Consider the following 72,089-nt stretch of genomic DNA (forward strand, 5'->3'; position numbering starts at 1 on the left):
ACGACAGTCTTGGGATGTTTGAATTAAGTCCAGAAATGTAGCCTGCCATAGCCACTACTACTTAGCTCGTCCCAGTTGTTGACAGTGTACTTCAGTTTTTAAATGAACTTACTGGTCAATCATTTAAAATACCGCAATGCCATTTTGCCACCAAAGAGACAGTCAATTCATCGGCCCTAATAGCGACTTCGACCAATCACCAAACACTTAAAAGTGTTTTTCAAAAGACCGTTTTTGCGCTTGTAGTTTAAAACTACGATTGAATTGATGGGATGCAGTAAAAGTAAAACCAATGTTCATGAATGAATGCTTTACGGGCGATTAACCCGCCTCTTCATTAGTTGTGCGTGATACGTAAAAGTATACGCCAAATCACTGATGATAGAAGTCTATCGACAGGATATAGATGGTGCACTTGGTCTGAAATGTACTTGCTGGATGGGGATGGAGTAAAAGCCACGAGATTGAACGTCAAAAGTGACATCTGATTTTACGTCGTCTATATTTCATAATTCCAAATATGTTGGTTCAATTCATCGTTTTAATTATTGATTGTATAGTTAAATACTGTTCCCTTCTGACGGGGTCATTTTATGTCTGTTTTTCTTTGTTACCAGTGATACCCGACAAATATACCATATCCCCGTTAAACGTAAAATAACGTCTAAAGTGCTCAAAGAAGACCATTGTCATGTTTACAACACATGTTAATAAGCACAGTCATTGAACTCGCTTGCAAACCGTGCTCTAGACGTTTGTTGTAAATATATTCATATACGAATGTTGGTGAAGTTCGCAGATTTCTTTAATAACGTCTAAGTCTTATGACATATTTGAAAACCTTTTTGACAGTATAATCGCCTCATCACCTAGAATACGCAACATGCTAAAATTGCATTAATATGTTGTAAGACAAATAATTGATCAAGCAATGTAAAGCTCCCGACATATTTATGCTATAAATTATACATGGATGGTGATGTTTCTTCCTTATTTTTACCAGTATACCTACCTTCTATTTTTAGTCTATAAACAAAGTGATACAGCTCAAGCTGGAATGTTGTGTTGCGAACCACAGCGCTATCTTTGATTTTTGCACAAACTCTAAATTAATAGATACACTCATCGATCGAATTACAAAATAAAAGTCCTAAACCTAAAGTACATTTTATTTGATTGAAAATCATACTAAAACATACATATTACTCTAAAACTGACTAATATATTGATTAAGAACCAATGGTCAACGTGTGAAGACATTTTGCTTGACCCCAAAAATGATTCATTCGATCACAAGTATTCAATGCTTCAGCAACATGCAACGCTGAATTCATTTGCAATTACTTTAATCATTGTGGGAAATATGCTTCTGCTCAGTGTTTTTTTTAATAAATTGATATATATTTTATATAAGTAAAAGCAATTTTGGATACAATGATACGTCTTAGGCACAACCTTGTTTTGAGACAGGCATTAGAAACAGACACATTGAATGCCAATTTCTGGTAATGTCGTTACAGAAAGGGGAAGCGGTTTTGGACTGCATTGAAAGATGAATTATGCTTCTTTGTAGATTTGCAAAAGAAAGATTCGTATCCGTAATCAATATTCGCCGATGTACAGTTATTAACTTTAAACTATAAGATACGAAAACAGTATCAAATCAAATGCATCGAAGACTTCTGGCAATAACAAAGCTCTGAACGCACGCGAAAAATATGTCTGATGCCATTTGTTTGTAGATTGTGTCAACTTATGTCATGTTTTCATGCAAGCGTTCAATGAAGAATTATTAAGACTTAATTATCATTGGTCTATAAATATGTTCATAGTTTTTAATACAGAATATGAGGCAGGACTGATACAAAACTATTGAACTGGATCATGTAATTTTAACAACCGAGCCTTTGACGAATTCACATTTTTACTTGACGAACTGAACACAATTTTGTATTATTCGACGAGTACTGTCAACTTATTTCTATCAGATTATGAAAGACCTACTCCTGTACAGACTCCTTAAGGAGCTAGTTATTTATTTTAACAAAGTATTAATCATTTTATCAAAATGGCATGAGTATTGGATTTGTCGTGGAGCAAAACGGGAACCAAACACATGTAACTCATTTGTTATGCGAAGCATATTTCGGGAATAAATGTTATCATATGATAAGCAAAGTCCATCCAAATACAAAGTAAACAACATAAAACATAGTGTGAAAATCATTTCATGGAAAACAGGTGTAGACCGGTTTTCAAGTCTTAACTCTGTTATGTTTATTCAAAATTATGTATTTTTGCATCAAATGAGGAAACTAATAGATCATTCCCGATAAAAGAATATCGAGTTGTTCGCATGATGCGTAATGTACATGGGACTCCGAAGTGTAGATATAATGCTTTTTTTCAAAATGCGTAATGTACATGGGAATCCCGAAGTGTGGATATAATGCTGTTTTCAAAATGCGTAATGTACATGGGAATCCCGAAGTGTGGATATAATGCTGTTTTCAAAATGCGTAATGTACATGGGAATCCCGAAGTGTGGATATAATGCTGTTTTCAAAATGCGTGAATACATGGGAAACCCATATGTGTCTGCTTTTGTCGGAATACTACGTATATATATATATGGGAATTCGACGTGCGTATGTTTTTTTTAACATAATGCATGAAAACATGAGTATCCCGACGATTGAATATGATGTTGTTGACATAATGCGTGAATACATGAGAATTCCGACGTTTGGATGATGTTGTTGACATAATGCGTGAATACATGAGTATTCCCACGTTTGGATGATGTTGTTGACACAATGCGTGAATACATGAGTATTCCGACGTTTGGATGATGTTGTTGACATAATGCGTGAATACATGAGTATTCCCACGTTTGGATGATCTTGTTGACATAATGCGTGAATACATGAGAATTCCGACGATTGAATATGATATTGTTGACACAGTGCGTGAATACATGAGTATTCCGACGTTTGTATGATGTTGTTGACATAATGCGTGAATACATGAGTATTCCCACGTTTGGATGATGTTGTTGACATAATGCGTGAATACATGAGAATTCCGACGTTTGGATGATGTTGTTGACATAATGCGTGAATACATGAGTATTCCGACGTTTGGATGATGTTGTTGACACAGTGCGTGAATACATGAGTATTCCGACGTTTGGATGATGTTGTTGACACAGTGCGTGAATACATGAGTATTCCGACGTTTGGATGGTGTTGTTGACACAGTGCGTGAATACATGAGTATTCCGACGTTTGGATGATGTTGTTGACATAATGCGTGCAAACATGAGTATTCTGACGTTTGGATGATGTTGTTGACATAATGCGTGAATACATGAGTATCCCGACGTTTGGATGCTGTCGTTGACATAATGCGTGAATACATGAGTATTCCGACGTTTGGATATGATATTGTTGACATAATGCGTGCAAACATGAGTATTCCCACGTTTGGATGATGTTGTTGACATAAATCGTGAATACATGAGTATTCCGACGTTTGGATGATGTTGTTGACATAATGCGTGAATACATGAGTATCCCGACGTTTGGTTGCTGTCGTTGACATAATGCGTGAATACATGAGTATTCCGACGTTTGGATGATGTTGTTGACATAATGCGTGAATACACGAGTATTCCGACGTTTGGATGATGTTGTTGACATAATGCGTGAATACATGAGTATTCCGACGTTTGGATGCTGTCGTTGACATAATGCGTGAATACATGAGTATCCCGACGTTTGGATGCTGTCGTTGACATAATGCGTGTGTACATGAGTATTCGGACGTTTGGATGATGTTGTTGACATAACGCCTGCATGCATGAGTATTTCGACGTTTGGATATGATTTTGTTGACATAATGCGTGAATACACGAGTATTCCGACGTTTGGATGATGTTGTTGACATAATGCGTGAATATATGTGTATCCCGACGTTTGAATATAATGTTGTTGATATAATGCGTGAATGCACGAGTATTCCGACGTTTGGATGATGTTGTTGACATAATGCGTGAATACATGAGTATCCCGACGTTTGAATATAATGTTGTTGACATAATGCGTGAATACACGAGTATTCCGACGTTTGAATATAATGTTGTTGGCATAATGCGTGAATACACGAGTATTCAGACGTTTGAATATAATGTTGTGGACATAATGCGTGAATACACGAGTATTCCGACGTTTGAATATAATGTTGTTGACATAATGCGTGAATACACGAGTATTCCGACGTTTGAATATAATGTTGTTGATATAATGCGTGAATACACGAGTATTCCGGCGCTTGGATGATGATGTTGACATAATGCGTGAATACATGAGTATGATGACGTTTGTATATGCTGTTTTTGCCATTATGCGTGGACAGATGTTGCAAGGCTCATTCTTTATCATACAAAGAATCTATTCCTACAGATAAATTATTAAATAATAAACGCTAAATAACCATTAACTTATTGACTACATGATAATAGACGTAGATATGAAACCTATTTTAAGACCATTTTCTATATATATATCTCGTGAAATATTTACATTGAATTATATTACTTAATTGATAAGTACAGATTGATGTTGCACGGTTGTAGATAGTATTAATGAGTTCAGATACAAAGAAACCGTGCTTAAAATCGTCTACATATAAATATATAGCCTTATTTCCTCAATTTTCTGGAGATGAACAATGCATCAAAAATAAATTCATTACTTGCCAACCTTAAACGAAGTTTTATTGTTGCAGTCTTGTTTTGTCTTCGCCGGCACTCCCTGTACACGTTCCATCAAAAATGATGAAGCACTGAACGGAATTTAGTACCACAGGGAGGTTACCGACGCCCACAACAAACATTTCATGCTGTTTTGAGAAGCTGTTTTAAATATTGTCATTTATTTTCAAATAATAAAAACAGTCGCGTATATTGGGAATTTATAAAAGAGAAATTATTAAAAGTACTGTCTAATTGAATATATGCTCATAATACTTTTATTTACTAGGTGTTTTTTTTTATCCCTTTCCCGAAAACTATTGACAAGGATATCATGTCCTCTATATGCTTCACCGGAAGTCGGTACATGGGCAGTAAGTAGAGCAGTATATGTATGGCTTGATACAAGAAACAAGATACATGTGTTTAACATCAGCTCAATGAGCTATTTTTCGATAGTTTGTCGCGTAACGTTCAATACGTGTAATAAAAACACATTCAAATAACCTTTGTTTTTATAAAGAACAACATCAAAGTTGAAAAAATCTTAAATGGTAGCCGTTGCCTAGAGTTACTTGTTGGGGGAAAAGTTGTATTGAATATACGAAAATAAACAACTAATGTTGTCAATATTGTTTATGGAACAGTGAGCTATACTGTATGGTTAATGAAACTCCAGATGGTGCTTCGTATTATTTAATCGATTGTATCATGAAAAAGAGAAGAATCAAGATGATATCTGACATAACCATTCTATTTTTAACAGACAGAATCATATTTGCAATGCAGATTACGACTGTGATTATCCGCCGATATTTGAGGAAAACGATATGTTGTTGTTCAGGAAAAGTCGGAGCGTATAAGTGAGCAGTTATTTCTCAACGTTCACCCCATTTCCTTCCACTTCATTTAATATTTATCGTCTGATGGATTAAAGTGAGGAAATCTGGCAGTCACAACTGTTTCAAAATAACGTCTGGTTTTACCGCGCCTCTATTCCATAATTCTAATTCATTTTTGACCATTGTGCATTCGGTTCATTGTTTTACGTACAGATATAATATTATAATACTGTCCCCTATCCAACATCAATATTTTATATATGTTTCTTTTTACCTGTTATACACGTCAAAGAACAAATACGATAATGCGTTTCCCCGTTAAACGTCTAAAGGACTCAAAGGGGGCACATCTTCAGGTTTACAAAACATGTCATACTTCAGACAATTGTCCTTTCCGATAACTTGGTTACTTCCCCTGATTTCTAAGGGAGGCTACTCCATTTCCTACTTCCGGGGAATACATTTTGCAAGATGGCCGACGTAGACAATGAGATCACTGGGGCGTGTATGAATAACAATGAGTTGACACCATTTAAGGTCGTCGATTTGAAAAGATACCTTGCGAACCGGAAATTGAATGTATCAGGTCTTAAATGCGAATTGATTGAGAGGATAAAAGGCGCATATAGACTTTCTATAACTGACAAACGCGTGCTGGAGGAGAGAGATCGGGAAGAAAGAGAGAGAAGAGCAACCGAACGCTTTATCCTCCCATGTGGCGAGGGTCTTCCACCGCCATCAACACTGAAGGCATGGAAGTCCACTATTGATCTGTTTCCTGCTGTAGAGGAAAAGGATATATACAACTACATTGTACTGAAAAGAGACTCGAAACGTCAATTGAAGGCGAGGACTTATTATGTGGACGGACATGTACAGAAAGTTGAGGTATGTCAAATAGTGAGTTTATAATAAGTCTGAGGCTGTTTTTTCTGCCATGTTTACTTCATCTAGTTATATAATTAGCTCAAGGGGACTATTTTGACTTGGACATAAAAATAATTTGGTGTGAAAAATGTACTCAACATTTTTATGTAGGCGGGGCTAGCCACAATTAAGGGGGGTGTGGTGGATGCAAGCACATGTATGTGTCGAACCACACTGACTATATACTTATCTTAATTTTAAAAAAAATAATGTATTTTGTACAATTTTCATATGTTCTATGATGTATGTTGTTTATTTATTGTCATTTAAATTAAAATATTATTTATAATTTATTCTTCAGGTCCATCTCATAAGCGAAGAGTGCAGCCACTGTTATGTTCAAGCTTCCGTGCTGCCATCATTTCCAACTGCAGACAAAAGAAAGTCACCAGAGTACCAACCCTGGATCCTTCTGTCGAAAGTGACTGGCTGCATACACTCCGCGTTCTGCAACTGTCCAGCTGGGTAAGTTGAATTAATTTGTGATAAATCAAAGTCTCTGATCTGCATTGATGAAAGGTGTCAAACCCACACACGCTAGGCTATTTTGTCAGTATTATCAAATACTTAAACTTGGGGCATTCTTCAAACTATTTCATATCTTCTTATCAAACTTGGTACACTTGTTACAAGAGACAAAAAAGCACATGTTATAACTGTCATAATTTTGGCTTTCATGGTTAGCTGAGTTTTGCTATTTTTTTTCTGAATGAAAGAACAGGCGAGCTTATGTATTGATTCAATGAACTCCCTTCACCGTGTTGGTGTTTACTTATGGCACTGTTTGTGTTTTGTATGTTCATGGCCTACCAGGAAATACTAAGTGTAAAATACTGTGTATTCACCTCCATTTTCAAACTTTAATGTTTTGGAATATACATGTAAGTATAACAAGTAAAAAGGCACACATGTAAATGAATTTTTTTATTTTCATCTAGTGAAGGTGAATGCTGCAACCATATTGGTGCCCTGCTGTATGGACTTGAAGACCTGACGCGTAAAAAAACCCTTGCTCCAACATCCAAACCCTGTGCCTGGAACAACTTCAGCATGCTGTCTGCACCACGGAAACGTAAGCTGTCGCCTAGGAAATCTGAAGATCTTATGTTCTCAAAGAAGAAACTGTACAACGTGTCAGTACGTAAAGTTTCTGTAAACAAAAACCATGAACTGAACTCTATCAATGGATGCACTGTTAACATTGACAGATTTAGGCAGAAACTGGTTGGTTCGAAGTTGAATGTAGGCTGGTTAAAAAACTTTGAAATTGAAACAACTGAAAATGAACCAGATCTCCCTGTGTTACATTCTGTGCCATTCAACTACCATGATAGTGTAAACTTGAGGGACAGTTCTAGTAAGACAGTGTTTTTGGATCATTTTGACTCTTTGAAGCAAAGCGCTGAAGAAATTCAATTAACTGAAATCTTAACAAGGGGCCAAAAAAGTGGGAAATGGCAAGAGGCCAGAAAAGAACGCCTAACAGCTTCAAACTTTGGCAGCATCTGTCGTAGGAAAGAATCAACTGAACCTGACGGACTCCTGCGGCAGATGTTGTATTCCAATTTCACAAGCAAGTACACAGAATATGGAATTAAACATGAGAAGGCTGCAAAGAGAATGTATGCGAAAGCAATGCAAACTGACCACAAAGGACTAGCAGTTAAAGACAGTGGTCTAGTTGTATGTGCCGACAGACCCTACCTTGGTGCCAGTCCAGATGGGCTTGTGTTCTGTTCACATTGTACAGAAAGTGTTGGTCTGGTTGAGATTAAGTGTCCTGCCTCTAAGAAATGGAGGATGCAAACGCCTGAGGAATGCTGTGAAGACAATGATTTTTTTTGTCAGTTAGAGAATGGCAAGGTGTTACTCAAGGAAACACACAAATATTACTACCAGGTCCAAGGGCAGATGGGAATCACCGGGAGGAAATGGTGTGATTTTGTAGTTTGGACATGTGTAGGTCTTTCTATACAGAGAATTGCATTTTGTGAATCATTTTGGCTGAAAATGTTGTGTCAACTTGACAGATTTTGCCTTGAATCATACATTCCTGAACTGTACGCACAACGTGTTAAAAGGGGAATGAGTCTGTTCAATTGATTTGTACATCGTCTAGTTATGTGTTGTTTATACATGTACATTTGAATGATCAATAATGGCAATTTATGTGAATATCTTGTTTGCTTTCAGTTATTTTCATAACTATATTCAAAATGAAACTCCAAAATGACTGTATTGTTACTATAATTTGAAACCATGAATAAAAAAGTTGTAAATCTAAATTTTGGGCAGTATTTTGAAAGTATGTGTACTTTTGTCAACATATTGTGATTATGCGATGCTGTAAATCTACTTTAATTATTTCCTTGTTTTATGTTTGACCTTTTCTACTTTTCCTTTCCATTTATCTAGTTTTCAGGGATGTATTTCTGAGCTTAATAAATGGACATATGTTTAACCTTTCAAGTGTGTTATTATTGCATTTTGTGTGCAGGATAGTGATAGCGTTTATATTGCCATTGTTTAAAGAAGTAGCTGAGTTTTACTCTAAAACAATTGAAGATGTTCAATTGAATATTGGTTTGCATGTAGCTACTGCACGGCCCATAACTCAAGACTGTCGAGTTGTTCTCCTTTTCTGACTTGCTAATTAAAAACAACAAATGAGTGTTACTTTCTTATGTTTGCAGGGTGCAAAACTTAAAGGGGCTATACACCGTGTGATGAAATATCGAAAAAAAAAAGAAACTTGTCAAAAACTGACATAAACTTGGTATCAATGTGTACAATGCATTGAAACTAACTAACTGAAGTACCACATACCGTAGTATACAATTAATTTATTTTCGCATTATTTTTTCCATATTTCTCCATTAATTTTTTTTTACTGGGTATGTATACCTAGTAGAATTCATTCTTATGCGTGATTTGCTAGTTGATGATATCATGGGATATAACCAAGTAAGGTATATTAGCTTAAGCATTCATATGGTTTCGGATAAGCCTTCGTAGCAAAGTGGATACAACACTGGACAGCTATTTTGGTGACACTAGTTCAATCCATAGCTCAATTTTCTTTTACATTTTGGTATTTCTTTACCATTATCATATCAGAAGAGTAAAACATTTTATTAAATAATTTGTCCTGAGATTTGTTACAGAAAAAAACTTTATTGGTGCCAATCTGGTGTACAGTCCCTTTAAACATTGGGACATATTTAGCATGGGGCTAGTTTTTTTAATCTAATGTATCTTAAAGTTAACATTTGTCGGGCATTTCAGTTTGATCTATGGCACTCTTGCCTATTCTTATTTCCACTTAGTTCAATTATGAAACTGATATGAAAATGGTTCATACTGAAAAATCCTTTAAGCAATTCAATACTAATGATTTGAAGTACGTGGTAGATCAATTACACATGGCAAATAAAAAAAAACTCATTTCAGAGCCAAACTTAATAAGTGATCTTTGACTTTTATTCTTAGAAATGTTACAAATAATAAAACCACAAAATACAAAGCAGATGTTTCACAAACAAAAAATTATATCAATAAATTGATCAGTTAATGCATACATGTTTCAAATCAAATCTTGAAATCCATTCACATGAGCATATTTCCTTATCCATTTTTGTCAAACCTGAATCAAATGTGTAATCTCATATGTTATCATATAACTTGCTCGAAAAAATGATTTTAAAACAAAATTGTAATTTCATTGTTCTAGTTAGAAGTATACAAGTTTTTATCCCTAAATCTAATGCTTGATATATACAAACGCTTTCATTGACACATGAGTTATTATTGAACAAGTGGTGGCCATAGATTTGTCAAATATGTGCATATTTTGAACACTTTAGAAATTCTCCTTGACTGTGTTATAGGAATATTGCCATGCAATATTCGAAAGTTCTTGATTCTCTCCATTTGCCTTTCAACATGTATTCGTAAACTTGCAATATCTTTTGTAAGGAGAACCTCACGTTTAGAGAATTGTTTTCCTTTCTGTTTAAATGGTGGAATAATGAGATGAATGCCTCTTGGAGTAGTAAGGTCTGTAATAGTGAAACCCTTATCAACCATTATGGCGTCTCCTTCTTCAAGCAAGTCCAAGAGTCCACATTTTTCTGTGAGTTTCTTGTCACTGGTACAGCCCACCCAACAGTCAGAAACAAAAGTTACAACACCATTTGGGCTTATACCCACCAAAATCTTATGAGTCATGTGAGACTTGTAATCACTGTACATTAAACTTTTCAAAGAAAGAGAACTGGATGTTTCACTGTAAATTTCAGTGCAGTCGATAATAATTCTAGTGTTAGAATATTTCTCTTTAAATTGTTCAGGCATGTTATTTTTCACTACCTCACGAGATGGCCATTGAACAAGAAAGGATAATTGTACATGTAAATAGTTGATCCATCTTTCAACAATGTCACTACATTGTGAAGTGGATATGCAAAACCTAGTACCTAGATCTTCAAATAACAGACCTAGACGTAGGCGCATCAGCACCATGAAAAATTCATCCAGAACACTTAGAGTTCTTGGCCGTCCTCCATCTGAATCTTTATAGTTAAGTTTCCGCCTTGATGTCCGCACTTCAGCTTCATCCTTGATTTCATCAAACAAAGCTTCAAACACAACTCGATTAGGGATTCCGGTGTAAAAACTGACCAAATCGTCATTGTATTTTACGTCATCATATGTGAGCATAGGTAGCTGACATTGTACACCAAAGTCTCTAGTAGAATGTTCTGTTTGTGAACTGAAGTCTGCTGTTTTTCCCAGGAAACTTTCTTCAGTTTGTACTTCCATCACTGCACAGTTGTTCTCAGTCTGTGTGTCACAACATCTGAAACATATACAAATTGATCATGTACCCATTTACCACATCTTACATGTACAGTCTGGTAACCCTAACCAAATGTTTGTTTTTTTGGCCTTAAACATTTACAAACACTTAAATTTTCCTATTTTTGTTAAAGAATGAAGAAAAATGATCAGAAGTAATTAACTTATCAGATCGATTTCATAGCACAAGAAGCAATATATATATATATTGAACAATACCTAAAGGACTGATTCTGTGGCTGTAGTACTGGTCCCATGCAGTAATCATGCAGGTGGACAGAGGTATCAATGGCATGCCCGGAAGGGGATACAAATGACAGTTGTGGCTGTATACTATCATCATTTGACAGTTCTAGGTCTAAATCGTCATTGACCGTATCACCATCATTATCATCACCTACGTCTTCATCAAGGAGCTGAAATTGCAAATGAAACTGTATAAGATAAATGTTTTAGTACAAAATCTGCCAGGCTATATGGTACACATTTTTCCAGGCTGTATTTGAAAACAATTCTTTAATCATTTCTTAAATTACAAAATTTACAAATAAGTGCTGTGACATTGTTTTTAAGCACCGTTGATATAACATAATTCATTTTGAGGTGCATGTAAGGAAGAACTTAAACTAATATAAGAAATAAAAAATACCGTTGGCTGGAAGGTTTTGGTAGCACCAGTCTCAGTTGGAAACATAGATGGAAGTGTATGCTGGAATGAAGGTCCTCTGAAGCCAACAAAATGCTCACTACACAATCGTCTGTGTTCATTCCACTGGAACGATCTCATGACCGTTTTACATCGCTGCACCCACACACGTTTTAAACGTTTGTTCTGAGGAAAACGGTGCAATGACACTTTTCTCCCATCAATAACCTTTCCTCTGTAAATTCCTTTACAAATACAACAGTACTTAGGGGTTTTCCTGCCCGTTTTCTTTATTAGTTTTGAATCTTTACTTTCCATTTTCACTTGTTGCTGTTTACTTCCTGGTTTGTGTAGTCCCCGGAAGTAAATTTCCGCTTTTTGCGCATGCCCACTTGAAGAGTATTCAGGGAAAGATAATCGAGTTATCGGAAAGGACAATTGTCCTTTCCGATAACTTGGTTACTTCCCCTGATTTCTAAGGGAGGCTACTCCATTTCCTACTTCCGGGGAATACATTTTGCAAGATGGCCGACGTAGACAATGAGATCACTGGGGCGTGTATGAATAACAATGAGTTGACACCATTTAAGGTCGTCGATTTGAAAAGATACCTTGCGAACCGGAAATTGAATGTATCAGGTCTTAAATGCGAATTGATTGAGAGGATAAAAGGCGCATATAGACTTTCTATAACTGACAAACGCGTGCTGGAGGAGAGAGATCGGGAAGAAAGAGAGAGAAGAGCAACCGAACGCTTTATCCTCCCATGTGGCGAGGGTCTTCCACCGCCATCAACACTGAAGGCATGGAAGTCCACTATTGATCTGTTTCCTGCTGTAGAGGAAAAGGATATATACAACTACATTGTACTGAAAAGAGACTCGAAACGTCAATTGAAGGCGAGGACTTATTATGTGGACGGACATGTACAGAAAGTTGAGGTATGTCAAATAGTGAGTTTATAATAAGTCTGAGGCTGTTTTTTCTGCCATGTTTACTTCATCTAGTTATATAATTAGCTCAAGGGGACTATTTTGACTTGGACATAAAAATAATTTGGTGTGAAAAATGTACTCAACATTTTTATGTAGGCGGGGCTAGCCACAATTAAGGGGGGTGTGGTGGATGCAAGCACATGTATGTGTCGAACCACACTGACTATATACTTATCTTAATTTTAAAAAAAATAATGTATTTTGTACAATTTTCATATGTTCTATGATGTATGTTGTTTATTTATTGTCATTTAAATTAAAATATTATTTATAATTTATTCTTCAGGTCCATCTCATAAGCGAAGAGTGCAGCCACTGTTATGTTCAAGCTTCCGTGCTGCCATCATTTCCAACTGCAGACAAAAGAAAGTCACCAGAGTACCAACCCTGGATCCTTCTGTCGAAAGTGACTGGCTGCATACACTCCGCGTTCTGCAACTGTCCAGCTGGGTAAGTTGAATTAATTTGTGATAAATCAAAGTCTCTGATCTGCATTGATGAAAGGTGTCAAACCCACACACGCTAGGCTATTTTGTCAGTATTATCAAATACTTAAACTTGGGGCATTCTTCAAACTATTTCATATCTTCTTATCAAACTTGGTACACTTGTTACAAGAGACAAAAAAGCACATGTTATAACTGTCATAATTTTGGCTTTCATGGTTAGCTGAGTTTTGCTATTTTTTTCTGAATGAAAGAACAGGCGAGCTTATGTATTGATTCAATGAACTCCCTTCACCGTGTTGGTGTTTACTTATGGCACTGTTTGTGTTTTGTATGTTCATGGCCTACCAGGAAATACTAAGTGTAAAATACTGTGTATTCACCTCCATTTTCAAACTTTAATGTTTTGGAATATACATGTAAGTATAACAAGTAAAAAGGCACACATGTAAATGAATTTTTTTATTTTCATCTAGTGAAGGTGAATGCTGCAACCATATTGGTGCCCTGCTGTATGGACTTGAAGACCTGACGCGTAAAAAAACCCTTGCTCCAACATCCAAACCCTGTGCCTGGAACAACTTCAGCATGCTGTCTGCACCACGGAAACGTAAGCTGTCGCCTAGGAAATCTGAAGATCTTATGTTCTCAAAGAAGAAACTGTACAACGTGTCAGTACGTAAAGTTTCTGTAAACAAAAACCATGAACTGAACTCTATCAATGGATGCACTGTTAACATTGACAGATTTAGGCAGAAACTGGTTGGTTCGAAGTTGAATGTAGGCTGGTTAAAAAACTTTGAAATTGAAACAACTGAAAATGAACCAGATCTCCCTGTGTTACATTCTGTGCCATTCAACTACCATGATAGTGTAAACTTGAGGGACAGTTCTAGTAAGACAGTGTTTTTGGATCATTTTGACTCTTTGAAGCAAAGCGCTGAAGAAATTCAATTAACTGAAATCTTAACAAGGGGCCAAAAAAGTGGGAAATGGCAAGAGGCCAGAAAAGAACGCCTAACAGCTTCAAACTTTGGCAGCATCTGTCGTAGGAAAGAATCAACTGAACCTGACGGACTCCTGCGGCAGATGTTGTATTCCAATTTCACAAGCAAGTACACAGAATATGGAATTAAACATGAGAAGGCTGCAAAGAGAATGTATGCGAAAGCAATGCAAACTGACCACAAAGGACTAGCAGTTAAAGACAGTGGTCTAGTTGTATGTGCCGACAGACCCTACCTTGGTGCCAGTCCAGATGGGCTTGTGTTCTGTTCACATTGTACAGAAAGTGTTGGTCTGGTTGAGATTAAGTGTCCTGCCTCTAAGAAATGGAGGATGCAAACGCCTGAGGAATGCTGTGAAGACAATGATTTTTTTTGTCAGTTAGAGAATGGCAAGGTGTTACTCAAGGAAACACACAAATATTACTACCAGGTCCAAGGGCAGATGGGAATCACCGGGAGGAAATGGTGTGATTTTGTAGTTTGGACATGTGTAGGTCTTTCTATACAGAGAATTGCATTTTGTGAATCATTTTGGCTGAAAATGTTGTGTCAACTTGACAGATTTTGCCTTGAATCATACATTCCTGAACTGTACGCACAACGTGTTAAAAGGGGAATGAGTCTGTTCAATTGATTTGTACATCGTCTAGTTATGTGTTGTTTATACATGTACATTTGAATGATCAATAATGGCAATTTATGTGAATATCTTGTTTGCTTTCAGTTATTTTCATAACTATATTCAAAATGAAACTCCAAAATGACTGTATTGTTACTATAATTTGAAACCATGAATAAAAAAGTTGTAAATCTAAATTTTGGGCAGTATTTTGAAAGTATGTGTACTTTTGTCAACATATTGTGATTATGCGATGCTGTAAATCTACTTTAATTATTTCCTTGTTTTATGTTTGACCTTTTCTACTTTTCCTTTCCATTTATCTAGTTTTCAGGGATGTATTTCTGAGCTTAATAAATGGACATATGTTTAACCTTTCAAGTGTGTTATTATTGCATTTTGTGTGCAGGATAGTGATAGCGTTTATATTGCCATTGTTTAAAGAAGTAGCTGAGTTTTACTCTAAAACAATTGAAGATGTTCAATTGAATATTGGTTTGCATGTAGCTACTGCACGGCCCATAACTCAAGACTGTCGAGTTGTTCTCCTTTTCTGACTTGCTAATTAAAAACAACAAATGAGTGTTACTTTCTTATGTTTGCAGGGTGCAAAACTTAAAGGGGCTATACACCGTGTGATGAAATATCGAAAAAAAAAAGAAACTTGTCAAAAACTGACATAAACTTGGTATCAATGTGTACAATGCATTGAAACTAACTAACTGAAGTACCACATACCGTAGTATACAATTAATTTATTTTCGCATTATTTTTTCCATATTTCTCCATTAATTTTTTTTTACTGGGTATGTATACCTAGTAGAATTCATTCTTATGCGTGATTTGCTAGTTGATGATATCATGGGATATAACCAAGTAAGGTATATTAGCTTAAGCATTCATATGGTTTCGGATAAGCCTTCGTAGCAAAGTGGATACAACACTGGACAGCTATTTTGGTGACACTAGTTCAATCCATAGCTCAATTTTCTTTTACATTTTGGTATTTCTTTACCATTATCATATCAGAAGAGTAAAACATTTTATTAAATAATTTGTCCTGAGATTTGTTACAGAAAAAAACTTTATTGGTGCCAATCTGGTGTACAGTCCCTTTAAACATTGGGACATATTTAGCATGGGGCTAGTTTTTTTAATCTAATGTATCTTAAAGTTAACATTTGTCGGGCATTTCAGTTTGATCTATGGCACTCTTGCCTATTCTTATTTCCACTTAGTTCAATTATGAAACTGATATGAAAATGGTTCATACTGAAAAATCCTTTAAGCAATTCAATACTAATGATTTGAAGTACGTGGTAGATCAATTACACATGGCAAATAAAAAAAAACTCATTTCAGAGCCAAACTTAATAAGTGATCTTTGACTTTTATTCTTAGAAATGTTACAAATAATAAAACCACAAAATACAAAGCAGATGTTTCACAAACAAAAAATTATATCAATAAATTGATCAGTTAATGCATACATGTTTCAAATCAAATCTTGAAATCCATTCACATGAGCATATTTCCTTATCCATTTTTGTCAAACCTGAATCAAATGTGTAATCTCATATGTTATCATATAACTTGCTCGAAAAAATGATTTTAAAACAAAATTGTAATTTCATTGTTCTAGTTAGAAGTATACAAGTTTTTATCCCTAAATCTAATGCTTGATATATACAAACGCTTTCATTGACACATGAGTTATTATTGAACAAGTGGTGGCCATAGATTTGTCAAATATGTGCATATTTTGAACACTTTAGAAATTCTCCTTGACTGTGTTATAGGAATATTGCCATGCAATATTCGAAAGTTCTTGATTCTCTCCATTTGCCTTTCAACATGTATTCGTAAACTTGCAATATCTTTTGTAAGGAGAACCTCACGTTTAGAGAATTGTTTTCCTTTCTGTTTAAATGGTGGAATAATGAGATGAATGCCTCTTGGAGTAGTAAGGTCTGTAATAGTGAAACCCTTATCAACCATTATGGCGTCTCCTTCTTCAAGCAAGTCCAAGAGTCCACATTTTTCTGTGAGTTTCTTGTCACTGGTACAGCCCACCCAACAGTCAGAAACAAAAGTTACAACACCATTTGGGCTTATACCCACCAAAATCTTATGAGTCATGTGAGACTTGTAATCACTGTACATTAAACTTTTCAAAGAAAGAGAACTGGATGTTTCACTGTAAATTTCAGTGCAGTCGATAATAATTCTAGTGTTAGAATATTTCTCTTTAAATTGTTCAGGCATGTTATTTTTCACTACCTCACGAGATGGCCATTGAACAAGAAAGGATAATTGTACATGTAAATAGTTGATCCATCTTTCAACAATGTCACTACATTGTGAAGTGGATATGCAAAACCTAGTACCTAGATCTTCAAATAACAGACCTAGACGTAGGCGCATCAGCACCATGAAAAATTCATCCAGAACACTTAGAGTTCTTGGCCGTCCTCCATCTGAATCTTTATAGTTAAGTTTCCGCCTTGATGTCCGCACTTCAGCTTCATCCTTGATTTCATCAAACAAAGCTTCAAACACAACTCGATTAGGGATTCCGGTGTAAAAACTGACCAAATCGTCATTGTATTTTACGTCATCATATGTGAGCATAGGTAGCTGACATTGTACACCAAAGTCTCTAGTAGAATGTTCTGTTTGTGAACTGAAGTCTGCTGTTTTTCCCAGGAAACTTTCTTCAGTTTGTACTTCCATCACTGCACAGTTGTTCTCAGTCTGTGTGTCACAACATCTGAAACATATACAAATTGATCATGTACCCATTTACCACATCTTACATGTACAGTCTGGTAACCCTAACCAAATGTTTGTTTTTTTGGCCTTAAACATTTACAAACACTTAAATTTTCCTATTTTTGTTAAAGAATGAAGAAAAATGATCAGAAGTAATTAACTTATCAGATCGATTTCATAGCACAAGAAGCAATATATATATATATTGAACAATACCTAAAGGACTGATTCTGTGGCTGTAGTACTGGTCCCATGCAGTAATCATGCAGGTGGACAGAGGTATCAATGGCATGCCCGGAAGGGGATACAAATGACAGTTGTGGCTGTATACTATCATCATTTGACAGTTCTAGGTCTAAATCGTCATTGACCGTATCACCATCATCATCATCACCTACGTCTTCATCAAGGAGCTGAAATTGCAAATGAAACTGTATAAGATAAATGTTTTAGTACAAAATCTGCCAGGCTATATGGTACACATTTTTCCAGGCTGTATTTGAAAACAATTCTTTAATCATTTCTTAAATTACAAAATTTACAAATAAGTGCTGTGACATTGTTTTTAAGCACCGTTGATATAACATAATTCATTTTGAGGTGCATGTAAGGAAGAACTTAAACTAATATAAGAAATAAAAAATACCGTTGGCTGGAAGGTTTTGGTAGCACCAGTCTCAGTTGGAAACATAGATGGAAGTGTATGCTGGAATGAAGGTCCTCTGAAGCCAACAAAATGCTCACTACACAATCGTCTGTGTTCATTCCACTGGAACGATCTCATGACCGTTTTACATCGCTGCACCCACACACGTTTTAAACGTTTGTTCTGAGGAAAACGGTGCAATGACACTTTTCTCCCATCAATAACCTTTCCTCTGTAAATTCCTTTACAAATACAACAGTACTTAGGGGTTTTCCTGCCCGTTTTCTTTATTAGTTTTGAATCTTTACTTTCCATTTTCACTTGTTGCTGTTTACTTCCTGGTTTGTGTAGTCCCCGGAAGTAAATTTCCGCTTTTTGCGCATGCCCACTTGAAGAGTATTCAGGGAAAGATAATCGAGTTATCGGAAAGGACAATTCAGACAACATTAGCGTAATCCTTATAATCGCTTGCAACCGGTGTTCTACGTCGTTTTTTTATAAGTATATTAAAAATGGAAATACGAAGGTTGTTGAAGTTGATAGACTTGTTTAAATTTTTGTGACGTATTTGTATAACATTTATACACTAAAAACACCCACATATTCTTTATCAACTAGAATGTGTTTAATTTTTAGTTTGTTGCACTGACATGTTGTAAGATAGATAATAGATCAAGCAGTGTTACGCTTGGATGATTATTTTACTTCCATATCTTGTCCCTAATACGTTAGTGATAAACCAGTAAATGGAAAAAAAGGACAGTTATATCTGATGAAAATTTTCAAAGAATATTCGTAATAAAGTCATAACTTTCTTTGGAAATCCAGAGTGCATTTTTTTAACAATGTATTATTTCTTCATTGATCAATGATATAGAAAGAAAGAAGAAATACATTATAAGAGTTGATGTTTTAGACAATTGATCTATGCAGTGTATCAACAAAGTGATACAGCTCATTGGTAACTGAACAACCGTACCTTGCATTTGACGCTCAACACAATGTACACAATTACATTTCTTTTTCTTTTTATTTTAACCCTGTCAGAACAATTGCAATTTTTTGGACTAAGGGGATATTTTTTAGCTTAAATAAATGAAAAAATACAACTAAATATTTCAAAAAAATCTATATACAAAAAATTAATTTCGTATATGTATAATAAATAAAATTTGCTGAAATAAATTTGATTTGATTTAATCCAAGTTAACGCAATTTCGGATTCCTCGACTCGGGAAGGGCTTTAACTGTGATTTGAGACAGGAAGTGGAAACAAACCAATACCTATTCATGTTACAGAAGACGGAAGGATGTACGCACTGCATTGAAATATAGTTTTAACTTCCTTGTAGATTTGTGAAAGAATGATTCACTGTGCTTGTAATCAATATGGTCTTCCATTGTAAAGATATTAGCCCTTAACTATATTTAATAAGAAAAAAATATCCAATTAAATGCTTGAAAGACTTCGTGCAAATAAAAAAAGCTCTGATCATACGCGACAGAACATTTTTGTGGTTACAGAAGAAGGAAGGAGTTTTATACTACAATGGAAGATGAATTCAATTACGCCTATGCCAACTAATGTACAACTAATATCTTTACACTAAAAAGTATAAAATCAAATGCCTAAAAGACTAAGTGCAAATAAAGAAAGCACTGAACGCTTGCGAAAATATGCTTGTTGTCATTTTTTTGTAGTTTAAAATACTTAAAAACATGTGTCGTCTTATTTCATGTCTTCATACAAGCGTCCAAGGCATGAATATCACTCACCTCTCATTTGTCCATTAAATATATACATACATTAAGATTTTATAGAACTATAAAAATCTATGAAAGGAATTGAAACAAGAGGGCATGATGGCCCTAAATCGCTCACCTGAGTAAAAGAGTTTAACCTTTGTTATTAATATAGCTTGTTTCTCAAAGAATATTGAACAAGAGCTGTCAAAGTATGTGACAAATGCCCCCAATGTGACATTGATCTATGAACAAGTACATAAAAAGTTGATCTTGCCTTTATGTGTCAAATACATATTGCAAGTTATATTAAATTGCTTCTGAGCATAGAAAAAAAACAATCATACTAAATGACAGCCAACACTCTTTATGTCCTCATATTCAGCATTCCATTGTGAATAAACACTTAGTGTATCTTTCACCTTAAAGGTAGGGACATGGGTCTTGCACACGACACGTTGTCTTGGTATGTCGAAAACATATGGCAAGTCATTTTAAAATCTGTCCATATGAGAGAAAGTCACAGCGCGGACACGACAGCCTATATTTTCCTTCAGGTTGCCATGGCAACCAGAGTTCTGCATGGAATTAAATTTTTTGAACAATTTTGAAAAAGCACCAACCAAGGATCATTCCTATGAAGTTTCATCAAAATTGTCCAAGCGGTTTAGGAGAAGATGATTGTAACCAATTGTTGACACTTTTCCTTTAGGTTGCCATGTCAACCAGAGTTCTACATGGAATTAATTTCTTTGAACAATTTTGAAAAAGCACCAACCAAGGATCATTCAAAAGCGGTTTAGGAGAAGAAGATGATTATAACCAATTGTTGACATTTTCCTTTAGGTTGCCATGGCAACCGGGCCAAACAAAATTATGTGAACAAATTTAAGAGAGGTCCATGCAAGGACATTTCAAACCAAATTTGCTGAAGATCTATCAAGGGGTTCATGCGAAGAAAATGTTAAGTTTTTTTTACTAATTTTAGCTCTGGTGGCCCTTAAAAGGGGCCAAACAAAATTATTTGAAAAGACCTGACAGAGGCCCATGCTAGGATGCTTCAGACTTGAAGATCCATCAAGCAGTTAATAAGATCAAGTTGTTTAAAGGTTTTTCTATTTTTTTGCTCTGGTGACCCCTAAAAGGGGCCAAACAAAACCATCTGAACAAAGTTGAGAGAGGACCATGTAAGGATGCTACATATCAAGTATGGAGTCATTCTGACCTTTACTTTCAGAGGAAAAGATGTTTAAGTGACAAGACAATGTAAAAACAAATGACCCCTGAGCAAGGCCAATTTGACCCCAGGACAATAATTTGAATACCTTTGGTGTAGGTCCACTAGGTAACACTATATACCAAATATGAAAGCTTTAGGTCTTATATTTTGGAGAAGAGGATTTTTAAAGTTTTATTATATAAGACTATATAAAAATATTGAAAACCTAAGCCTATGAACACGAGGCGTGGCCAATTTTGACCCCAGGGCTAAAGTTTGAACAATCTTAATAGCGGTCCGATAAACAATGCTTCATACCAAATAACTAAGGCCTTCGCCTTTTGGTTTCGGAGAAGAAGATTTTATAAGTTTTCATCATATACATATATAAGGAAACCCATGACCGCCCGGGTGGGGCCATTTTTTTGACCCCAGGGCCAAAGATTGAACAATATTGGTACAAGTCAACTAGATGATATATCATGCCAAATATCTAAGCTTTTGTCACTACTTGATTTTACGTGTGTATCTATATATGTATATTTGTTATTAATTGTTGTATGTGGCCCATATTGAAAATTGGTATGTGAACTAAATATGTTATCCAGTTTAAATTAAGATGTTACTTGTCTTTGTGAGTTCGGCGAAGATTTTTTAAGTTTTCACTATAAGAGAAAACCCATCAGCCCCGGGGTGTGGCCAATTTTGACCCCAGTGCCATAATTTGAACAAACTTTGTAGAGGTCCACTAGACAATGAATCATGCCAAATATCTAAGGCCCCGGGGTGTGGCCAATTTTGACCCCAAGGCCATAATTTGAACAATCTTTGTAGAGGTCCACTAGACGATGAATCATGCCAAATATCTAAGCTCTAAGCCACGTAAGTTCAGAGGAGATGATTTTTGAAGTTTTCACTATAAACATATAGAGAAAACCCATGACCCCCCAGGGGGCGGGGCCAATTTTGACCCCAAGGCCATAATTTGAACAATCTTTGTAGAGGTCCACTAGACGATGAATCATGCCAAATATCTAAGCTCTAGTCCAAGTAAGTTCAGAGGAGAATATTTTTGAAGTTTTAACTATAAACATATAGAGAATACCCTAACCCCCCGGGGCGGGGCCAATTTTGACCCCAAGGCCATAATTTGAACAATCTTTGTAGAGGTCCACTAGACGATGAATCATGCCAAATATCTAAGCTCTAGTCCAAGTAAGTTCAGAGGAGAATATTTTTGAAGTTTTAACTATAAACATATAGAGAATACCCTAACCCCCCGGGGCGGGGCCAATTTTGACCCCAAGGCCATAATTTGAACAAACTTTGTAGAGGTCCACTAGACGATGAATCAAGCCAAATATCTAAGCTCTAAGCAACGTAAGTTCAGATGAGATTTTTGATTTTTTTTTAATATAAACATATAGAGAAAACCCATGACCACCCAGGGGCGGGGCCAATTTTGACCCCAGTGCCATAATTTGAACAATCTTTGTAGAGGTCCACTAGACGATGAATCATGCCAAATATCTAAGCTCTAGTCCAAGTAAGTTAAGAGGAGAAGATTTCTGAAGTTTTAACTATAAACATATCAAGTATACCCATGACCCCCCAGGGGGCGGGGCAAATTTTGACCCCAAGGCCATAATTTGAACAATCTTTGTAGAGGTCCACTTGACGATGAATCATGCCAAATATCTAAGCTCTAGTCCAAGTAAGTTCAAAGAAGAAGATTTTTGAAGTTTTCACTATAAACATATAGAGAATACCCTAACCCCACGGGGCGGGGCCAATTTTGACCCCAAGGCCATAATTTGAACAATCTTTGTAGAGGTCCACTAGACGATGAATCATGCCAAATATCTAAGCTCTAATCCAAGTAAGTTAAGAGGAGAAGGTTTTTGAAGTTTTAACTATAAACATATCAAGTATACCCATGACCCCCAGGGCGGGGCCAATTTTGACCCCAGTGCCATAATTTGAACAAACTTTGTAGAGGTCCACTAGACGATGAATCATGCCAAATATCTAAGCTCTATTCCAAGTAAGTTCAAAGGAGAAGATTTTTGAAGTTTTCACTACAAACATATAGAGAAAACCCATGACCCCCCGGGGCGGGGCCAATTTTGACCCTAAGGCCATAATTTGAACAATCTTTGTAAAGGTCCACTAGACGATGAATCATGCCAAATATCTAAGCTCTAGTCCAAGTAAGTTCAGAGGAGAAGATTTTTGAAGTTTTAACTATAAACATATAGAGCATACCCATGACCCCCCGGGGCGGGGCCAATTTTGACCCCAGGGCCATTATTTGAACAAACTTTGTAGAGGTCCACTAGACGATGAATCATGACAAATATCTAAGCTCTAGGCCAAGTAAGTTCAGAGGAGAAGATTTTTTTAATTTTCACTATAAACATATAGAGAAAACCCATGACCCCCCGGGGCGGGGCCAATTTTGACCCAAGGGCCATAATTTGAACAATCTTGGTAGAGGACCATTTGGTGATCCTACCTACCATATATCAACGGCTTAAGCCTTGTGGTTTGGGAGAAGAAGATTTTTAAAGTTTTTCCTTTCCATTGCCATGGCTACCAGAGTTCTGCATGGATTTCAATTCTTTGAACAATTTTAAAAGGGGACCACCCAAGGAACATTCCTGTGAAGTTTGGATGAAATTGGCTAAGCGGTTTATGAGGAGATGTCGTTTAAAGTAAAAGTTTACGGACGGACGGACGGACGGACGACGGACGGACGCCGGACAAATTGTGATCACAAAAGCTCACCTTGTCACTATGTGACAGGGGAGCTAATAAAAACAATGAAAAGGAATTAAAACAACACATTAATAAACGGGATCAGCTAGCTTTTGGCAAAAAAATACGTTTCCTTGATACCTTGAAATAAATGTTGTACCATACGACGACTACTGTCTGATACTTTATGGCACATTACCAAAGACCTTCTCAAGCACAGCCGCACATATGAGCTTATCATTTGGTTTAACAAGGGTTTTACTATTCTATCAAAATAGCATTATTATTATTAGGTTTTTTCATGGAACCAAACGGGAACCACCACAAGGAACGTGTATTGCAAAATATATACCGGAAATAAGCATAGCATATGACAAGCATAGTCTAGCAACCTCATCGAAACATACAGAAGGCGACATAAAACACTCTATGGAAACATATCATTAACAGAGGGAAAACCCGGTTTTCGGGTTCATGTGCAGCCTTCAATACAAACAAGAAAATGTGTCATCTTCCTGGGATCAAAATTAAAATGAAGAAAAAATCATATTCAAAGATACGTAGTTTCTAACAAAACAAATACAGATAACAATTGTAAAAAATATGATCCTGTTGGAATAACAAATTAATTAATAATGTTGAATCCTCCAACGTGCATGTGTCATTCACCTCGTCACATATCGTCTGAGTGCATACTTGTTTAAACCATTGTCATTATAGAATAATTACAGAATTGCGTCATTGTAATGGTAGGCGGACACACCATAATACGGATATTAACAATTGATAAATTATATACTGTTCTATGTTTATCAAACAATGGAAGACAATACAAGGCGCCAATATGAATTGGGATGGGCAAAAACCTGATACTTCAAGATAATGAGGTCGATGCAGTACGTGTGACAAGAATATCAAATGCGCATTTCATGTATCCGATGTACAATTTTACATGTTCTTTAATCGTGCAGTTGGCGATAATGGTAAACGTTGATGCTTGATGTGGTATCAAATTGTATTACTTGCTGATTACTCATACGTGGACGTAATGACTGAAAATGCATTATAGAAAAAGTCATTGCAGTCTGTATGTTGTTATTGGTTTTTAACTGAAATCGGGCGTAAACAATTTTGCAATCTTTTAAGGCCAAATAATCTTGCATGTGATATTTTCGGTATGAGTTTAACACAAGTTTGTCTATAGTACAAAAATAATATGGCTCTCCAGATATTCAGAATTCACATTATTGTACATCAGAAACCTTCAGCACATAATTCATAAATAATCTCTACTTAGCGTTGTAAGCAAACTTCTAGAAACACATTTAATTTCCTACTAATATATGCTTAACATCCTACGCACGATGGATTTTCTAACCTCATTGCAATTTGGTTTTATTCCAAAGTATTCTACTTAAACCAATTTATATCTGTCTATCTCTCTCTTTGTCTAGCTATGGACAATAATAAAGACGCGAGAGCAATTCTGTGTGATAATTATCATTAGTTTGACCGCGTCTTACTCGAAAAACGTAATTCTCATCAACATACGTCAATTAGTATCTCAGGTTCATATTTACCTACCTAAAGGGGAAACTTGACTATACAGACCATCTTAGCTACAGAAAGCAGCATGACACCGTTTTCAGAAACTTCCGGGTAAGTGCGGTTATTGCAAGGTTCTATTCTTGACCTCTTAGTCTACATAAACTCCAGTGTTCGTAAAATTGGAACCAATTGGTTTCTTTGCAGATAACATGGCTTTATTTGAAATTGATAGCGACCCCTTTTCTGCATCGGATGAAAGGAAAACCGACATAAGTCATATTCATGCCTAGGCTGAACGATTGAACCGATCAGTTACACGAAGTAATTACACAAACATATCCTGCATGGCGTCACATTTTCGAGTATCTTCATGACACGATCACGTTAATTCTGTTAAACAAAAGGCCTGGCAGCGTATTGATGCATTGGTTGTTTTCCTTTCGAGTACTTGAGCATAAACAATTTATACCTTTTTAATAAGAATCCTTCTGGAATACGCCGACATTGCCTTGGACAATATTTACCACGCCGACGAATACCGAACACGAGGCGGTAAATGCAATTGGACTTGTGTCCGTCAGCAGTCTCTTGAATGAAACTACAATGTTACTCCAATGTTTCTCAAGTCGTTACGACTTTGTTCAACCTCCAGCATTGGAGTTATCTTTGAAAAGCAGCTCTTGTCCAATTCATCTATTGTTGAATGCTTTCGAGGAAGATATTCTTTCTTCTCCATCCCTGCCAGTCTTAAATCATAATCTAAACAAGATTAGGAAACCGTTCAATAGTAATACTGTAGATCGGATGTCGAAGTTATTCATGAAAGATTGTGCATGCATTGTTGCAGTCTTAATCAACATTTGCTTTCTAACTTCAAAGTTAACCGATCATATTTTCCGTGTGATACATACCATTTTGTGTTTCTTGTCTGCTCTACCGCGATATACGACTTAGCCTTTTCGATCAGTTGTCTGCCTTTTAGTCTCATTTATTTATCATTCTACGATCTTTAAACATGTCCTAAATTACACTCGGCAAATCGACATATTTTGTACCCATTTTTTTCAAAAAAACCTCTCGATTTCTTATGTTATTTTTACACTTATTTGTCGAATTGTACACATTCCTCAAAACATTATATATAGTATATTCTATCCTTCGATTACACCATATTTCCAATATTCATACGCAGCTCCGAAGACTGATACAAAAGATGTATAGCATAAACTTTTAGCTTTCTTCTTGATTCTGTCAAAATCTGAAATGTTTTAGCATATTTCATACCGTCTACTTCATTGTAATGTTTCTGGTAGTATGCTTAATATGTGAACGTCTTCTTTAGTATTATCGGTTGAAAGAAAGATTTAAATAAAGAATCAGACACATTTTTATTTATGCATCATCCACTCAATACCGAATTTTCTTTTTGGAATGGGAAATGAGCAGAAGAGAGAAGACTTTTTCTTGTAGAAAGTCTTCATTCAGTCTTAACAACGCACATATGTTGTCCCTGTATCATTTTCAAAATATATAGTTTATGGACACAAGATCATCATAGAATATAGGTCGTGATTTACAACAACACATAATTATCTACCATATGATATTTCTTACTACTGAATATATATGAGATATTAAACCATGTTTTAGCATACTTTTGCTGTACTATACTTTGTCTCGTACATGTATGTTATAGGTCATTTAAAGCCTCGGCGGCAGTTCTAACTGATCTCTGAAGATTGACTCACGTTGTAGATTAGCTTCCCCGATAGGCATGTTAATATTACTACGCTTACCCGAATCTAATGTTAAAATCGATTAACTCAAGGAGAGTTCTTGCAAAGGGTTTACCTCACAGTTATGTAGAACAATAAAATAATCAGATCACTCCAAACAAAAGTCGTTTATGAAAGTAGATCACAGCAGAGAAATTGTTGATGCTGTCAAAGGTGATACTAAGCACAAAACAGATGCAGTCGATAAAATGTATTATGAAGTGCGTACAAATTGTTCGTGCCGTAAATGAATGTTTATCATTCGGGAAGCTGTTGTCCTAACTGAGCAGGACAAATTGGAAATTGTTAAATGTGTCCCTCACCATGTTTTGTCACTTTGATGAAGACTTATCGGGTTGAAATTAAAACTGTTTCATTAGCAATTCGACTGTAGTTGACATAGACAAAAATAACAGCGAAAACATTGACACAAAAGTACCGAACTTTGTTTAGTAAGCTGGACCTAGAAAGGAAAAAAGGAAATAATATCCACGCTGAATTCTCTAAATGCGGTCTAAAACTTATTTTTGACAAATTAAAACCCGCTTTGATATCAAACCAAATATGTTGAACCATGGATTCTGCACAAGAATAGGTTCTGTCATCCTCTTGTAGTACTCGTGTTTTGGCAACCCGTTAGATGTAGGTAAAATGAGTTATTTCAAGAAAACGTAGAAAATAGTGAACATATAATATACCGCTCCAACATACATTCATAACAAATTTAATGTGTATATTAATGGTGTTAATACTGATTATCAATAAGGATCATATCATTTCTGTCCTGTCTCACATTCAAACCTATCGTGTTATCGTTGTACATATGTTTAATTAAATAAATCTTTTGGTCGTCTAATGAGGAATACGTTTGTGTTCAAATAACTTAATAAATGTGTTGAATATTGAATCCTATTACTAATTTGATGAGTCGACAGCTGTCCACGATTGTATAGTCTAGTTAATGAGTTCTTCCAATTATGCTCAAACAAAGCTAAATAAAAGTGCGTGCTTAAAATCATTCTTATATGCATATATAACTTTATTTTGTCCATTTTCTGGAGAATGTACAATGCATTAAATATGAATTCATGTGGGATCACAACTTGTTAACCTAAAATGGTGATTTATTGTGTCAGTCTTGTTTTGTCACTCCTGGTACACGTTCCGTTATCACGTGATTAAGCACTGAGCGGAATTGAGTACCGGTGGGAGATATCCAACGTCCACAACAAACATTTTATTCTGACTGGAAAAACAGCGTTTAAACATCCTCACATCTCTTCAAATTATCGCAATAGCCGCATTTGCATAAAGGGGAGTTTTATAAGACAAACTATTAAAATTACCGTTTAATTGTCTAATTTAAATATGTTTATATTGATTTTATTTTACGTGGAACAAAAATAGAATGTCGTTTAACTGCTTCTCTGGAATTATAAATATAATCTAGTTCAGTATTTGAACTATGATGTAAGTTAAGCTTTAACGTGAACTTATTATTTCATACTTGCTTGGACGATATTTTTCAGAAATATTTCTCTCAGATATTAGGCACCAGATTCTTCTACATACAAGCCTTTTAGTTAAGATTTCAATATCTGATTTCGCCTACAAACCAAGAGGGCTAATCACATGTCAAGATAAATGGACTCTTCAAAGAAATATGTGATTTAATACAGGTGATAATACATTTCTAGCTTTCGTGTATGTTTTATTAGGATATTTTGCGTGACGAAAGGTAGTAAATCGTCAAGACGACCTTGGTTATAATGAAAGAATAAGCCCAGCAGCTGAAAAATTATATCGGATTTAAATGAAGGTAACCATGACAATGCTATCATATTACAATTACATAATAATCAATAATTGTGGAAGATTGGAACGTCACTTAAATGGACAACCAGATGAGACTTATGTTCTCCGTGCGGTCAAATTTCACGACCGACCCTGAAAATCTCTCGTTACATGAGCAGTAAAGCGGTAGGCCCGAGTTTGTCGTGGAATTTTGAATATAACAAAACATATTATTTACCTTATATTTCATAAACTTTAATGTTCAAGAAATCTTCAAGCGTAACCGATGCCCAGAGTAACTTTTAGGGAAAAAAGTTGTATTAAGTCAAACAAACGGATTAAGTTACTTTCTTTAAACAAAATACATAAATACTTTTGTCAATAATGTTTCCGGAACAGTGTGTTGTATGGTTGTTGATATCCCGTATGCTTCTACGTATTATGTAATAGAGTGTTTTCATGAGAAAGAGAACGGAATCAAGATGATATCTGACATCACCAATCTATTTTTAACAGACAGAATTGCATTTGCAATACGGATTACGACTGTGATTATTCACCGATATTTGAGGAAAACGATACGATGTTGTTCCAAAAAGGTCGGTGCGTAAAAGTACACATATATTTCTTAATGTTAACCCCATTTCCTTCGTCTTCATTTAATATATATCGTCTTATGGATTGGAGTGAGAAAATGTGGTTAAAATGAATTTCATTAAAAACGAAAAAAGGACAGTCTTATGCTGTTTGTTACATGTCTAGAAAGTCACTACTACATCTCTACGTTTCACAGTGTACTACCGTTTGCAAATGAACACTGCTGGTCGATCATTTAAACCACCGCAACATCATTTTGCACCCAAAAGACATTCAATGAACGGCTCTGCAACTTCGAGCAGTCAGTTTCAAACTTCAACGTGTTTGTCGCCAGGCCATTCTTGCACGTGTGATTTAAATCTACGATTGAATTGTTTGGTTGGAGTGAAACCAATGTTAATGAATAAATGCTTTGCGGGGGAAATGAATCCGCCTGTTCAGAATTAGTTTAGCGTGATATGTAAAAGTATACGTTAAATCGCTGATGATGGAAGTCTATCGACAGAAAAACATATCGCTCTTGGTTTAAAGTGCACTTGATGTATTGGGGTGGAGTGAAAACCACCAAAGATTGAACATCAAAAGTTGTGAGTCACAACTGCAACAATATGAAGATCGTTATGGCGTCTCGATCTGACGAGTTTAATACCTAAAACTGTTGTTTTTTCGTTAAAGAACACTACGATTATATATCCTCGTTGAACGTGGAAAACTTCTGAAGGGCTCAAAGGGGACTTACAATACAAGTAATAGTTGAGTCAATATACGCACAGTCTTTAAAATCGCTAAATTTTACATCCAGTGCTACAACATTGTTGTTGAAAATCAATTCAACAGGGAAACGTGAAGGCTGTTGCAGTTGGTAGGCTTCTTTAATTAATCCTAAGTTTATGACGTATTTGTTTATTTTATGGACAGTATATTAAACCACCAACATGGTCTTTTTCATCCAGAATAAGCAAAATGTAAAAACATCACTGATACTTTGTAAGATAGATAATATATTAAGCAAGGTAACGCTACTTACAGGGTTATGTTATAAATCACACATTGATGGTTATTTCTCTTCCATAATTTGTCCCACGATCCCTAGTTGATAAACCAGTTAAATGGCAGAACAGTTCTTCCTGATCAAAATCTTCAAAGAATAAATTATTGAATATGCGTCTATGCTGCGTAAATAATGACGTCAAAACATTTTTTGGGGAATGTTTTTTTTTCTAACAAGATAGTATTTTTGCATAGATAAATTATAAAATACAATAAAGCGTTTTGATATGCAAACTTTTTCAATTATTTCAACTATTTCTAACTTATACATGTCATATGAAATAATTTGATCGTTCCTACAATTTCTACTGGTAGTAGTGATACAGCTCAGTGGAAACTAAACACGACTTGCTTTTTGATGCACATCACAGTGTAAACAATTTTGATTACTTTCCTTTCTACTTTGAGCACTGTCAGTATATTTGAGATTTTTACAGATGAATGGGATAAAAAAAATCATTAAAACATTTGAAACCAGAATATACCAATATACAAATACCGTTTCAGATGAAGTATCCATTTAAATTAAAATTATTGGGGAATTTCGCTTAAATTGTTTGTTTTTTCAGAAGCCAAAACACAGTATTGCAAAGTATGTTTAATAAAACATATAAATACTCTTTTTCCTAAACGGCAGCTAACTTGATGTCTTGTTTATGGCCGTCACACTTGCTTCATTTCCTTTCAGACAAATATAACGTTGGTTGAAACGTTGTGTTAAAAACCACTACGACATATTGGAGTGTTTTGTGAACATTGACCGAATATTAAAAAAAGAATCCTAGGTCTGATGTACATTTTATTTTCTTGAAAATAATCATGTTGAATACAATTATGTTTGTTCGACATTAAATGTTATGACCTTCATAGCCAAATAACATATAAAACGCATTATCGTAAAGAGGAAATCATATTAAGACCATTTAAAACTGACAAACGAAATCGTCGACGTTTGAAAACATTTTACGTGACCCCCAGCTTATGACATTAAAGTGACACTCTTACTCAAACCAATACATACACATATATAACAACAATAAATTTTGAGCGATAAACCTTTAACTATTTACTGAATACTGCATTTATGAAAAATATTAATTACTGATAACAAGTGTATCTTATAGCAAAAGCGCAAACATATTAAATGATTGGTGAATGCTAAAAGATTAACTGTCGTCTACTATAGTCTCCTAAGGTATAAATACGGTGTTTTATGCTCATTTCTTTCAAATTTAACTCGGTATCCTTCATAAGGCCTAAAAAAAATTGTTTGGTTAGGGTAACATCCTTTTCAAAAATAGGTAGGGTAGGTAGGCTTTTTTTCTATAAGGCTTTATATAAGAATGTAATTTTCATCATTGGAGAATGGTGTTAAAGTTATCTTCTGTATAAGCATTTAAGGTCTTAAACTACATATTGAAAAGCAATTAATCTTTTTCTTTTTTTTTAGTTTTTCATTTTTTTTTTTCAAATAGACTATAAAAACGGTAGGTTCGACACCTATTCCGTAGGTAGGGTCGGGTTACCCAAATGTATTTTTTTTGTAGGCCTAAGAACCATTGTTTTCGACATTTATTAAACCTTTTTGGAATATTAAAGCAATATAATTAATTGTGGTAAACCTTATTAGGGATTAAAATACATCTTTAAATCGCCAGAATTCAGCAATGATTCATTTTGCAATCAGTAATATCATCGTGAGAAATATGCTTTTGTTCAGTGGTTGTTAAAATAAATCATACATTTTTCAATTCAAGTAAAACAAATTTCTGATACAAATGTGCGAGTAGGGCATGAATCGTGTATTGAGACAAGAAGCAGAAACACACCAATAAATACATATTACTGTAAATGTTGTAACAAAAAGGGGAAAATAGTTGTGTACTGCATTTGAAGATATTTTCAACTTTCTTGTGGATTTGCGAAAGAATGAATCGTTGTACCTGTAATCAATACGCATTCCAATGTACAGCTATTAACTTATAACCTATAAAATAAGAAAAAAGTATCAATCACATGCGTCCAAGACTATGGGCAAATAAAAGCCCTAAACGAACGCGGAAAATATGTCTGATGCCATTTGTTTGTAGTTTAAAAGATTCATTCATGCAAGCGTTCAGTGGGGGCATAAATGACACTCACTTTTCATTGGTCCATAAATATGTTCATTCACCAAGTTTTTATTGAACTAAACAAAATCACAAATATCATAAAACTAATCAACGTGATCAGGAAAGTTTGGCAACAAAGCCTTGGACATAATCACATGATTCCTTGATAAGCTGAACACAATTTTGTAGCATACTACGACATTTTGTATTATCACATTGTGAAAGAGCTACTCATACACAGACATTTAAAGGCGCGTATTGTTTATTAGTATTATACAGTCATGGACCTCACATGTAATGCAAAAAACACGAATATAACGGAATGAGTGCATAGCAATTGACATTTATTGTTTATAGTAATGTAAATACTTTTGAGTGCTACTATATTTTTGGTGTTTGCATTTTTCTGTGTTCGCCAATGCGAATCGTAGAATTTTCAAAATTTTAATTCAGTTATATAACGTAAACCGTCTTGTTTCATAGGGTATATATCAGTATTTTTTTCGCTAAAGCCTACTTGTTAAACTTAAGTGTGGGTAATTGACAATCGTGGAGTTTTTTTCTAATAAACTGTTCTTATACATTTTAATAAGTCAGACTGAAGAATGCACCAACAAACACCAACTAATTGACAATCAATGTTTATGCGAAAAGCTACAGAAACAAGCTCAGTAGCAAAAAGGTTAAACGTATACCGGTTAAATGGCGCTGGGTAAACGCCAAAGACATAGCACACAAAATCACAAACAATAAACATCGAAGAACAGCACAAAACTCCACAAGCAGCACAGTGCATACATACTATATATAAAAAACTAGGTATGTTTATCAAGGATTGTTAGGTACCGCCTTGGAACGGTCAGTAAAATGTAAATTTACTGGGGGTTTAAACCAGTTTAAGTGCACAAACCTCACTCTTATCCCAACAATCCTAAATAAAGATAAAACGCAAAAGGTGGAACAGAAAAAAACCGGGTTACTGTGGCCGAGATACATCCGCTGTATTTTCTTGCAGATCGCAAAAAATAACTCTAACAAATAGGTTAAACTTAGATAACAATATAGCACTCGTTGGCAACTCATCGCTTTGTAAGCTTTGCATAAACAATATCCGTATGTAATTTGCATGCTTCATCCTATCTTCGACAGATGGCTCTAGCGTCTTATGAACGTTCACAGTGAGTTGAATTGTAAACAATTACGCTGTTTCGAACACAGCCTTCTTAATAAATATATATTTCGTGTCGCTCGGGTCAGTATTGGCTCCGCTCCACCGTTTCTGATAATCATATAAAAAAATCTTTAAAAAACTGGAGTTGCAGAGTTGAGATACTTGGTATGTAACATCAGATTGTTATCTTTTGTTACCTAATACCAGAAAAGGAAATAACAAATAAAAATTAGATAAACAGTGTGTAAAACTACAATCCGCAAAGAGGTAGATACATATAAAGGTCCACCATGAAGTGTAATCTAATTGCGCTCACGGGGTGAGTATTGGTTTCGCTCCTGGGCCATGATTACGAACTGTCACGATACCAAGTCTAGACTAGGCTCAGAAAAGTACTTTTATCTAATTACAAAGAATTAGCTTTATTTTATTCGTTTTACAAAAAAAAGTGTGAACAATTGTCCTAAAATTCATCAAATTTCATCATCAAAACTCAACTAGGTAGGAAAAGACAATGAAATGAGGATCTGCAGTTCTGCTACTTGGTGAAGTTTAGACTGTTCGTAATTTTTGCCCCAGGTGTAATATTAGTATTTGTAAAGAGTTAAAAATAATCGTTGAAACGTCTTGTCTGAAATGAGGTAGCATAGAAATTTAACATACCAACTCTATATTATCAGCGAGGGATAACCATAAGTACTCGCAAAATGGTCTAATGGTCAATAGATTGCACGTTCGAGCCCCACCCGGGTTACATGGAGGGTTTTTATCATCTGCTCTCAAACACCTTGGGTATTATTCAATAAATAACTTCGATTGATCTTAATCAAAGTAGCAACATGTGTTTACATTGGATAATAAATCTTATAGTCCAATTAAAACACTTCTATATTTACATTCAATCTAAGATGCTTATTAAATACGTCCCCAGTTCTGGTTTCTTCCAAGTAAACAGACCCCGAGCTTGATTCTATGAGGTTAGCTTTTGTCACATTCGAGCTAAAAGAAATAAGTATAAACCATTATAGCATCAGCTTTAAGTCCTCTTGCAAGTGTCATGGTCAGGAATGCCTTCCATCCGATGCCTACCAAGTTTGAGTAAATGGAATTCCTAAAAGGGACGTTTCTAAACGTATTTGTATGTGTAAGCAGACATTTGGGAGGGGGGCGGATTTAGGTTGGCTATGGTGCAATCTATATGTTCAGGACCCGATTTCACGAAAATAATTAAGAGTAATAAGCTCATGTGTCTTCTTTTAATTCACTTACATACTAGTACTTTACATTTAGTTTACAAATTAAAATCGTACAGTCATATACACTAATATATCCTTAGCTCTTATTATTGCAGTATTTCGCAGCTGACATGGCTGTGAGAAAGGATTGGCTACGCCACGGTGCTCATATTTTATACTCAGACTGATATATGTCAAATACATCTTTAACTATTATTTAGGCAGCCATGAGTCATTTAACTTAGATATTATGTATACAGCATCACGTATATCAACTATTTTTTTACCAACCGTGGTCAAATGGCGACCCCAAATGCCACCGACTAGCATTGAAATGGTTATTGCCTTGGGCTCCACTAAGGTAGTTAGAATTGAACTGTTTATTGCACTGGGTTTCTCTAAGACACTTATAATTTAAATACATGGCATTGAAATGGCTATTGCCTCGGCCTTTTTAAGGATAGTTAGATTTGAAATGCAGGAAATGCATGGGGCGCCCTTAAAATGGTTACCATTGAAATGGCTATTCCTTTTGGTTCCCATTATATATATATATATATATATATATATATATATATATATATATATATATATATATATATATATATATATATATATATATATATCAGTTACTATTGGTGAACTATTCCATGCTTTTTCATGGTTGATTTGAGCTTAATTCGTTCAATTAAAATACTTCTTTAATGTCTGTGTAATTCAACCAGACTTTTAAAGGCAAGCTATTGCTCTTTTCAATGACCTCTTTACAGTGTAGAAAAACGTAATCAAAATCATTCTAATATGGTAATTCATTATAATTTGAATACACGATGAACTAGATTAAAGACAGATACCATACTCTGTCATTTGATTAAGTTTTCTCTGAAGCAGAACTGGAACTAATGAAAATACATGTGACGATATGATAGAGTTCGATATTCTCCCTTCCCTGTGACAATGTGGGTGGCTGATTGACATGTCACCGATGACATTTTCCGAACGTGTTGTTTTCATCTTTCTTAACCGTTTCTGCCGTTAAATTTTGGACTCATTAAACACCATCTGATAAATCCCACGCTTTTTATGTGTTTACAATTAAGCGATCAAAACAGTGTATCAATTATTATTTCTCCTAGGTATCATTAAAATACACAAAGACAACAGTGGCATTCCTAACTCCTCCTAGGTGCGGTATAGTTATACACAAACATCATGAACTTTCTTAACCCCTCCACGATTATTCAGAGACAACTTCTCGAATGTACGTTTCATTTATTCAGAGACAAAAATAAATGTCCTAACTCCTCCAATGTACGACACAGTTATACAGAGACAACAGTGACAGTCCTAACATCTTCAAGGTACGGTTCAGTCATAAAAATAAAACAATTAGCGTGTTTAAGTGTTACTATTGTTGTGCTGAAATTGTGTTATTAGTTGAAATATCTATTTACCATTAAGTATAGATGTATTTTTTGCTATTCGCTACAGTACCTCAGTAATTAAATAATGTATTGTAGTCACGTAACTATTCGATAGATTGGAATTAGAGCCTGCGTTTGCACAACATAAACATGTAGAAGAATAATGTTGCACTCTACAATTTGTAAAAATTATATATTTCCGTTATGAGTATGAAATAAATAAACTGCAAAGGCATGCATTTGAATATTGGATTTTGAATTGCATGATAAAATTTAACTCAAAAACTGCAAGCCTGCATAGTGTCTATCTTTGTCCAAACACGTAGTTCTATCATTAACGTAAACAATGAAATATCCAAATAAGACCTTTTCCATTTTGCTCAAGGCTGTAGCTAACCAAATTAGATTCTTAATGGGAATCTATCATTAAATGCTATTGCTATAACTTTTGAAAGGAACTAGTATTCGGTTATTCAGTAAAGCGTGTTCTTGTGTCTGAGAATAATGATTCAATCAAGGAACCTGTGCGCATGATCTACGAGCGTCTTACTCCAGGAACAAATTGAACCGAGATTTGAAGCAAATGTTCAGAAGAGATTAACAAGAACGAAGTCATTATAGAAAAAAATATCGATGTTATTAAATACTTTTTTTGTTAACGAAATTGAGGGATCGTGCATTTAAAATTATAGGACGGTTATTGCAATTCTCCACTGGAAGACAATATATGAGCTTGCTCATGTTTTAAATTGATATGCCTGGGCTTCTCCTCCTACGATAGGTCGATATAAAAAAGGTCAAGAACATCGTATATATATATATATCGATTGAATAACATACCCGAACATAAATTTTGGCCATTTTAACAGAGTTTATATAGCATCGGATATTTTGATCAACATTCAACTCCAACCAAGTTCTCTACAAATATGTATTCTCTGCTTAAAAGATTCACCAAGTAGCAAAACGGCAGAGAAATTATGTAAGGGCATCTGTTTGGTATCCCCCTGCCAGCCAAATATTTGGGTATTGCAGTTTTACAGTTTTATAAGCACACTAAGCACATTCCGTAGGCATGCGGTTTTCATGTTGAACATCTAAGATACCATAGCAAGGATGGATGTAATTTTTATATCGAATAAAACTAAACTTTGGGAAAAAAACGTTTTTTTAAAAATGTTTATATAGCATTTCCCTCTTGCTTAAAAATAATTATAGCGAGTACCAACCATTCAAAACATTGTGTAAGTATTCTGCTATTCACATATATAAGAAGGGAAACTGTGGCATAAGTAAGGCAAATGATATTACAGACAACCGAGTATATACACACGCATATATACACGTAAACTATTTCAGTAAATGTCGGTTCACTAACTCATAATCGGCAACCACGGTACTTGATTCTGTTATACGAAATAACTACCGTGGGACAATTGGCAAATTCTCGTTTTAATAAATATACATGAGGAAAGGAGACAACTCTTATTCCAGAGTGTTACAATTAAATATTATTCAATAACCCTATACTGTCAGTATCTAGTGTCGAGTGTTCTTGACTGCTTGCAAAAATATTGTTCTCAAAAGGCGGACTCGGTTCAATTGCAGCTTTTATGGAATTGATGAAATCAAAAAAACAATCATAAATAACTGAAAATTATTATTCTCTCAAAATTAACATAGTTATGTAGAATATATTTACCTCCCAAACATGCACATTTCCTTAAGATATATATGTATAGCACGTTTATATATTTTCAATTATAACACCATGTGTCCTTGTGATCATGTTTGTATTATATATCATAATGCTGTCTGTCTGTCCGTTGGTCCGCCTGTCCGCCTTATGTCTTTATGTCTTCTGTCTGTCTGTTTGTCCGTCCGTCTGTCTGGCTGGCTGTCTGGCTGGTTAGCTGGTTGACTGGCGGGTTGGCGGGATGGCCGATTGGCGGGCTGGCCGGCTGGTGGGCGTTCTTGCTGGTTTTCTAACTGGCTGACTGACTGGCTGTCTGTGTGTGTCTATGTGTGTGTGTGTCTGTGTGTGTGTGTGTTTGTCTGTGTGTGTATGTGTCTGTGTGTGTGTCTGTCTGTGTGTCTGTATGTCTGTATGTGTGCCTGTGTGTCTGTCTGTGTGTCTGTATGTGTGTCTGTCTGTGTGTCTGTCTGTATGTCTGTATGTGTGTGTGTCTGTCTGTCTTTAAACATAGTTCAACTTCCATCATAAGGGGGAATTTGATAATGTCGGTTAAATGCGTGTGTAACGTCAATTAAGATTATTATTATTATTATTATTATTATTATTATTATTATTATTATTATTATACCAGATTTGTTCAGCGCCCTTTTCATAAAAAATACGTTCAAGGGCGCTTTACAATTAAACATGTGACATATCGCTGATATGTGGAAATCAAAAAAATAACATATTTTAAGATATTAAACCAATTTAAGTGTAACTCATATGTTGTAAAAACACACACACATAAAGTGTCTTAAAATGCTATATGCAATAAAATAAGAATAAAAAAGTAAACTAAGAATAAGAAATCAACTACATGAAACCAAATATATATCTATAGTTACTGTAGTTCTGTATCGTAATAATAAGTAGGGATAAAAACAGCCACAGTTGTAGGAAGTTTTGAAAAGTTGTGTTTTGAGAGCTCTTTTGAATGAATTAAGTGATGATTCTTTTCTGAGAGTGTCCGGGAGAGAATTCCATAGTTTTCCGGCAGCAACTTTGAAACTCCTATCACCGTAAGAGACCAGTCGACATTTTTGTGGCACAAGAGTGGTTGCTGCACTTGCTGATCTCGGGTTTCTAGTTGGCACGTAAACCTCTACTAAGTCGCTCATGTAAACCGGCGACTGACCATGCAAGGTCTTGAAAGTTTGAATGATAATTTTATATTTAATTCTATCTTGTATTTGAAGCCAGTGAAGATCTTTAAGGATTGGTATTATGTGTTCAAAACGGCTTATTTTCGTAATGATACGTGCAGCTGTGTTTTGAACAGTTTGCAGTTTGTTCGTTGTTGATTTCGGCACGCCATACAAGAGAGCATTGCAATAACCTAATCGTGATGTCACAAGCGAGTTTATGAGAGTCTTGGTGGCATCAGCGGTCAAATATGGCCGAATGTGACCAATCTGTCGTATCTGAACATAGCATGTTCGAGTCACCGAATTAACATGCTGGTCCATGTGCATGTTTGAATCAAGCGTAACACCAAGGTTTCGAACAGTTTTTGATGGTTTTATGCTCAAAACGCCAATTTCCAGTTCTAGATTTTCAACAAGTTTGGAGTGTTTTTGACTTGAAAAAATAATTAATTCAGTTTTGTCTGCATTCAATTTTAACATGTTTGAATTCATCCATGATATGATTTCTTTTAGGCATTGTTCAACTCGCGTGATTGTGACTACCTTTGATGCTTGGTCAGTTGGTTTAAACGATAGATAGAGTTGGGAGTCATCTGCATAAAAATGGTGGTTTAGACGATTGTTTTTACAGATAGACCCGACCGGCTTAGTGTACATCGTGTAGAATTTTGGGCCCAGTACCGATCCTTGAGGAACACTGAATTTCATAAGGACCGGTTGAGAGAGTTTCCCGTTTGGTAGCGGTCTGTTAGGTATGATGCGACCCATTGACGAGGTTTATCTGCAAATCCAAAGTCAGATTCGAGTCTTTGAAGAAGGGTGTTATGGTCAATGGTGTCAAATGCAGCCGACAGGTCCAGCATCACGAGTACTGTAACATCACCTGTGTCTAATGATTCGAGAATGTCGTTTTGAACTTTTACCAATGCCGTTTCAGTTGAATGAAATTTCCTGTATGCTGACTGGTTTATTTCATGTAATTGATTGTTTGTCAAATGTTCCTCAATTCTTTTGTTTACCACTTATTCTAGGATTTTTGAGAGATATGGCAAATTTGATCTGTAGTTCTTGAGTATGTTTTTGTCAAGACTAGGCTTTTTTAACAATGGCCTTATTCGTGATGCTTTAAATGATTTAGGCACGATTAAACTTTGTAGCGAGCTGTTAACAATTTTCAGCAAAATTGGTAAAAGTTCGTTTATACACGATTTCAAGAGCCATGTAGGAAGAGGGTCTAGTTCACAAGACTTGTTAGATGACAGTTGAACAAGCTTTTTCACCTCCTCCTCTGTTGCTGGAATGAAATTATCCATTCGCGCAATATCACGTACTTCTGTGCGTCGATCTTCTGGTACTGATTCACTCTGATGCTGAGATGAAATGTTCGTTCTGATTGTTTCTATTTTATCAATAAAGAAATCGCTGAACACCTGTGCTAGAACTTCTGGTTTCTTACCCGGTGGAAGTGCAACTTCGCTTAGGCCATTCAATAAATGTTTCGTTAATTTGAACAAACTTCTTTGGTCCCGTTCAATTGATTCTACTTTCTCTGAGTAATAATCAATTCTCGCCTTTTTCAACATTTTGTTAACGATTGCGCATTGGTTCCTATACATTAAATGGTCAACGTTGAGTCTTGAAATCTGCCATTTACGTTCTAGCTTACGCTTCACATGTTTGGCACCGTGAAGCTCCTCCGTGAACCAGGGACAAGATGGTCTCATTGTGATGGTTTTTAAACACAATGGCGCGTGATTGTCTATTAAAGCTGAAAGTTCAATATTGTATGATGAGACAAGAGTGTTTGCATCTGACGTGCTCTGAGACAATTTCAAAAAATCGGATGATAGAATATCAGCTTTGAATGAATCAACGTCAATCGACCGAAGTTTCCTGTATGTTACAGTTTTCTTTACTGGAGGGGGCTTCGCAGCAAGCGCATTGAACATTACTGCGAAATGATCCTTAGCTATTTTGCCAGAGCTATCTGATAATCCAGGATCGGTCACTACAACTGCAGATACCAGGTTTTCCATGTCTCTGGTGATGACCACGTCTAAGGTATGGCCGTGGACGTGGGTTGGCCCTTTCACATGTTGATACATGCCACAGGATGGAAGCACACTGTTAAATTTGATGGTGTCGCGATCAGAAAGATTGTCCAAATGAAAAATCAGATCGCCGGTGATAATAACATTGTTGTCAATTGTGGCAAATTGTGATAAGAAATCTGGCCATTCGGTATCCAGAAAAACTCGTGCATTCAAGCCATTCTTATTTGATGGAGGAGGTCTGTACATAACGGCCATGAGAAATGTATAGTTGTTGATACTTACATTACACTCCATATGTTCAAATGTTGAAAATATATTGTCACTGGTTGAAGAGACTATTTTAACATCAATCACCGATTTATAAATCAGGGCCACCCCGCCACCTCGCCCACAACCTGGGCGTGGCACTTGCTTGATTTTATACCCATCCGGTAATAGATCACTTAGACATGCTTTATCGATTGAGGTGCCTTACCATGTCTCAGTCACAGCAATGATATCTAGATCATTCGAGAGTATGAAGTCACTAAAAGATATCGTTTTGTTCTTCAAGGATCTTGGGTTTATGTAACAATTTTTTTTATGTTTTTCTGGCCTTTAACTATTGTTTGAGATTCATATTTAATGTGGGATAAATTCATTTTTCTCTTAGAGTCCAGCATTTCTTTGTTGAATTTTTGTTAAGTCTTTGATCTACATGTTGATATTACAGTTGGAATAGCTTCAGGTAATGGTCTTAAATTTTCCAAATTGATCACTTGATTGTCATCACAATTTCGTGTAAGCTGAAAATGACCGCCTCTGGGAGATCTGTATGTCAAAATATCATAATCCTTTAATATTTTCAATGTTTCTTTGCCCGGTCGTAAAACCCTTCTGGGTATGTTTCCAACTTCAATAATTGGTCTCTACTGTATTTTATAAAGCACATTATGTTTGTGAGATTGTGTTCACTAAAATAGCATAAACTATTTTACAGGTAAAAGCAGCCTATTGCATTGAACATCCAATTGTTTTATCGAATAAAACCCACTTTCGAATCAATGAATGTAATTTAAAATCACACAAATGTTGTCTGCATATATTCATCAAACACTATGCAAAAAATCCTGGTTCTAAAGTCATCCGTTTTTACACAATAATCAAATTATCAAGAGCACAAAATTATTGCTGCCTACACTTGGCGCAACAGTTTTTCGGTTTTCATCTGTAACTAGGTTGTTATTTGGTGTCCAATTGAACCATCCTCTAAACAGTTTCAAGTAACCTGAGTAAATGTCAAACAATGAAAATAACAATTTACTAGAGTATCAATTTCTTGCTATGAGGCTCATAAGTAAAATATATTTATGTTCCTTTAGTTTGAGCATAACAAACGTTTAATGAATAAGGCATTGGATGGTTCGAATGTATTTCTGTGCTCTTATTGATAATTTTTGCATACTTGCATGGAAAAATTGCATAGGATCTCCTGGCAAACCTTTTAATATGATATACTATATACTGTGATATTGTTTGGAACAATTCTCTTAAAGTACATTTAAACGATTAAATGTCATGATTGCGTGTATGGTAGTGTTTGTTATTGTTCATTTTGTTAGAAAACATTAGACATACAAAACGATCTACACACGACAACCTGTCTACTACTTTCATATTTGTATTGCTGCTTTCTAAGATAGTTTCCACACCTTTCGATCCAAATTCATGTCAATTTAAAGAGTGTATATTTTACATTAAAAATACAAATTATCAAAATTTCATAAACGGTACCATTTTGTCTTCCTTCATTCAAACCGTGTTATATTGTCGGCTTGTAATTGAACGTCTCCAATAGTATTATTTAGTCATTAGTATGTGTCCTTTAGGGTCACTTGATCGACTTTGGAAGTGCAAACTTACTGCAGCTGGCCCAGATTACGGTGTATTGAACGCCAGTGTTCCTTACACTTTCAGGGACTGTTTTATTTCCTTGAAGAATTATTGGCAGACTTTTTTCAAAGCTGGCCTATGATTACTGCCTTCGTTGAGCTAGGGTACAAATGATACGTTTGTCATGTACTGCATATTGATTTCTTATGGCAGAAAGTGTAGCAGGTAAGGTTATACTACAGCTAGTCGAATTCGGCCCATCCAGCTGGTTTGCCCGCTCAACACATATATATTGTACACCATTGCCATTTTCCTAGTCGTCTGCTTCACATGCCCTGCCGCGTGACATTTTCGAAAACGTAGAAGTCTTTCAGCGCTAATCTTGTATAAATATTAGGGATGGCAACGAATACTCGAGTACTCGATCGAACGTCCGAGTACTCGAGTACCAAATCACTACTCGAGTACTCGGAAATAAATAAAAAAAATCTATAAAAATCACCAAATACACGATTTACAGACAAAATATCAGATCTGGTTAGTTGCCAATAGGACAATTTACGGTCCCTCTAATCCCCGCTGTGTATACAATTGACCTCAATCAATTAGTTGACAGTTGTTGTGATAGTTGCAAACTGTCAACAAAGGACCCCTATTTCAAATTAGCACTGATGTCAATTAGTGAAGTTTTGATAGCGGTACTTTCACCTATACAATTCTAATGTATACCAATTAGAGACCTTTCACCAAACAATGGACGCTAACGAGCGAAAGAGTATCGACCGTTACGAGAATTGATTTCTTAATGGGCGTATTTTAACTATTTTTGCAATGATTATCACAATTGATTGGTTGATATTTTAAATCAAGAATTATGAATATTAATGAGGTAAACAACAATTACACAGTACGAAAAACTATCATTTAAAAAAAAAAAATGTTTTGTATGCTATTAATTTTCTATCATTGTAATTCTGATTGTTGTTCATTTCTGCAGTGCATACTTGTATAAAATGAAACGAATAAAACAAATTAAAAGTCTGAAACAACATTTGTTTTCTTTTTATATCATTTTTTTGTTAAAATACGTAATGAAAGTTTACTTTAAAGGTAAAAAATGACCAATAATACGACCAACGCACAATATACGCCATTAACGACACATGTATACACAATCTTGTCTTCGCGAACACATATTCAATTTTTCCGAGTAATCGAGTACCCGAGTACTCGATCGAACGATCGTCCGAGTACTCGAGTATTAATTTTACTACTCGTTGCCATCCCTAATAAATATATAGCTTGTTTCGTTGGAGGATTATACTGTTTTGATCTCGAGTAATCGAGCTAGACTTTTTAAGGCAAATCCTTTTCCCACTGGAAAATTTAATGTCCTTTTCACGAAGAAGAATTGCATAAACAAAAACATCCCAATAGCAATTTCTCATTGACTAGTTTTTACACATGTTAACCTTTAAATCGAATAAGTGTTATCCGTCTTTTTATATGCCATTCCTGGCGCTGTTTATGCAAAGATAAAAAGTTGAGAACCGTTCTGAAAGAAGACAGATTTTCTCCGATTTCTTGAACATTCTAACCGCCTGATGGACATTCAGCCGAGAACTTTCCCGATCGGATTTTTTTCATTTCTTAGCCGTTTCCCCCATTTAATTGTGTACTCATGTTAACCAAATATGATGAGTTCCACGCTCTAGGAATAATTTCAAGATTATACGTTGACCGCATCTGGATAAAAACATATTATTGAATAGGCAACTTGGTGGTTGTTTGGGTATTGTTTGTCTGTATGCCATTAACATCTTCAATTTGCATCTGGGACTGTTTTGATTCGGCGTCCCATACAACCGTCCTCTACACACTTTTAAGCGAGCATGTGTAAATATCAAACAGTGACAATAGGAATTTACCAGGCTTTGAAAATCAATAGTTGGTTTTCCGGTGATTTCAGCTAGTAATAATTATTTTCAAAGAATAAGGTATTTGACAGTTCAATTTTATTCCCGCGTTTTTTTTGTGAATTTAACTGAAATATTCATTCCCGCCGGGAATCTTTTCATAGGGTTTCTATGCATTTTATAGGATTTCCTGTTTTGTGAAATTGCATAGAACACTAAAACGATCAGTGTAAGAGAACGCACGATCAAGATGAAGTAGTTTGTGTTTATGTACTTTTGGTATTATGCTGAGGAGCAGCCATTTAGAACAGCCTTACTAGAAAATGCTATTCTGATCTTAATAATCTACTGTCCATTTAATGATTGTTTAATGAAATTGAAATAAGCAATTTCCAAGGACACCACCTGTTTCCTGTTTCCTTCATCCAGACATTGGTATGCAAATATATATCTCAAATAACTAGAAACGTGCTTTATGTGGCCAGTCGATTTTAAAAATGAAATATATCTTTTAAATGGCACGCTTCTTGCAGTTTATCCAGACAATAGACCATCGTTAATAACTTCCTTGGAAATAGTCCCGAGGGCTGTTTTGTTTCCCCGCCTGAAAATTGATGTCTGGGTGAGGTAGATAATCCAATGTAACACTATGTATGCAAACAGTCGATTCCCAACGGAGTTTTCCGTGTTTCAACAATGAGCACACAATGTCAAATAAAATACTTACAAAATGACTCTTGATCATTTATTTATCATTGAATATATGTAAGTTTTGCATACTTTTCTGTTTTCACTGTTTAAGCCATATGCTACCGTTAACCAAAATCCATTATATATTAGATCAAACTTCGTTTTTTTCAAAACACCTCTGTAACAATCTTAAATGTACACGTGTCTCCAATGATTGTGTGCGTGTTTGGCAATAACTGACATTCCCATTGTATTCCCTAACGTGTGGAATCCATTTATACTCTGACAATGCCTTGTTTGCTTCAATTCTTCAACTATTACAATTAGTAAACTCATTTGGAAACAAATCCGGATCGCTTTTAAACGTGTTCGGTAATATTCCTAAGGAGCAGCATGCAACGAAATAAATATCTTTAAAGTCTTTGTCATTTTAATTATGTCTGTTGAGAATAATAAACATATCTTCGTTGTTGCAAAATTTGTATATGAATTTAGCAATATACGGGAAGTGTTCACGAAGAGGTTGATTTCATAGAAATATACTTCAAATTTGTGTTTTCTTACTTTTGTATATACCATAAGACTTATACAATATCATATGTTTTATGTCCCATTTTCATTTAAGAACCGTGATAGTACCTAACATAGATTCTGACTAACTTTATTTGTCAATCATGAAGTGTGTGACATTATTTCCCGTGATACTGTACAACTTTGTGAATGGATTGAAATCACATTAATAGTTTTAAAATGGTATGGTTAATAAATTCCTATTTGTTACATATATCTCTAAAGGTGACCTTGACCTTTGGGTCTAAAGCACAACTATTATTTAAGCATGTAAAATACAATACTTATCAATGAATATACTTTTCTTTTGTGCATACTTTTCTGTTTTCACTGTCTAAGCCATTTGCTACCGTTAACCGAAATCCATTATATATTAGATCGGACTTTGTTTTTTTCAAAACACCTCTTTCACAATCTTAAATTTACACGTGTCTCCAATAAAAGTGTGCGTGTTTGGCAAGAACTGACATTTTAATTGTATTCTCTTACGTGTGGACTCCATTTACACTCTGACAATGCCTTGTTTGCTTCATTTCTTCATCTATTACAATACTTGCATTAAGTCTTTCATTTTCCGCAATATTCGCAAGTAATTTTAATTCACCATGAGTCCATTTCTGTATCTATTTTTCTTGTTTGTATTTAGAAAGCCGTTAGTCTCAGTGCTACAACTATAAACAGTATTGCCATGTAAGTTTTTGGTTGACGAGTCGAGTAATTGTACCGATGCAATCATTGAAGTTTCCTACCTTGCTCATAGCAATGACCGAAACAAAAAGACGTCTAAGCAAGGATTTTGCAGCTACTATTTTTTATTGAATTAAACCAAACACTGCCAAACGAACTAATTATCAAAACTTACGTTGTCGTATTTTCCGTTTCTTATAATTTTACATAGCATTTTAATTGGTCCATAAATTTGTTCATTCACCAAATTTTGTATTGAACTTTACAGATAAAACTAAAATCGTTATCAGGAATGTTAAGCAACAAAGCCATTGACAAAATCACACATTTCCTTGATAAGGGAAATGTGTAGCATACGACGACTGCTATCAGTTTGTTCTATCACATAATGAAGAACCTACTCATGCACAGACATTAGAAGGAGCTTTATTTTATTGTAATACAGTTTTAATTATCCTTTTAAAATAACATAAGTATTAGTATGCCATGGAACTCACGTTTAATTCGCAAACGTAAAATATAACGGAATAAGTGCAAAGCATATGATATATTTTGTCTGTAGCAGGGGTCGATCCTTGATTCGACGTCAGAGGGGGCGTAAATTGGGGGCTTGGGGGTACTCCCCCAAGAAAACATATTTGTAATCCGAAATGGTGCATTTAGGCGTATTGTATTACATTTTTTCTCCTTAATTAAAATAAAACTAAACTTGGACGATTTAAGGGTGGGGAGGGGGAATCGGGGAGCGGGCGCAGGATGCGCCAACCCCTGGATCTGCTAGTGTTAAGTGTTGACATGAAATTACCTTTTAATCCTGCATTAATTTTGGTGTTTGAATTTCTCTGTGTTGGCCAGTGTGAATCGTGGAATTTTCAAGTTTTCTGTTCATTGTTTTTCAAATATACTGTTCATATGATTTATTCAGATTGATTCTGAGGAATGCACCAACAAACACAAAATACGTTAGAGCTCAATTTTGACGATCCACAGAAAAAGAACGAGGCCGATGTAGTTTCTACAGATCGCAAAAATGAACTCTAACATATACATAAAACTTAACTTAAAATTGAGCACTCGTTGGCAATTCAACGCTCTGTAAGCTTTGTATTAAAAAAATCGGTTTATTATTATAATTCTTCATCCTGTCGACGACAGATGGTTCGTGTAGATACAGCTTAAGGTCCATCAGGAAGTGTAATCTAATTGCGCTCACGGGGTGAGTATTGGTTTCGTTCCTGGGCCATGATTACGAACTGTCACGATACCAAGTCTAGACTAGGCTCAGAAAAGTACTTGTATCTAATTACAGAGAATCAGCTTTATTTGATTCGTTTTACAAAAATAAAAGTAAATAATTGTAAAATTTCGAAAAGTCATACAATTCAGCAAATTTCGTCATCAAAACTCAACTAGGAAGCAAGTGACAATGAAATGAGGATTTGCAGTTTTGCTTCTTGGTGAATTATAGACTGTACGTAATTTTTGCCCCAGGTGTAATATTAGTATTTGTAAAGATTTTCAAATAATCTTTGAAAAGTCTTGTCTGAAATGAGGTAGCATTGACAGTTAATATATCAGCTCTATAGTATCAGCGAGGGATAACCATACGTACTCTCAAAGTGGTTTAATGGTCAAGAGATTGTACCCCCCACCCGGGTAACATGCAGGGTATTTTCTACTCTGCTCTCAAAGTTGACACGTTGGGCCTTATTCGATATATAACTTAGATTGTTCTTAATCAAAGTAGCAACATCTGAGTGTTTACATCGAATAATTAGTCTTATAGTCAAATGAAAACAACCGAACTTCACGAAATTTTATCTTTACGTTCATTTTAAGATGTTCATTGACAACGTCCCTATTTCTGTTTTCTTTCAAGTAAATTGACACCCGAGCTGGATTTTATAAGGTTAGCGTTTGTCAGATTCGAGCTGAAATAATTACGGAAAAAACTGTTACAGCATCAGCTATAAGTCTCTTACAAGTGTAAGGGTCAGGAATGCCTTCCATGCAAGACCTACCAAATTTGAGCAAATGGAATCCCTAAAAGGGACGTATCTAAAACAGACATGGGGAGGAGGAGGGAGTCCAGATCTAGGTTGGCTCTGGTGCATTCTATTTTTTAGGTCCCGATTTCTAGAATATTATATAAGTGTAATTCTTATAATTTAAATTAACGATGAAATAGATCAAAGATAGAGTACCGACTCTGTCATTTAATGAAGCTTTCTCTGAAGCAGAATGAGTACTGATTACAATATATGTGATGACATGATGGAGTTCGATATTCTCCATTCCCAAGTACAATGTGGGTGGTTGATTGACATTTCACCGATGGCCTTTTCCGATCGTGTTGTTTTCCTCTTTCTGAACCGTTTCTGCCGTTTAATTTTGTACTGATTAGACCCCATCTGATAATGCACTTAATATGCTCTTAACAGTTGTTAGATTGACGGATCATACAACAGATGGAGTTAATTTAGAATAATAATACACTGGAAACTACTGGGACCAGCCCAGTAGCCCAAATATAAATGATGACTATGTTCAGATGCAGTAATTCCAACTGCAACTACAAGCGTCACAATACTACAAACAATGATAACGTGAACCTTAAAAAACACTGTGGTTTAAACTAGTAGTTTTAAGGTAATCAATCTTACACTATTCCCATCATTCATCGGTCTCAACTCATCCAAGGAACGATAGAGTAAAACATACACAATAGTAACAATCCTAACTCCTCCAAAGTACGACACAGTTATACAGAGACAACCTTAACATTCCACACTCCTCCAAGGTACGTTACAGCTATACAGAGACAACAACAGTTGACATTTCTAACTCCTTCAAGGTCCGTTACACTTATGCAGAGTCAACGGAGACAACTCCTCGAATGTACGTAACAGTTTAACAGGGGCAAAAGTAAATGTCCTAACTCCTCCAATGTACGACACAGTAATACCGAGACAACGGTGGCTGTCCTAACATCTTCAAGGAACGGTTAAGTCATGCAAATAAAACTATTATTGTGTTTAAGTGTTACTATTGATGAGCAGAAATTGTATTAATAGTTCAAATATCCATTTACCATTAAGAATGGATGTTTTTTTTGTTATTTGCTACAGTACTTCTGTAATCAAAGAATGCATTATAGCCACGTAACTATTCGATAGAGTAGAATTAGAGCCTGCGTTTGCACGATAACAAATAAACATGAAGAAGAAATATGTTGCACTCCACATTTTATGTAAATTTATATTTTCATTATGAATATGAAATAAATAAACTACAAAGATATACATTTGAATATTGGATTGTGAATGGCATAATAAATTTAACTAAACAATTGCAAGCCTGCATAGTGTCCATCTTTGTCCAAACAGAAGACCATTCTAATTTTCTCAAGGCTGTAGAAAGGAACCAATTACGATTCGGCAATTCAGTAAAGCGTGTTCTGGTGTCTGAGTATAGTTATTTAATCAAACCTTTGCGCATGATGTACGAGCGTCTTACTCCAGGAACAATTTGAACCGAGTTTCGCAGCAAATTAAATTACAGTGTTCTATTAAAGGAGCATAACAAGAACACACTCATTATAGAAAACAAAACGTCGGTGAAATTAAATACTTTTTTGTTAAACCATACTGAGGGATCGTTCATTTATAATTATAGGACCGGTATTGTAACTGGAGGCCAAAGTATGAGCTTGTTCATGTTTTGAAATGGTACACATGTATGCCTGGGTTTCTCCTCCTAAGATAGGTCGATACAAAAAAAGGTCAAGAACATCGTATAAATATCGATTGAATAACATACCCGAATACAAACTTTGGTTATTTGAGTTGATAAAGCTTCGAATATTTCGATCAACATTTAACACTAACCGAGTTCTCTACAAATATGTAGTCTCTTCTTAAAAGGCCAGAACGGCAGGGCAATGATGTAAGGATATCTGTTTGGTATCCCCCTGCCAGCCACATATCTGGGAATTGCAGTTTTATAAGCACACTCAGCACATTCTGTAGGCATGATGAACATCTAAATTGTCATGGCAAGGATTTTATGATGTCATTTTTATATTGAATAAAACTTAAACATCGGAAAACAAACTGATGAATAATAACGGCCTTCTCGTATTTCGCGTTTCTAAAGTTTATATAGAATGTCCTTCTTGCTTGAAAATTATTATAGCGAGTTACTACCATTCAAAACATTGTGCAGGTATACTGCTATTCCCATATAATAGAAGGGAAACTGTGGTATCAGACATGCAAATGATATTACAGACAACCGTTCGAGTATATATATATACACAATTGTATATAAACGTATACAATTTAAGTAAATGTCGGCTCACGAACTCATTGTCGGCAACCACGGTGCGTAATTCCGTTATAACTTCATAACTTACGTGGGACATTTGACTAGTAGAATCTCGTTTTAATTAATATGCAGGAGCCAGAGGAGACAACTCTTCTTCCGATTGAGTGTAACAATTACATATTCTTTAATAACCCTATCTTGTCTGTATCTAGTGTCGAGTGTTCTTGACTGCTTGCAAAAATATTGTTCTCAAAAGGCGGACTCGGTTCAATTCCAGCTTTCGCCGGATTATTTTCGCCGGAAAGCATCCATGCTGAACAAATGAAAGTGCATTATAATCATAAGCGTATGACTTTGAATATGACGATATACTTTGAATTGATGAAATCAAATACCAAATCAGATATATTTGCAAATTAAAATCCCAAGCATCATACTTAACATAGTTTAGTTCATGTCAGTTATATAGTATATATTACCCTCACTGTTTTTCTGTATGTTTGTCTGTCTTTAAACATTTTTGCATGCAACCTTGGTCTCAACTTCAATCATTTGGGGGAAATGATAATGTCGGTTAAATGCCTGTATACCGTTAATTAAGATATTCGGTTTTCATCTGTAACTAGGTTGTTATACGGCGTCCAATTGAACCATCCACACTTCCAAGTGAGTGAACCTGTGTAAATGTCAAACAATAAAAATAACAATATACTAGAGTATCAAATTTCCTGCAATGAGGTTGATAAATCAAATATGTTTATGTTCCTTTAGTTTGAGCATAACAAAAAACGTTTAATGAATTAGGCATTGGTTGGTTCGAATGCATTTCTGCGCTCTTATTGATGAATTTTGCACTCTTGCAGGTAAGAATTGCATGTCATTTAAGTATGGTAACGTTTGTTATTGTTCATTTTGTTAGAAAACATCAGACATACAAAACGATCTACAAACGACAACCTGTCTTGTACTTTTATATTTTACTGCTGCTTTCTAAGAATTAGAAATTTGGAATTGCAAACTTACTGCAGCTGGCCCAGACAATGGTGTATTGAATGCCAGTGTCCTTTACACTTTCAGGGACTGTTTTATTTCCTTGAAGAATTATCGGCACACTTTTTTCAAAGACGGAATAAGATTAGGATATGACCAAATCCCTGTAAAACTGCCTTCTTCGAGCCAGGGTACAAGTGATATGTTTGTCATGTACTGCATGTTGATTTCTTTTGACAGAAAATGTAGCAGTTGGGGTTATACTACAGCAAGTCGAATCCGACCCATCCAGCTGGTTCGCCCGTTCAATACCTGTACCCTATTATTGTTTTCAATGTTTTTATCGCTCGAGAATTAAAATTAAACGACTGAAATTATGAAAATCACACAGTGCATTGTATTTCAGACTTGTGTTATCATTGAAAACACATATTCATTGTACTCCATTGTCATTTTCCCAGTTTTCTGCTGCATAACCTGCCCTACCGCGTGAAATTTTCGAAAACGTTTTTCAGCGCTAATCTTGTTGAAATATATAGCTTGTTTCGTTGAAGGATTTTGCCATTTTGATCTTAGAATAATTGAGCTAGACTTTAAGTGTCAAGTTGTTTTCCCACTGAACAAAAAAATGTCATTATCACGAAGTAGAATATACAAAAACATTCCAATAGCAATTCCTCATTGAATAGTTCTTACACATGTTAACCCTTTAGATCGAATTAGTGTTACCCGTCTTTTATATGCCTTCTCTGGCGCTGTTAATGCAAAGAAAATAAGTTTAGGGATGTTCTAAGACCATTCAGACTTCCTCCGATTCCTTATACATTCTTACCGCCTGTTGGACATTCACCCATTGATCTCTCCAGATCTGATTGTTTTCATTTCTTTACCGTTTCCGCCGTTTAATTGTGTACTGATGTAAACCCTATGTGATGAGTTCCACGCTCTAGGAATAATGTAAAGATTATATGCTGACCACAGCTGGTTCAAAAACATATTATTGAATCGGCAACTTGGTGGTTGTTTGGGTATTGTGCGCTTGTGTGCCATAAGTAGCCTCAACTTAACATCCCAAACAACCATCCTCTACACACTTTCATGCGAGCCTGTGTACATATCAAACATTGAAAACAGCAATTTAACATGCTTGGAAAATCAATAGTTCTTTTTTTCCGGTAATTTCAGCTAGTAATCATTCTTGTGAAAGAATCAGGTATTTGACAGTTCAAATTGATTTCCGCGCTTTTATTCGTGAAATTTATTGATATATGCATTCTCGCTGGGAAACTTTCGATAGGCTTTCTATGCATAAATTCTGAAAGGAATTTGTTTTGTGATACGGCATGGAAAACATTAAACTTTAAACAATCAGTGTCAGAGAATGTACGATCAAGATGAGGTAGTTTGTGTTTATGTACTTTTGGTATTGTGCGGAGGAGCAGACATTCAGAACAGCCTTATTAGAAAATGCTATTCTGATTTTAATAATCGACTGTCCATTAAATGATTGTGTATTGAAATTGGAATAAACAATTCCCACGAATACTACCTGTTTCTTGTTCTTCATCCAGACATTGGTATGCAAATATATGTCTCAAATAACTAGAAGCGTGCTTTATGCGGCCCCTCGATTTTTTAAAATGAAATATATCATTTAAATGGAACGCTTCTTTCAGTTTATCCAGACAATAGACCATCGTTAATAACTTTCTTGGAAATGGTCCCGAGGGCTGTTTTGTTTCCCCGCCTGAAAATTGATGTCTGGGTGAGGCCGATAATCCATTGTAACACTAAATGTGCAAGGAGTCAACCTCAACGGAGCCATTACAGAAAGAAGTTTTTCGTTTTTAAACAATGCGCACACTATGTTCAATACAATGCTTAAAAAATGACTCTTGATGATTTATTTATCATTGAAAATATGTAAGTTTTGCATACTTCTCTGTTTTGACTATCTATACCATATGCTACCGTTAACCGAAATTGATTATTAGATCAAACTTTGTATTTTCAGAACATCTCTTTCACAACCATAAATTTACACGTGTCTCCAATAAAAGTGTGCGTGTTTGACAAGAACTGACATTTCCATTGTATTCCCTTACGTGTGGAATCCATTTATACTCTGGTTATTCCATGTTTTCTTTAATTCTTCAACTATTACAATTAGTTAACTCATCGGGAAACACATCCAAATCGCTTTTAAACGTGTTCAGTAATATTTCTTAGCAGCAGCATGCAACAAAATAAAATATGTTTAATGTCTTTGTCATTTTAACTATGTGTGTTGAAAATGAACATTCGTTGTTGTAAAATTTGTAAATGAATGTAGCAATATACGGGAAGAGTTTATGAAAGGGTCGAGTTCATAGAATTGTTCTTCCAATTTGTGTTTTTTTTACTATTGTATATACCATAAGACTTATACAATATCATATGGTTTGTGTCCCATTTGCCGTTGATTTATATACTATACAGTTTACAACTTTTCACATTTTTTTGATCTCGTTCTGTTAATGCCATGAAAAGTATTAATCTCATGATAACATTTTAAACGCTTTAACAATATCATATATCATTACCTTATAATTACATTGTAAGTGTTGAAATTTTCGTTCAGATATATTTGTTTATTATCAAGGATAAATATATTACTATTTTTTATTAATCACACAAGCTGTCCTTTTTTGAGCGGTTGCCTTTCATTACAAATACGTATTTGTATTTGTCAATATTAGCATTTTTAAAGTGAGTGTTATCTAGTGTATTCAACATTTAGCTTTATGACGTACATTTTTAGCAGACATGATCCATAATTGAACTTGATATATAGTTCTTATATTCTGTTTCTGAGCTCTTGACTTTCTGGGTAGAAAAGTGACCGCTTAAGTGCAAATGGTTTTCCAATATTTGACCAACCGACCTACTTTCTGACCGGCTAGACCTTTAATCAATATTTACCTAGCTTGCATAGAGCCTTACAATATATGTGTACAAAATGTGACAACTAGAGTGTTAACAAAATATTACGAATCTTGATTATTACCTTTTAACTGTATAGGAACCATGATAGTACCTTACATAGATTCTGACTTACTTTGTAAAGATTTGTAAATCATGAAGTGTGTGACATTTTCCGTGATACTCTACAACTTTGTGAATTGATTGAAATCACATTAATTGTTTTAAAATGTTATAGTTAAGAAACTCCTAATTGTAACATTGATCTCTAAATGTGATCTTGACATTTGGGTGGAAAGCACAACTATCATTTATATCAATAAAATACAAGTAATTTTCTATATTTATATTTCTGGTTTGTACTTAGAAAACCGTGAGACATTTTATTCGTTCGAACAAGAGTGCGAGCCGTATGTTTCCCGATGTGAAACTAGTCTCAGTACTACAGCTATATGATAAGATAAGAGTGAGGTTTATGCACGTAAACTGGTTTAACCCCCAGTAAATTTACATTTGAGTGACCGTTCCAAGGCGGTACCTTGATAAACATACCTATTTTTATATAGTATATATGCACTGTGCTGTTTGTGGAGTTTTGTGCTGTTCTTCCATGATTCGTGTTTGTGTTTTTTGTTTGTTTTTTATGTTCTATGTCTTTGGCGTTTACCCAGTGCCATTAAACGGGGTTAATGTTTAAAAGTTTGGCTACTGAGCTTGTTTCTGTTTTTCACATAAATATAAGTGTTTTGTTGACAAGTCAGGAACTGTACCCTCTTAGGTTTTAATTTTTGTTGAATGCTCGAACAAGAAGCTAGTTTGTTGTTCTCAAGGCTGCGGTAATTACTGTCTTTTTTTGAAAAAGACAAATAACAGCACATAAAATTCATTCTAATTCTATATCATTAATAATACTTAATTTCCGTTATTTTAGTCTCCTATTGTTTAACGTACATTTCCGCCGAACATATTTGGAAAAAACAGAAGTCATTCCCATCAACAAACTCTTGTGCTAACGTCAATATCAACGGCTATCACACGTTGCATGACGACTGGTTTTACCGTCTATCTTGTTTTGTGTTAGAATATATTTTTTCCAATGCGTATTTGTATTCTTTTTAAGTATAACAGCATACACTTGCTATTGTGACATTCATCTTGTAAATCGACGCTATTAAAACGAATGCATTATTTAATCATAATGCGCGTGAATGCGCACGTAGAATAGTAGCTTGATAAAGCTGACATATGGCATACTTCGATGCGTATACACCGCTTAGTTTTGCAACCAAGCAATTTAGTCGTATATAAAATCTCAAATTATTTCACTTTTAATGAATGTGTTATTTAACAGACTGCATTTTAGGGCCAGTCTCAGGTCTATCATTTTCCAGCAAATTCATTCAAATGTAGATATAAATTGTATACAATTCTGCACAGAATGTAAACGGGTGTGGTCGCCCCTAACCCTTGCGTACCAAATACGTACTCCTGCATTTGCTGAAGAGTGACAACAAATGGTATTCAATTACTTTGCACCTGTATATACGAGCAATGTTGCTGTTTTAGTTTCCAAGCACCACCTCCTACCATATTTTGTACTCCTTAAAATGCCCGTTTTACCGCGTATTAGGTGTACGAAGACGGTTATTGGGTGTGTCGGCCTCATTTGAGCACGCTTGTTAACATTTAAGGCGTTCATTTATAACTATTATTTATTTCTATTATTGAAAAATGTATGATTTATTTTCACAACCACTGAGCAAAAGTATATTTTCCACGATGATACTACTGATTGCAAAATGAATCACACAAAATGTTTTCCAACGTCGACCATTGCGTTTGTCAGTTCTAAATGGTTTTGGTATGTTTTTCCCTTTACGACAATGCGTTTTATATGGTACTTGGCTATGAAGGTGGTAACATTTATTGCAAATAAACATTATTTTATTTAATATGATTATTTCCATTTAATCTTTTTTTTACCAATTAAGGCCAATGAACTCGATCCAGTGTCAAGTTTTTCTAAAAATACGTTTTAGTGCCCAAACATTAAGAAAACCAACTATTAATTTTCGTTAAGAACCTAATAGCAGGAAAATGATACTCTGGTAAAATGCTATTTTCACCGTTTGACATTTACACACGCCCACGTGAAAGTGTGTAGAGGATGAAGATACGGAAAGCTTGATTTAAAACAGTTCCTGATGATAATGTAGCGAGTTAATTAATGGTACACAGGCACACGGAGCTAGCGCATAAACCACTTGTATTCAATCCACTCAAAGTATGTGCTGTCTTTTTTGAGTTTTGATGATCAAATTGAACCATTTATGGTTCATTTTATTTATTTATTAAATTAAGGCAAAGATTGAATAAATGGAAACAATAAGTACGGTCAAGGTGGAGCTTTACCATGTTGTGCCGAGCTTCATTGTTCCTTTTATGACCAGGAACACGTATCTTTTAGTGATACAAGATGATACTAGGACAGTACATGGATTATAAGTTATAATTCATGTACAGTCCTAGTATCATCTTGTATCGGTCGAATACTCTTTCGCTCGTTAGCGTCCATTGTTTGGTGAAAGGTCTGTACTTGATATACAATAGAATTGTGTAGGTGAAAGTACCGCTATCAAAACTTCGCTAATTGACATCAGTGCTAATTTGAAATAGGGGTCCTTTGTTGACAGTTTGCAACTATCACAATTAACAACTGTCAACTAATTGTTTGAGGTCAATTATGTACACAGCGGGGATTAGAGGGACGGTAAATTGTCCTCTTGGCAACCAACCAGATCTGATATTTTGTCTGTAAATCGTGTATTTGGTAATTTTTATAGATTGTTTTATGATATTTTTTCCGAGTACTCGAGTAGTGATTTGGTACTCGAGTACTCGGACGTTCGATCGAGTACTCGGGTACTCGTTGCCATCCCTAATTATAACACTTAACCTCGGTTACATGCATTGGCAGCTTAGATGCTATACTTATGGTCATACGCTTGGATATTGCATAAAATCATTTTCATCTTTTCAGCAGTTTTAGTTTATTCATAAGTATGAGTTATTGAGCCGTCTATAACTTGTTTACAGTATTAACATAATTGTTAATGAATGTTTCCCTTTTGCCACAGCATTCCCTGTTAGTATTTGTATAAAATATGCAGGTTTTAAATGAGTAACACACGATTTTCATACACAACTTTAGAGTAAAGTAAATGAAAAAAACAACATAAGAAACGAAATATACGACAACGTAAGTTTTAATCATTAGTTCGTTTGGCAATGTTGGTTTTTATTCAATATAAAATACTAGCTGCATAATCCTTGCTTAGACATCTTTTTGTTGCGGTCATTGCTATTAGCAAGGTGGGAACACTAAATAATTGTGAAATGTTACACATGGTAACCACACGCCGACGTTGATTCCGGCTATGTGTCTGAAAGGGGAATAACAGTCAGACAATCCTAACAGGACTACTCTGACCTTATCAGAAGAGTCTGTCAATAAAGAAAACTATCGATAAAATATTTTATGAATTGCACAGTAGATATAATTGACATCCTATCCTTTGCCCAGTCAATATATAAATAGAGTAAAATTCTGATAATATATGACATCAAAATCGATATTACCGGGCTTTTGCTATCAAATGCATTTACGAGTTTGTCTTTACGGGCATATTTTATAAGTAAATAAACTAACGCTTTAAGGCTTTAATGATAACAACCTTGCTAAAATGAGACCGACCCACCCAACATCTGATTCGAGGTAAAATGGGCAGTTTAATGTGTACTCAATATAATAGCAGGTGGTACATGGAAACGGAAACTAAATTATCGGCATTGCTCGGTACATAGACTTCCAAATAAGTTGAACATCATCTGTTGATATTCTTCAGAAAATAAAGGAGTATAATACGGTACGCAAAAGTGAGGGGTGACCACACCCTTTTACATTCTGCGAAGAATTGTAAATTATAGTTGTGTCTACATTTGAAATATTTTGCATTCACAAACACGATATGCGGTTAATTCAGTCGTTTTGCAACTTGTGATACATGATATTGGCATTAGCTCAAGGGATTGTAATGAAATGACTTCCGTTTTTTTTTAAATATTCGTCGGCAATGAAAGTAGACAATAGGAGACAAGAACAATGGACATTATTATGAATGATATAGACTTAAAAAATAGAAATTTGTATGAGGTCGATATTCGTCTTTGCAAAAGACAATAACAAGAGCAGCCTTGAAAACAACAAACTCGTAGCTTTTCGGTCGAGCGAACAACAAAAATGAAAATCTTAGAAGGTACAGTTACTCGACTCGTCAACAAAAAACTTACATGGCAATACTGTTTAAAGCTATAGTATTGAGACTAGTTTCACGTCATTAAGCATACGTCTCGCATTCTTCTTCGAACGGAAAAAAATATTTACAGCTTCTTAATACTAACAAGAAATATAAATACAGAAATGGACTCATGATGAATTGAAAGACTAAATGCAAGATTTGTAATTTACTGGCTTAAATAATAGTCGTGCTTTCGACCTAAAGGTCAAGGTCACTTATACAGCTGAATGTTACAAATATGAATCTCTTATGCATAACATTTTAAAAATATTAATGTGATTTTAATCCATTCACAAAGTTGAACAGTATCTCGGGGAATTATGTCACAGACTTTATGCTTTACAACTCTTTACACATTTAGTCAGAATCTATCCCAGGTACTATCACGGTTCATATACTGTTTAAGTGTAATTATTAAGTTACAGACCATTTTGTTAACACTCTAGTTGTAAAATTTGATACACACTCTCTGTGAACAGGATTAAAATGTTAGTCTCTATGCAAGCTAGTATAATGTGGGTAAGAAAGAAGGTGGCTTGGTCAAATACTGGAAAACAATTTGCACGTTTCTACCCAGAAAGTCAAGAGCTAAGAAACAAAATCTATGAACTATATGTCAAGTTCGAGTATGGATCACGTCTGGTAAAACGTACGTCACCAAGCTAAATGGTAAATAAACTTTATAACACTTCAAAAATGCTAATATTGACAAAACGTATGTAAAATATTCAGTAAAGCAAAAAGTTTAAACATAAACCCGGTTGAATGGCACCGGGTAAAGGCCAAAGACATAGCGAATACGAATACGAATGTATTTGTAACAAAACGCGACCAACCCAAATTACAGACAGATTTGTGTTATAAATACATTATAATAATATGTTTATCCATGATAATAAACAAATATATCACAATGAAATTTCAACACTTTCAATATAATTATACGTTATAATATCTGATGTTGTTGAAGCGTTTAAAATTTTATCATGAGATTAATAACAGCATTAGATCAAATAAATGTGGAAATTGGTATATATAATACAACGTCAAATTGGACCAAAACATATGATATTGTATACGTCTATTTGTAAATACAAGTAAGAGAACACAAATTGTACAAAAAGTACAATTCTATGGAATCAACCTCTTTATGAACTCATCACGTTTTTACTACATTCATATACAAATTTTGCAACAAGAAAGATTTGGCTATCATTTTCAAAACAAAAAAATAAAATGACAAGGATATTTAACATATTTTACTTCACTGCATGCTGCTGCTTAGAAATATTACCGATTAAGTTTAAAAGCTGTCTGGATTTGTTTCCGGATGAGTTTACTAACTGTAATTGTTGAAGAATTGAAGCAAACAAGGCATTGTCAGAGTATAAATGGATTACACACATTAGGGAATAAAATGGGAATGTTAGTTCTTGCGAAACACGAACACTTTTATTGGAGACACGTGTATATTTAAGATTGTGAAAGATGTGTTTAGAAAATACGAAGTCTGGTTTATTATATAATGCGGCTTGTTTAACGGTAGCAAATGACTAAGACAATCAAAACAGAAGCATGCAGAACTTGCGTGTATTCAATGATCAATAAATTATTAAAAGTCATTTTGTTAGTATTTTATTGAACACAGTGTGCGCATTCTTAAAGAATGAAACTCTTTCTTCTGCAATGGCTCCGTTGGGGTTGGCTCTTTGCATATATAGTGTTATAATGGATTATCAACCTCACCCAGACATCAATTTTCAGACGGGTAAACAAAACAGCCATCGGGACATTAACGATGATCTATTGTATGGATAGACTGCAAAAAGCGCGCCATTTAAATGATATATTTCATTTAAAAAAATCGTGTCGCAACATAAAGCATGTATCTAGTTATTTGAGACACACATTTGCATACCAATGTCTCGGATAAAATACAAGAAACAGAATGCATTCGTGGAGATTGTTTAATAAAATTTTAACACACTATCATTTAATGGACAGTTTAGTGCATTCTCCTTCGCATAATACCAAAAGTACAAAAACATAAACTACCTCATCTTGATGGTGCATTCTCTTACACTGTAAGTTTTAGTGTTCTATGCAATATCACAAAACAGATAATTACACAACTAGAAGCGCGGAAATAAATTGAACTGTCAACAACCAATTCTTTTACACGAATGATTACTTTCTGAAATTACCGGAAAAAAATAACTATTGAATTTCCGAGTTTGGTAAATTGCTATTTTCACAGATTGATATTTACACAGGGTCGCATGAAAGTGTGTAGAAGATTGTTGTTGAGTATGGCAAATTTAAGCTGCTTATGGCACACAGGCACACACTACCAAAACAACCACCATGTTGCCTATTCAATAATATGTTTTTGAACAAGCTTTGGTCAACTTATAATCATGACATTATTCCTAGAGCGTGGAACTCATCATATTTGGTTTACATCAGTACATAATGAAATGGCAGAAACGGTACAGAAATGAAAACAATCAGACCGGGAGAGATCATCGGCTGAGTGTCCATCAGGCGGTAAGAACGGCCAGGGAATCGGAGAAAGTCTGAATTGTCTAAGAACGTAGCTCACCTTATTATCTTTGCATAAAGAGCACCAGGGAAGGCATATAAAAAGACGGTAACACTAATTCTACCAAACGTTTAACATGTGTAAGAACTATTCAATGAGGAATCGCTATTGGAATGTTTTTGGATATGCAATTCTACTTCGTGAAAATGACATTGAATAGTCCAATGGGAAAACACTTGCCTCTAAAAGTCTAATTCAATGTCTCTGAGACCAAAACAGCATAATCCTCTAACGAAACAAGCTATATATTTATACAAGATTAGCGCTTATACGTTTTCGAAAATGCCACTTAGCAGGGCAGGTTATGTTACAGAAGACTGGAAAATGAAAATGGAGTACAATGTACATATGTTTTCAATGATACCACAATTCTGAAATACAATGCAAACACTGTAAAACTGTAACGTACCTGGGAGGAGTTCGGACTGCCACTATAAAACTGTAACGTACCAGTTAGGAGTCCGGACTGTCACTGTAAACTGTAACGTACCTTGAAGGAGTAGAAATGTCACTGTTAGCATTGTTTAATTATATCGTACCTAGGAGGAGTGAGGAATGTTACAGTTGTCTCTGCATCATTCCCTTGAGGAGTAAGGACTGTCACTGCTGTTTACGTATAACTGTAACTGTCCCCATGGTTTTCAGTGTATTATTAATCTAAATAAACTTAATCTGTTATCGTTATGATCCTTCTGTCTCACTACTGTTTTGATCGGTTAAATGTCAACATATTAAAATAGGGGGATATATCAGAGGAGGTTAAATCAGTACAAAATTAAACGGTAGAAAAAGTAAAAAAAATGAAAACAACGCGTTCGGAAAAGGTCATCGGTGGCTTGTACCCACCCACATTGTCACAGGGAAGGCAGAATATCGGACTCGATCATATCGTCACATGTACTTTAATCAGTAAATATTCTGCTTCAAAGAGAATTTAATTTATGGACAGAGTAGGGTATCTATTTTTTATCTAGTTAATCGTTTATTTGAATTATAAGGAAATATCGTATTGGAATGATTTGATTACATTTTTCTACTTTATGAACAGGTCATTGAAAAGAGCAGAAGCTTGCTTTTAAAAGTCTTGTTGAGTTATACGGTGTTAAAAACGTATTTTTATCAGGCGAATTAAGCTTAAATCAAACAAGATAAATGTAAAATAACATGGAATAGTTCAACATATAGTATCTTCTTTACCTGTATAATGGGAACACAAGGCAAAAGCCATTTCAATGGTAACAATTTTAAGGGAGCCCAATGCAATAGCCGTTTTAAATCTAACTATCTCAAAGAAGCCCGAGGCAATGGCCATTTCAATGTCATGTATTGCAATTTTAATTGTCTTAGAGGAACGAACCCAAAGCAATAAACAGTTCAATTCTAACTATCTTTGTGGAGCCCAAGGCAATAACCATTTCAATGCAAGTCGGGGGCTGGTGGGGTCGCCATTTGACCACAGTTGGTAGAAAAATAAATCATATAGATGATGCTGACATGTGTAAAAGGACTTAATGCTGATGCTGTAATAGTATTTTCCTATTTCTATTAGCTTGAATTTGACAAATGCTTACCTTTAAGAATCAACCTCGGGCGTCTATTTACTTGGGAGAAATAAGTACTTGGGACGTATTCAATGAGCACCTAACATTGAACGTAAATATAGAAGTGAAATTCGGTTGTTTTGATTAGACTTTAGATTTATTATCCAATGTAAACACTCAGATGTTGCTACTTTGATTAAGAGCAATCTAAGTTATTTATTGAATAAGGCCCGAGATGTCAACTTTGAGAGCAGATGAGAAAATACCCTCCATGTACCCCGATGGGGCTCGAACGTACAATCTCTTGACCAATTTGAGGGTACTTATTATCGCTCCCTGACATTATAGAGCTGATATATTAACTATATTGCTACCTCATTTCAGACATGGTTTTTTAAAGATATTTTGAAACTATTTACAAATACTAATACTACACCTGGTGTCAAAATTACGAACAGTCCAAAATTCACCAAGTAGCAAAACTGCAAATCTCCATTCCATTGCCTGGTTCTGGTTTTACACAATGTTTATCTAAATTGTATTTGTTATTTCCTTTTCTGATATTAGGTGAAACATTTGTACGAACATTAAAGGATAACAATCTGATGTTACATAGCAAGTATCTTAACTCTGCAACTCCAGTTTTTAAAAGATTATTTTTATATGGTTATCAGAAACGGTGGAGCGAAGCCAATATTGACCCCAATGACACTAAATTTAGATTTATAAAGAAGGCTGTGTTCGATCCAGCGTAACTGTTAACGATTCGACTCACTGTGAAAATTCATGAGAACGCAATGGGTGACAAACGCATCACGCTGGTTCAATCGGAAACAATCGCACACGGACACAAGAACCATCTGTCGTAGACAGGATTAAGCATGAAAATTACATACGGATATTGTTAATGCCAAGCTTACAAAGCGATGAATTGCCAACGGGTGCTAAGTTTTTATTCAAGTTAAACGTATATGTTAGAGTTATCTTTTGCGATCTGCAGGAAAAACAGCGGGCGTATCTCGGCCACAGTAACCCGCTTTTTTCTGTTGATAGTCAATTCTTTGGTGTTTGTTGGTGCATTCGTCAATCTGACTTAATAAAATGTATAAAACATTTTCTTTCATGCTTTTCGATGAAATATGGGGTTTTATCAGTGAAATAACAGCAGTGAAAATATCAACTTTCCGAACTTTTAAAATCCTTTGTCAAAACAGAATACTTAAGTTTGAACCAGACAATGTTGGCAAAAAATGTCTAAAATTTGGAAATGAACAACTTACCGTTTATTACCGGTTTTCCCGTTTTTTAAACGTTTTCTGCATCTTGAAGCTGATCGAATGTTCAAACATTTGCTTTCATGCCAAACAAATTACAGACGGAAACAACTGTTCGAACATAAATATAATGTTACGTCATCGTCTAAATGTATTTTGAACTGTTTAAAGATGTAATACGTAAAACGAGCTTCCCGGAAAATTCACACAACATTTTACAGATAATCGGATATTTTTTAACCGCACCCACGCCTCAAAATTTGTCAAAAAACTAGCGTGGCATTCACTCCTTACCTGGAAAAGAAACCTGTTTTCAAGCGAAACAGACTGGTCTCTGACAGTAAGATGACTGAATATCCATGTATCATGAAAAACAGTCTAAAACTAAGAAAAATGTTTAAAATCCAATAAATATCCGCATTTGTTTTGCTAACACATTTGACCATCCAACTTTCCATTCATAAAACGGCGGCGTTGTAATTTGGCTATGTATTCATGCCCCGCTTAAAATAAAAGTGTTTTCGTTATATTTTGGAACATATTTACACTTATAAAACTTCATTGATTACTGTTCATAAAAGCTTTGCACTAAAAAACGAGCGAATAATAAACTATAAGAATTTATTGCAGATAACTTTTTCTCAACAAACCGGAAATAGAAAAGTTGACAGCTATAATTTTGCGTGAGGGGCGCCCCACGGGTAGCGGCGTAAATAACACCCTTTTCAAAAATGGGGTTATTAAGAAAAAAATATAAAAATAATAAAACTCCGAAAATAACATAAAAGAAACAAATTTGTTTTTTTAATTCAGTGTAAGATCGTATTAAATTTCACTCGTGATCATAGAAAAACTATAAATATGTTTTTCTATGACACTCGTGAAATAAAATACGATCTTACACTGAAATAAACAAATATCCTCTATATATCTGAAAAAAAATCCACGATTGTCATTTGCCCACACTTCTGGTAACAAGTAAGCTTGGCGAAAATAAATGACTGAAATATACCCTATTAAAATATATCTTGGTGCATTCGCCAGAGTTGATATACGTAAATAATGAACAACATTTTTAAAAAATTTACCATTCGCATTGTCGAACACAGAGAAATGCAAACACCAAAAATATTGTAGCACTCAAAAGTATTTTCATTTACAACGCTATATACAATAAATATGAATTGCTATATACTCATTCCGTTATATTCGTGTTGTTGTTTTTTTGCATTACACGTGAGTGCCATAACAAACTAATCCTTATAAATAATAAGCTCCTTCAAATGTCTGTGCATGAGTAGGTCTTTCATGATGATAGTACAAATTGTCGTCGTATGCTACAAAACTGTGTTCAGCTTATCAAGGAATCATGTGATTTTGTCCATGGCTTTGTTGCCAAATCACGTTGATTAGTTTTATTATATTTGTGATTTCGTTTAGTTCAATAAAAACTTGGTGAATGAACATATTTATGGACCAATGAAAATTGAGTGTCATTTATTCCCAATTGAACGATTACATGATGACATAACATAAGACGACACAATCTCTTAAATATTTTAAACTACAAACAAATGACATCAGACATATTTTCCGCATTCGTTTAGGGCTTTGTTTATTTGCCCATAGTCTTGGACGCATTTGATTGATACTTTTTTTCTTAGTTTATAGTTGATAAGTTAATAGCTGTACCTTGGAATGCGTAAATTGATTACAGGTACAAAAGATTCATTCTTTTGCAAATTCACAAAAAGTTGAAATTATCTTCAAATGCAGTACAAAACTATTTTTCTCTTTTCGTAACAACATAAACAGGAATATGTAGTTATTGGTGTGTTTCCGCTTCTTGTTTCAATACACGATTCATGCCCTACTCACACCATTGTATCAGAAATTTGTTTTACTTGCATTGTAAAATGTATGATTTATTTTCACAACCACTGAACAAAAGCATATTTCCCACGATGATACTACTGATTGCAAAATGAATCATGGCTGAATTCTGGCGATTTCATGTCGTAAATTGGAGGTCACGCAAGATGTTTTCAAACGTCGACCATTGCGTTCGTCAGTTCTAAATGGTCTTGGTATGATTTCCTCTTTACGATAATGCGTTTTATATGAAGGCTATTTGGCTATGAAGGTGGTAACATTTAATCGCGAATAATCATTATTTTATTTAACATGGTTATTTTCATTTAAAGCGTTGCATGGAAACCCTATGCAATTCTTCCCTGCGATAATGCAAATTTCACTTTACCAATTAAGGCTAATGAACTCGAACCGTCCAGTGTCAAGTTCTTGTAAAATTACGTTTTAGTGCTCAAACATTGAGAAACCCAACTGTTAATTATCGTTAAGAACCTCATAGCAGGAAAATGATTCTCTTGAACATTGCTATTTTTACCGTTTCACATTTACACACGCCCACGTGAAAGTGTGTTTAGGTTGAATGTATGTAACGCTTGATTAAAAACAGTTCCTGATGATAACGTAGCGAGTTTATTAATGGTACACAGGCACACAAGACAAGCGCATACAAACTTGTATTCAATCCCACGCCAATTTTGTGCTGAAAACATTTATAGAGTTTATAAAGCGATGATCAAATTGAACCATATATGGTGGCAAAATCAAATTTAGGCAATGATTTAAACAAATGGATACAATAAGTTCCAGCCAATGTGGAGCTTTACTATTTTGTGCGGAGCTACATAGTTCCTTTTATGTTAAAATGTTGTTGTTTTTGCAAAAAGGTAATCTGATCAGGAACAAGTGTATTTCAAGTATACAAGTTGATACTAGGACAGTACATGGGTTTTACCACTAAACTTCGGTTATATTCATTAACAGCTTAGAGTATATGGCCATACTTATGGCCATACGCTTGGATATTGAATAAAATCATATTCCTCTATTCAGTAGTTTTAGTTCCTTCATACGTATGAGTTATTGAGCCGTCTTTAGCTTAAACTGCTAACAGTGTTATCATAATAGTTTATTTGTGTTCCTCTTTTGCCACTGCATTCCCTGTTGGTATAAATATATTGCAGGTTTTAAATGCGTAACACGCAATTTCCATACACAATTTTGAAGAGTTAAGTCAATGAAAAAAAATCATAAGAAACACAAAATAGGTCAACGTAAGTCTTGATCATTAGTTAGTTTGACAATGTTTGGTTTTATTCAATGTAAAATAACAGCCGCAAAATCCTTGCGATGACATCTTATGGCTCAAGACCACAGTTATCTGCCCCCCGTTGACCAAGATCCGGATGTTAATACAGAAAAAAGAGTGCTTGTGTTCAAGTATCAATATTTTATTAAAATTGAATGAAAAAGAAGAAAAAAATGTGGTTTTTGCAGAGAACTTGACTGAATTTGACACTTTATTGCAGAAATTGATAGTTTTCAGTGTACATATTGGAAAAATCATAGCTTGTGGAAGTCTGAAAATTAGTTGTTTGTAGCCGATTGACTCCTTGGCGGAAGGGTTCTGTATTTGAACTCAATTTTGACAGTCGGGTCAATGGTCAACATGGTGTTTTTTTGTGATTATATTTTGTGTCTTGAATTGTTCTAGAGATGCCATGTCCTTGTTTTTCAATTGGGATGTGTATAAAGTCAAAAGCCAGGTTAGTGTCTATATGAAACATATAGTAAAAATAACTGTGGTCTCACGCCTAATATAGAGAAAGCTTTTGGAGGGGTGGCCTATTTTAAATTGTTATAAATTCTTAATTTATACAGCTATCTGGTTGAAATTTGGCCAGTTGACAGTGCTTAGCCATAGAATATTGGTGTTTGAGTATGAAATTTGAAAATCTTATATTACATAATATAAATTAATAATATAAAATTTTCTTATATATTTTTGACATTTAAAAAAAAAACTACTTTCACTTTCAATTTAATGTTTGGAAATAGTACCAAATGATGGTAACTAATGAATGAAAGCCTCACTTTCAATTCCAAAGTATCAGTGGAGGTATTTTCAAACATAGGAAGCAGACCCAGGAGGAACTGTTGAAGAACCAGCCAGACAGCCCCCCCCCCTCAAGCTGCCCACCAGGCTGAGCTGTACTTGGTGTTTGCCAACATGCTGTAATTTGTAAGTACTTCAAGATTATATAATGGAAAATTGTATCCAAACTTTGTTTGTTCCATTCCTATATGAATTTCTTTCATGTTGTCAATCATTTCTGATGTGGCTTTGATAATAATATTATTTTCTAATGAATCTGCTGACTTGTATCAGTCTTTGGTCTGTATTGTGCATCTATTCACACATTTTGTTTGTTCTTTTAAGCAAAAATTACATTAATTGCAAATTCTATAAGCAATTAAACAAAACTTACTGCACATAGGATGCAGACTGATGTTTTATTTAGTGTGCATATGATTTTCAGCTTGTGGACAAGAAAACATCTTCTTCAACAATCACAGCAACACAATGAGATCCCAATTTTAAAGAAATAATGCCACCTTTCATTAAATCATTGATTCATTCTATTAATCATTCATATATATTCATTAATTCATACATTTATTCAGTTTATTCATTGAAAAACATGACATTTCTCAAGGCAAAAGAAATAAAAAGTGAGCAGCTTTCATAAAGAATAGAGCCTTTTCCCTTCATGCATTAAAAAAACACAACCTTAATACATTATAAATGTCTTAAAAACCCTAATTTATTGCTTATTTTAAAAGCCAGCCTGGTTGCTGTAGCCACAGAGGAATTTTCAAGGACAAGAACCAGTGCTGGTAAAACTGTGGTCTCGTGTGGTTTTCCATACCGGCTCTCGGCAAGGATTTTCAAGAAAGGAATATCATCTCCATGTAAGAAGAAATTCTAAGCATGTCTGGTTTGAATGCTTTCAAAATGCATCTGGGTACTCATTAAGATGAGATGTACCTTTGAGTTGTTAAAAACTGATTGCAAAATGTCCAAAAGACTATATATTTTATTAAATTTGTCCTGAAAATCTTTGAATTCATTCACTTTTCTGCATATTTATCACATTTATGACTATATTAAAGGTTGTGTATGCCTCAAATGAGTGTTTACAGGCCTTTTTCAAACTTTAACAGTAGTGGCAGATAGTTTTATTTGTGTAAAACATTGCTTTTGTGTCTTGCTTGCAGATCATGATGTGCCAATAAGCTCCAGTTAGCTGTGGCCTTTTCCCCAGGCGGTAGTCCTGCAATCTGAATCCAGGAGATGCAGCTCTGAATCCAATATTTCAGAAGAATGAAGATGTTAGTCAACTCTGTAGTACTTGTTTGTGTGTAAATGATTCCAATGAGTGAGATTTATAGCAAATCAGGTGTAAATAAGCATCTTATAGACAATGGTGAAGTGCTGTACTCTGAATTTAATGCCAAATCTAGCCTTCAAAACAGATTCTTAAAGTATTTTTTTAAATGGGCATAATAATGCTATCTCTGCATTTTCTACATCATGTAGCCACCCCATACATGAAAACACTAGCAGTTGTCATCAATCTTTAAGTTTTGGTGTGTTTTTTGCCATTTTCTTTGTTGCGCCATTTGTCCCGGAAGCCAACAATTAGGCATATAGTGTTGTTTAGACTGTCTATTAACACATGATCACTGAATTTCTTGTGTTAAACTCAACAGTTCTGTTACCTTTGTATATAAGTGGACCAGAAAAGCAAAACTTTGACAAGTTGAGGCATTTTAGTTTGGCTCTATGTCATTTTTTATATAAAACACTAAGCCGATGAAGTGAAAAAACCTTATTTTGCTTAGAAAAAAATCTTAAGAGTAGGCAGGCCATTTTTGTGGTGCTGTTCTATAGACACCATTGAAAGCTACAAGGAAAACTTTACTTGGTCAAATTATTCCAATGCATAAGGAAATAATGGCTCTTCAAAGGTTTGCGGCTTAACATTTGAGGGAAATGGCTGTTTCTGCTTTTTATGAAAATACCACAGGTGCTAATACTTGTCTCATTCATTGAGTGTTTGATATATCATTGCCAAACTTTCGGTATGTGTTGCATATAGCCTGAAGCTGAACTATAGGAGTTTTGAAGTCTGTTTCTGAAAAAATGTTGCTTAAATAGGCTCAAGACCACAGTTATCTGCCCCCCCCCCCGTTGACCGTTGACCAAGATCCGGATGTTAATACAGAAAAAAGAGTGCTTGTGTTCAAGTATCAATATTTTATTAAAATTGAATGAAAAAGAAGAAAAAAATGTGGTTTTTGCAGAGAACTTGACTGAATTTGACACTTTATTGCAGAAATTGATAGTTTTCAGTGTAAATATTGGAAAAATCATAGCTTGTGGAAGTCTGAAAATTAGTTGTTTGTAGCCGATTGACTCCTTGGCGGAAGGGTTCTGTATTTGAACTCAATTTTGACAGTCGGGTCAATGTTCAATATGGTGTTTTTTGTGATTATAT

General features: G+C 34.9%; 4 protein-coding genes and 1 long non-coding RNA gene across 5 annotated transcripts; 3 read left to right on the forward strand and 2 right to left on the reverse strand.

Annotated features, from left to right (window-relative positions):
- The first annotated feature begins 6,066 nt into the window (after positions 1–6,066).
- Positions 6,067–8,642, forward strand: LOC128215284 (uncharacterized). The gene is made up of 3 exons (XM_052921992.1): positions 6,067–6,483; positions 6,824–6,987; positions 7,461–8,642. Exons 1-3 carry the CDS (start codon positions 6,067–6,069, stop codon positions 8,623–8,625), a joined length of 1,746 nt encoding a protein of 581 aa, XP_052777952.1. The 3' UTR covers positions 8,626–8,642.
- Positions 8,643–10,195: 1,553 nt separating this feature from the next.
- Positions 10,196–12,349, reverse strand: LOC128242599 (uncharacterized). The gene is made up of 3 exons (XM_052959821.1): positions 12,029–12,349; positions 11,599–11,795; positions 10,196–11,380 (listed from the first exon to the last, which is right to left on the reverse strand). Exons 1-3 carry the CDS (start codon positions 12,341–12,343, stop codon positions 10,327–10,329), a joined length of 1,566 nt encoding a protein of 521 aa, XP_052815781.1. The 5' UTR covers positions 12,344–12,349; the 3' UTR covers positions 10,196–10,326.
- A 200-nt stretch (positions 12,350–12,549) lies between these two features.
- LOC128215295 (uncharacterized) lies at positions 12,550–15,124 on the forward strand. The gene is made up of 3 exons (XM_052922000.1): positions 12,550–12,966; positions 13,307–13,470; positions 13,943–15,124. Exons 1-3 carry the CDS (start codon positions 12,550–12,552, stop codon positions 15,105–15,107), a joined length of 1,746 nt encoding a protein of 581 aa, XP_052777960.1. The 3' UTR covers positions 15,108–15,124.
- Positions 15,125–16,626: 1,502 nt separating this feature from the next.
- LOC128242223 (uncharacterized) lies at positions 16,627–18,883 on the reverse strand. Its single transcript, XM_052959314.1, has 3 exons — positions 18,511–18,883; positions 18,081–18,277; positions 16,627–17,862 (listed from the first exon to the last, which is right to left on the reverse strand). The coding sequence occupies exons 1-3, from the start codon at positions 18,823–18,825 to the stop codon at positions 16,809–16,811; spliced, it is 1,566 nt and encodes a 521-aa protein (XP_052815274.1). The 5' UTR covers positions 18,826–18,883; the 3' UTR covers positions 16,627–16,808.
- Positions 18,884–69,662: 50,779 nt separating this feature from the next.
- LOC128245584 (uncharacterized) lies at positions 69,663–71,058 on the forward strand. The gene is made up of 3 exons (XR_008263186.1): positions 69,663–69,769; positions 70,372–70,500; positions 70,807–71,058. It is a non-coding gene; the product is annotated as an uncharacterized LOC128245584 (long non-coding RNA).
- The last annotated feature ends 1,031 nt before the right edge of the window (positions 71,059–72,089 follow it).

The sequence above is a fragment of the Mya arenaria genome, chromosome 2 (genome assembly GCF_026914265.1).
Source record: "Mya arenaria isolate MELC-2E11 chromosome 2, ASM2691426v1".
Classification (NCBI taxonomy): domain Eukaryota; kingdom Metazoa; phylum Mollusca; class Bivalvia; order Myida; family Myidae; genus Mya; species Mya arenaria.

What these genes read in the sequence shown, in the direction of transcription:
- LOC128242223 (XM_052959314.1), bottom strand. Translation starts at nt 18,825, where the DNA reads ATGGAAAGTAAAGATTCAAAACTAATAAAGAAAACGGGCAGGAAAACC. An exon ending in CCAAAACCTTCCAGCCAACG is followed by an intron (nt 18,278 to 18,510) that starts GTATTTTTTATT and finishes TTGCAATTTCAG; the next exon opens with CTCCTTGATGAAGACGTAGG. An exon ending in CCACAGAATCAGTCCTTTAG is followed by an intron (nt 17,863 to 18,080) that starts GTATTGTTCAAT and finishes TATATGTTTCAG; the next exon opens with ATGTTGTGACACACAGACTG.
- LOC128215284 (XM_052921992.1), top strand. Translation starts at nt 6,067, where the DNA reads ATGGCCGACGTAGACAATGAGATCACTGGGGCGTGTATGAATAACAAT. An exon ending in GACATGTACAGAAAGTTGAG is followed by an intron (nt 6,484 to 6,823) that starts GTATGTCAAATA and finishes TTTATTCTTCAG; the next exon opens with GTCCATCTCATAAGCGAAGA. An exon ending in TTCTGCAACTGTCCAGCTGG is followed by an intron (nt 6,988 to 7,460) that starts GTAAGTTGAATT and finishes ATTTTCATCTAG; the next exon opens with TGAAGGTGAATGCTGCAACC.
- LOC128215295 (XM_052922000.1), top strand. Translation starts at nt 12,550, where the DNA reads ATGGCCGACGTAGACAATGAGATCACTGGGGCGTGTATGAATAACAAT. An exon ending in GACATGTACAGAAAGTTGAG is followed by an intron (nt 12,967 to 13,306) that starts GTATGTCAAATA and finishes TTTATTCTTCAG; the next exon opens with GTCCATCTCATAAGCGAAGA. An exon ending in TTCTGCAACTGTCCAGCTGG is followed by an intron (nt 13,471 to 13,942) that starts GTAAGTTGAATT and finishes ATTTTCATCTAG; the next exon opens with TGAAGGTGAATGCTGCAACC.
- LOC128242599 (XM_052959821.1), bottom strand. Translation starts at nt 12,343, where the DNA reads ATGGAAAGTAAAGATTCAAAACTAATAAAGAAAACGGGCAGGAAAACC. An exon ending in CCAAAACCTTCCAGCCAACG is followed by an intron (nt 11,796 to 12,028) that starts GTATTTTTTATT and finishes TTGCAATTTCAG; the next exon opens with CTCCTTGATGAAGACGTAGG. An exon ending in CCACAGAATCAGTCCTTTAG is followed by an intron (nt 11,381 to 11,598) that starts GTATTGTTCAAT and finishes TATATGTTTCAG; the next exon opens with ATGTTGTGACACACAGACTG.